Source organism: Gossypium hirsutum, chromosome A02, assembly GCF_007990345.1.
Source record: "Gossypium hirsutum isolate 1008001.06 chromosome A02, Gossypium_hirsutum_v2.1, whole genome shotgun sequence".
Taxonomy (NCBI): Eukaryota; Viridiplantae; Streptophyta; class Magnoliopsida; order Malvales; family Malvaceae; genus Gossypium; species Gossypium hirsutum.
This window is the reverse complement of record NC_053425.1, coordinates 68,104,573-68,176,661: the sequence shown is the minus strand read 5'-3', so window position 1 is coordinate 68,176,661 and position 72,089 is coordinate 68,104,573. Positions and strand designations below refer to the sequence as shown.

Genomic DNA, 72,089 nt, shown 5'->3' with positions numbered 1-72,089 from the left:
CACTGTCACCTTAAAAATCATATCTTGAGTTTCACAACTCGAAAATCAGCTTCGTGATTTTTCCCTGAAACTAGACTCATATATGCATCTAAAAATTTTTTCTAGAATTTTTGGTCGGGCTAATTAGTACAGTTTATTAGTCAAAGTCTCCCATGTTACAGGGATCGACTACACTGACCTTTGCACATTACGACTTGGATATCTCCCTGTACAGGGCTTCAATACTGATGTCGTTTGTTTCTATAGAAACTAGACTCAAAAAGGAATCTATTCATATATGGCATGACTTCTAATTATCTCTGGTTAATTCATAATGAATTTCCAAAGTCGGAACAGGGAATCCAGAAACCGTTCTGGCCCTGTCTCACGAGAACCTGAATATCTCTTAACATACTATCCATATAATCGTTTCGTTACTTTCCTATGAAAATAAATTCATCAAGGTTCGTTTACATAATTTATTCACTATTTAATTCCATTCCTACTATTTTTAGTGATTTTTCACATCCACATCACTGCTGCTGCCAGCATCTGTTTTTTTTAAGGTAAACTTTACCTATTTCATGATCCTCCATGGATCAACTAGAGTTTGTCATACATATTCCAAAAGTGATCAAGAATAACCCTTCCCATGGCTAACCGTTACCAACATTTCCATACCTCTCGACGGACAACATACAAAACGATTATAATGCTATGATCAAAGTATATTTAAGCTATTTTCGCATGGCTATCCAAATTTACACAAAACCGAAGGGTACATGACCAACAACAAAAGGGTAGTCCTATACATGCCATTTCAAAGTTCAACCAAAATTGTACCAAAAGGGGGCTTTGATAGTGTGGGAGACTTCGACTTCCAAAAATCCTGAGTCCGATAGCTGACGAGCCAAAATCTATAAAACAGAGAAACAAAGAAACGGAGTAAGCAATTTATGCTTAGTAAGTTTTGAGCAAGGAATTCCAGCACAACAAAAGTATAGCATTCATATAGCTAAACGGATAATTTCATATGCACAAATTTCCAATATCATACTTACTTCACATTACCAACCCTTATGTTCATACACAAAAGATCAACTTAGCCAAAGGCCGGTAGCTCATTTATCGACTGAGCGAACACAGATTTGTAAGGGATCAACTAATTCAAAGCACACACGAAACATACCTCATCGCTGGGATTTTGCGAGCGTATTAATTTAAATTTTTACAGCAAGATCGCTCGTTCCCAAATCAAGCATCTTCGGGGTTTAGCCGGATATAACCACTCGCACAAGGCCTTCGGGTCTTAACCCGGATATGGTCACTAGCATAAATGCCTTCGGGACTTAGCCCGGATATAGTCGCTAGCACAAATGCCTTCGGATCTTAGTCCGGATGTAGTCGCTTAGCACAAAAGCCTTCGGGACTTAGCCCGGATATCATTCGAGTAACCATGCACATATATCAATAAATCATGACACATTCATATTTCATTTTCATTACTAAAGCTCAAACACAAGACACTTATCACATTTACAATTTCGGCTCAATAGCCACATATAAGAGCATGATTTTGATTTACTTAAGACATAATCTAATCGAATCATAATTTAAGTCCCATTACTCGAAAACTTACCTCGGATGTTGTCGAACGATTCCGATGGCTATTCGACCACTTTTTCCTTCCCTTTATCGGATTTAGTTCCCCTTTGCTGTTGAGCTTAATTTAACAAATAAATTGATTTAATCATTTGAGCATCGAAAAGAGGAACTCAAGGTACTTGGCCCACATATATTCATTAGACATTAAAGTCACATTATGTACGGAATCCTGAATCAAACTCAACACATTAGTTAATACTCTCCTTAGCCGAATTTTCTAAGTCAAGATAAAGCCTTCAATATGCTTACCTATGGCCGAACAACACATCAACCTATGTACTCATTCATGTGGCCGATTATGCATGTCTATGTTGAGGCCAATTATATACTCAATACCACACACAAATGGCATACCTTTTACTAACTAATGCATTACATATTATAACTCAATACGCATCCATCATGTACTCCATAACCGAAACACCATCATATGTAAATATATACCTTGAGATATTGTATATGTGATACCAATACGTCATGTGCAAACATATATATATGTGCAAGAGCCGAATCTCAAAGTTGATTATAACTAAATATGAACATAAATCCAAAACACAAATCTTACCTACCATGCAATAAGCATAAATCATACTTATGGATATACCATGGCCGAATACATCACAACACCATACCATTTCAGTTTTGGTCATGGTTAAACAAAGAACTTAATGTCTCACTCAAAAATGCTAAAAAGAAAATCCAAGAGTCATCAATCCACCATCACATGTATCATTAACAAGCTTCATATTTAGCATGCAATGGCATTAACACAAAATCCACCTAGGCCGAATATCATCCCCATGACATAGCAAAGATTTGAACCATGGGCTAATTAGAACTAAAGCTAGCAACTAAAAACATGCATGAATCTCATGGCACAACCTCAAACATACCTTAATCTAGATACAAGTATGGCCAAACCTCCTCCTAATCCTCTTCCAAACCAAACATGAAGCAAGAACTCCTTCCTCCTTCCTTAGAATTTTCGGCCAAAAGAAATGAATTCCTCCTTCCTTAGAATTTTCGGCCAAAAGAAATGAAAAAGGATGAACAAATTTGTTTTTTTCTTTTCTTTAACTCACGGCAATGGGGGGGAACACTCACACACATTCTTTCTTTTTTTTCCATTTCTTTATTACCCATACTCCTTATTTTATTTTTCCTAACATACCTCACTAACATAACATGTTTGTGACATGTTTCCACTCATAGCATGGCCGGCCACTACTAATTAGAGGGGGAAATTTGACATGCAAGTCCTCCCTTTTTATTACATGCACTATTAGATCCTTATAGATTAGCCTATCACATTTCAAAAGTGTCACACAAATCCTACTAACTGAATTCACATGCAATCGACTAAATCGAAGCTTGAAATTTTCACACATTCATAATTACATATTCTAGACAATAAATATCACATTCAAACATTTCGGTGACTCGGTTTAGCGGTCCCGAAACCACTTCCCGACTAGGGTCAATTTTGGGCTGTCACAATGTATGTGTTTTGAATTGATGGAATGGAGAGGATGCTTTAATTGTGTTATGAACAATTATATGTTAAATTAAGGTTTGCTAAGCTAGCTATTAAGGTGAAGTGTAAATGTTAGTATTTGATTGCTAGTGTATATATGTGTAATAGCCGAAATGAAGATGCTTGACGTCATGAATAAATGTTGTTTATATGTTTGGGAATTGAGTAAAAATTTGATGTTTAATCACTTAAGGATTCGGCATTGTTTAAGATAATTTACTTAAAATGTGATTTTGAATGTTATGAGTATTGGGATGTAAGTATATGTGTGTGCTTGGTCATAGGAGTTTGCTATGAAATTTTGTTTGGTTGAGTGATGAATAGCCGAATGAACTATAGGCTAGGGTGGATAAATTTTTGTACATAAGTAGTGTGTGTGACTATTGGTTAATGAATATTCGGCATAATGGGGTTTATGAGTAAATGGCATAATATATATATGTGTGAATATGTGGTAGTGCATAAAACAAGAAATCGATTAAATTGGGATGGTCACACATCGGTATATTCGGCTTGTAGTTTTATAAATGTGATATGAGTATTTTGTTTGTAAATGAGTAGTAAATATGCTAAGAATGGGTCTAAAATGTATATGGATGCTGTGTGATTGTGTTTGATTGGGAAGTAAATTGTTTGATTTAGCTCAAGAGCTTAGAGGATCAAAGTTGGATAAGGGAAAGGAAAAAGTGATCGAATAGCCGTTGAAATCGTTTGACAACATCCGAGGTAAGTTTTCGAGTAATGAAACTTAGTTTATGATTTGATTAAGTCATGACATATAAGCATAACAAATAAACGGTGATATAATGATTCTACTTGAATTGTATATTGAGGTGATTAGTTTATACCTATGACGGGTAGCCGAATGTGTATAGAGATCATGTTATAAAGCAAATCAAAATCATGCTCTTTGTATGTGGCTGTTGAGCCGAAAATGGTAATGGTTGATAAGCGTCTTGTGTTTGAATTCTAGTTATGATAATGAAATATGGATGTGTCATGATTTATTGGTATATGTGCTTGATTATTCGGATGATATCCGGGCTAAGTCCCGAAGGCATTTGTGCAAGTTACTATATCCGGGCTAAGTCCTGAAGGCATTTGTGCAAGTAGTTGCTATATCCGGGCTAAGTCCCGAAGGCATTTGTGCTAGTGACTATATCCGGGCTAAGTCCTGAAGGCATTCATGCTAGTGACTATATCCGGGCTAAGACGCGAAGGCATTTGTGTGAGTTGCTATATCCGGCTAAATCCCGAAGATACTTGGGTTTGGAAGCGAGCGATCTTGCTGTAATAATTTCAATTAATACGCTCATAAAATACAAACGATAAGGTATGTTTCGTATATGCATCGGAAATGTTGATTCCTTTCAAATAGTACTCGCTCAATTGATTAACGAGCTTCCGGCCTCTAGTTAGGTTTGATACCCTGTGTATGAATATATTGGTTGAATCGTGAAGAAATTATGATTTTGAGAATGTGCATATATGAAATTATTCATTTAGTCATATGAACGCTATACTTTAGTCGTAAATAATTTCGTTACTCAAAACTTACTAAGCATTAAATGCTTATTCCGTTTCTTTAATTCTTTGTTTTATAGATTTTTGCTCGTCAGCTATCGGACTCGGGATTATCGAAGTCGAAGTCGTCCACACTATCTAAGCCCTTTTGGTACTCTTTTAGTTAAACGTTGATAATGGCATGTATAGGACTAACCTTTGTTGTTAATCAAGTACCTTTGGTAATGTGTATATATTCGGATAGCCATGCGAAAATGGCTTAAATATTTTGAGCATAGTATTAAAATCATTTTGTATATATATGGTTATTGAGAGGTGTGGAAATGCTTGGCAATGATTAGCCATTGGAATGGTTAATCACGATCATATTTGGTGCTATGTATGTCAAATGGCTAGTTGAATCATGGAAACTATGAAATAGGTGAAATTTACCTTAAAATAGATGCTGACAGCAGCAGTGATGTGAGTTTGAAAATTCACTAAAAATAGTAGCAATGTAATTAAATAATGAATAAATTATGTAATCGAACCTTGATGAGTCTATTTTCATATGGAAGAAGCAAAACGACAATATGAGCCGTATTTTATGAGATGTTTAAGTTTTCGTGAAACAGGGCCAGAACGGTTACTGGATCCCCTTTTCTGACTTTGGAAATTTACCATAAATTAACCAGAAATAATTAGAAGTCATGCTTTATATGTACAGATTCCTTTTTGAGTTTAGCTTCATTAGAAACAAACGGAATATGTATTGAAGCCAGGTACAGGGAGATATCTAAGTCGTAATGCATGAAGGTCAGAGTAGTTGAACCCTGGAATAGGGGAGACTTTAACTAATAAAAAGTACTAATTTGCCCTACCAAAAATTCTAGAAAAAATATCTAGATGGATATATGAGTCTATTTTCAGGGAAAATTTACGGAATCAGTTTTCGAGTTTTGAAACTCGAGATATGATTTTTTAGGGTGACAGCGACACAGTTAGCCAGCTTGTCTGGAAATTTTAAAATGAACTGTGTAAATAAATGAATTAAGTTCGTTAACACCTCATGTTTGACTCTGGAAACGGTCTCGGGTGCAAGGCGTTACAAATAGTAAGTCTGTTCTAGCCTCGTTTTTCAAGTTCGTTACATTTTTTGAATCTCGGTAACTTGATTAAGCTTATGCTAGTAATAATTCAACCTAGGGTTCATATTTGGAAAAATACCCAATGGTGAAATTTGTGTATTTTGGTGTTTTATGATAGAATATGAGGTTTTAAATTATGTTAGACAACTTGTGCTACTCGGTTTTAAGTGAAAACGAGTAAAAGGACTTAATCGATAAAAATAAGTCATAAGTGCATGTTAGAGTGAGAATTTGATGTTGTCATAAAGGAAAAAATGATCAGCATGTCATAAAACATAAGAATAAGGGATGAAGTTTAATTCCCGAGCCAAGGGGCAAAAGTGTAATTATGCAAAAGTTCAGGGGAAAAAGGGTAATTTTGCCAAAGTTCGTATTAAAGGCTGTTTTGATGAATGTATGTATTAAATAAATTATTTTGGTATTATAGATCAAGAGAAACGAGATTCAAGTCGTGATCGAGGGAAAAACAAAGTTTACAAGGAATAGGCCCGATTGCTAATATTTTGTATCGAGGTAAGTTCGTATGATAATAATAATGCAATGTTATGTTTGAATAATATTTCTTACTATTATTGCATATATTGTATGATTTAATATATTGGAAAATTTGATGGAATGGTGTTTATGATGTGGAAATATGACATGAAAGAATGTTACATGAAGTGCAAGAAAATGATGATACATGAACAGTGATATATGAAATATGTGATTTATGTTATGTAAAGTCTTAAAAGCTGATTTTCTATTTGAGTTGCGTCTTATTATACTGTGAATGGACAATTGGTACTATGGATAGTGAGATCGACACTTCGAGTAAGTTCGTATATAAATAATCTATCGATTCTTTTTATGTTAATATATTTTGATATCATATGAAATGTGGCTGCCTATCAAATGATTATTTGATGTAAATCATGAATTTAAATTGATTACGGATAATTTAGTAAAATGTTGAAAAGTGATGAATTTCCGGCTTGAACCTTTGGAATAGAAACGATACCAATGAGCTATTGTGAGGTCACGTGTGTAGTACTAAGTGTAGGCTACTACGTGTACTAGATAATTGGTCGCATGTGTAGTACTAACTGCAGGCTACTACGTGTATCAGATGGTTAGGTCACGTGTGTAGTACTAAGTGCAGGCTACTACGTGTACCGGATAATTGGACGCATGTGTAGTGCTAAGTGCAGGCTACTATGCGTACCAGATAGCTTCGGCTACAAGTGTGGAAATGAGAAAATGTGCAGGCAATTGTGTATCTGTTATTATTCCGATGAGTTCAACGGGAAATCGATTAAGTGAAAATAAATGTGAAGGTGATTATGTGATGAACAAGTGCAAGTATATGTTTATTTGAAATTATGAGCAATATGCTCGATCTTTGAGCGAACCTCGGTAAAATGGAAGTGATTAAGTGTAATTGTGCAAAAGTGAACTTTAGTAGTAAAACAGTGTTGGACAGCAACAGTGCATGAATTTGAAAATTTACCAAAAATGGTGTAAGTTGAATTAAATTTCAAATAAAATATGTAATTAAATTTTATTGAGTCTATTTTCACATAAAAGAAACAGGGGAAGCAAAAGAATCCCATATTATGTGATATTTGAATTCTTGTGAGACAGTGTCTGAATGAATTCGAGATCACCTTTTTTGATTTGGAAAAATTGTTAAAAATTATAGAAAAATAATTTTTGGGTATAATTTATATTCCTAGAATTTTGGATGAGTCTACGTTTAATAAAAACAAACGATAACATCATCCGAGTTTCGTACTATGAGCTAAATAAATTTTAGTGAAGAAAGGTCGAAGTTGTTAAACAGCAAAACAGGGAAGAATTTGAATAATAAACTGTACTTATTGGCTGGACTAAAAATTTTGAAAATTTTATGATGGAAAGATATATGAGTCTAGTTTTTTTGAAAATTTACGGATCTTAATTTGGAGTTTCTTAACTCTAAATAGAAATGATTTAGTGACTATTACTCAAGAAAACAACTTAACCAGAACATGTGTAAATGTACAAATGAGTTAGTTTTATTGTGGGAGGCATGTTAGTAAATTGCTTATTATTATTTCATGTGAGCTTACTAAGCATAAAGCTTACCCCCCTCCTTTCTGTTTCTTTTAGTGTTGTCAGGTTAGCTCAGGGTTGGAGACCGTCGGAGGCAGCATCACACTATCAAGCCAACACCTTGACAGTATAAACACATATGCTAGATTTATCAAGTGAGTGACATGTATAGGGACCTAATTTTATAACATGTGTTATTATTATTTGGCCAAATATATTGGTCTTTAGTGAGCTAATGATTCTGACTTATAAATCTAGCTATTTATGTTATGTTTGATATTGGTGATGTGCATATGCTTGGTTGTCATGCATGGTTGGAAATAACTTGTTTAAGTTGTTTAATTGATGAATTAAGTTTAGTAACACTTCGTGCTTGACTCCGGCGATGGTCTCGGGTACGAGGGCGTTACATTTAGTGGTATCAGAGCTATGGTTTAGTCGGTTCTTGGACTAATCTAGCATGTGTAAAAGTCCAACTATACATGTCACTGATTCGTGATAGTGTGATGTCTCCCGATACGTATGAGAGCCACTTTGTTTAGACAAAGGTACTCTCCAACCGAGCTACACCGACCATGTTGAATGTGATGCTAAAATATTCGAGTAAAGTATAGTCATGACGAACTGAAACTTGGAAAGGTACGAATGAGGATTCATGAAATGTGTACATGGTGAAATGAGTTTATCCATGATTAATAGATAATTCCATGATGTATATGATCGATTTATTTGAACAAATGAATGTGTTTGAGTAACTTATCAAAAATATTGATAAGATGAATATTCGTGTATATTGGTTGGGATGATTATGATTGGTAAGCTCGTATAACTTGAGTAAATGTATTAAATTGCTTGGATTGATATATATATATGATTGAATGATATGTATATGTATATGATGATGTGTAAGATAAAAGTTTAGACTGTGATATACTTATCCATGTTTGTTTGGCCCTTATATGATATTATGTGCTTGACTTGTCTGATTTAATGAATGAATAAGTAATATTATCTAGGAAACATTAAAATACATGTATAAGTACACTTGTTTAAATGAGATAACTAAAAAGTGAGTGTAAAATCAATATGAATGTTAGTTCCTCGAAATGAATGACATGATTGAAATATGATTGCTATGATGAAAAATGTGTTACATTTGTATATGAGAGTTGAGTCAGAGGCCCTACGACCCCTCCCCCTTACCAAAGTGGTGTTTTATAAGGGAAATTCCTGAGATTTATGTTGAATGAGTTTCCAGGTGAGAAACCAAAGAGTTCAATGATGGAATGGTTATAAGTATGATTAGAGATTGAGAATGGGTTGATAAGTACAGACATGAGCTAGAAAGATATCGGATTGACCGAAAGATTGTTTAATTTTCGCAACATCACAGTTAGCGGAAAAGTTAATTTTGGTAAAACGATCTATCCTGGTATGATGTCGAGAAATGTATTGATTGAAATTCCCCTATGAACTGGTTTTCTTAGTGAAGGGAATATTATGGAATTTGGGATGGTAGAAATAGTTAAAGGAATAATGTTCGAAATAAGGAAATGTTCCCTGATCTTAACGTTAGATGAATGTGCTGTTAGTCTAATTGAATTACAATCTACATGGTTCTGTTTTTCTATGGTATTTTGTTATATTCTGCCTGTTGGGAATCAATGAGAAATTGTGTATGGTGCCATGATTCTATTTCTACCGATTATTGCTCTGATTGATTTTATATATATACGAGAAGCATATAGTTTTGGTTGTATTTATTGTCAATGGTTTGGAATGATGTTATTCTGGATTTCTTTTCTTTCAAAAAAAAATTATTGGGGACTTTCATATTTTTATGAGTCTGGTTCTCGGTCTTCTGATGCAGTGCTGTAAATTGGATTCTTGTATCATGGATTTCTTTATCTTGGATTTTTTTATTCTTGGCTTCTCTGTTTCAGATTTCTCTATCTTCGTTTTTCTGGATATTTTATCTTGTAACTTGTTGATCATGGCTTGCATTTAGAGCATGACCTTCAGCTTGTGATTGATGTATATAAAGAACAAATATGACTATACCTCTGAATTGATCCTGATAATGTGGTGAATTTTGAAGTCCCAATGTGTATGGTGAATTTCGTTTTTCAAGTAAGTTAATCAGAGTTAATGTATTCAGTTGAGTTATCAGTATTACTTATGCTAATGCATTGGTTATGGTCTTCGATTAGCATGATGAGTGAATTTGGAATGATGTATGTTTAATTGTTCTGTTGACTAGAAGAGAGAATTTCTTGAAATATCAATTACGGATGAATAAGGTCGACTTGATTGTTCAATCTGTATGGAGTATATGTCTAGAACTTAATGAGATGTGCATACTTTAGAATAAGAAGATCTGATATTGATAATATGAAGATAACCTGGGTATAAAAAAATAAAATAAAATGCTGAAACGATCATTGTTTATCTTTGAGTACAAATTCTTGAAATTTTGAAAGTTTAAAGATGTATAACAAGAATCATCAGAATTATTTTTGTCGTCTGGGCATTAGAATGGAAATAGAAAAGGTTAATATGGATTTTCTTGTCAGAGTCATTCCTGTCCTTGAAAGAGGAAAGTAATATGTAGTTTTGTTAAACGTTATGAGATATGCAAATTATGCTGGTATACCCAAATGTCTACTCACCAGATTTATAGGATTTCATGTCTTTATGAATGTTAGATATCATGGAATTTTAATCTCCATTAATCGGATTGAGATCTGAGTTCCATATCATGATTTCTTTGGAAAGCCAGAAGAGGCTTGAAATAAAAAGTAACTGAGGGTTGAATTGACAAAAAATTGGACTGTATGAAATTATAAAGAATATGAGGCCGAGATGAATTGACTAGTTTTGCTATTTGAATCCGAAAAGATTTTGGTGCGAATGTATATGTAACATAATGGTATGGATCGGACTTTTGAGTACATAAGCTTTTTAGTAGAGATTAAGTTTCAGAAAAAGTATTGTAAAGTGAATACCACTTACGACTTTTGTTTGTAAAATTTAAAGAGAGAGGTAGTAAAAGTTTAGCCTGAGTGAAAGTTCTTTAACATCGATTATAGGATTGAGGAATCCAATTGAAAAACCAAAACCACTTTTTTGGTAAGATTTTCGGGGACGAAAATCCCTAAAGGGGGGAGAAATGTAACATCCTGATTTTGGGCTTAGTAAGAACAGTGGTTTCAGGACCTCAAATTTGACAAGGAAAATTTTATTTTTATTATATTTTTATGGTCTACGATTTCACGGAATGATTTTTTGAAAATTTCGTTCAAAAATTTCGACGTTTGGGCACTCAATTTGGTTAAAAGGACTAAATTGTAAAAAGTACAAAAGTTGAGTTTTACATGATAAAAGTGTTTAATTGTTATGAGTTTTTAAATTGAAGGCCCTTAAATGGTAATTAGACCATTTTGAAGTTTGTGAACAAAAATTGGACATGGATGAAATTTTTTTGAAAGTTTAGTAGTAAGGGCATTTTGGTCATTTGCATATTAAATGAAATAAAATGGGAAAAATAACACAAAATGGTCATCTTCTCCATATGGAGGCCGAAATTAGCATGGGGGAAGCCATGGCTAGGGTTTTCAAGCTTTCCAAGCTCAATAGTAAGTCTGTTCTAGCCTCGTTTTTCAAGTTCTTTACGTTTTTGGAATTCTGGTAACTTGATTAAGCTTATGCTAGCAATAATTCAACCTAGGGTTCATATTTTGAAAAATACCCATAGGTGAAATTTGTGTATTTTGGTGTTTTATGATAGAATATGAGGTTTTAAATTATGTTAGACAACTTGTGCTACTCGGTTTTAGGTAAAAACGAGTAAAAGGACTTAATCGATAAAAATACCTAATAGTCATAAGTGCATGTTAAAGTGAGAATTTGATGTTGTCATAGAACGGAAAATGATTAGCATGTCATAAAAAATAAGAATAAGGGATGAAGTTTAATTCCCGAGCCTAGTGGCAAAAGTGTAATTATGCAAAAGTTTAGGGGCAAAATGGTAATTTTGCCAAAGTTCGTATTAAAGGCTGTTTTGGTGGAATGTATGTATTAAATAAATTAATTTGGTATTATAGATCAAGAGAAACGAGATTCAAGTTGTGATTGAGGGAAAAACAAAGTTTACAAGGAATAGGCCCGATTGCTAATATTTTGTATCGAAGTAAGTTTGTATGATAATAATAATGCAATGTTATGTTTGAATTATATTTCTTACTATTATTGCATATATTGTATGATTTAATATAGTTGAAAAGTTGATGGAATGGTGTTTATGATGTGGAAATATGATATGAAAGAATGTTACATGAAGTGCAAGAAAATGATGATACATGACAAGTAATATATGAAATATGTGATTTATGTTATGTAAATTCTTAAAAGTTGATTTTCTATTTGAGTTGTGTCTTATTATATATGAATGGACAATTGGTACTATGGATAGTGAGATCGACACTTCGAGTAAGTTCGTATATAAATAATCTATCGATTTTTTTTATGTTAATATATTTTGATATCATATGAAATGTGGCTGCCTATCAAATGATTATTTGATGTAAATTATGAATTTAAATTGATTACGGAGAATTTAGTAAAATGTTGAATAGTGAGGAATTTCCTGGTTGAACCTTCGGAATAGAAATGATACCAATGAGCTATTGTGAGGTCACGTGTGTAGTACTAAGTGTAGGCTACTACGTGTACTAGATAATTGGTCGCATGTGTAGTACTAAGTGCAGGCTACTATGGGTACCTGATAACTTCGATCACGTGTGTGGTACTAAGTGCAGGCTACTATGTGTATCAGACGGTTAGGTCACATGTGTAGTACTAAGTGCAGGCTACTACGTGTACTGGATAATTGGTCGCATGTGCAGTACTAAGTGCAGGCTACTATGCGTACCAGATAGCTTCGGCTACAAGTGTGGAAATGAGAAAATGTGCAGGCAATTGTATATCTGTTATTATTCTGATGAGTTCAACGGGAAATCGGTTAAGTGAAAATAAATGTGAAGGTGATTATGTGATGAACAAGTGCAAGTATATGTTTATTTGAATTTATGAGCAATATGCTCGATATTTGAGCAAACCTCGGTAAAATGGAAGGGATTAAGTGAAATTGTGCAAATGTGAACTGTAGTAGTAAAACAGTGTTGGACAGCAACAGTGCATGAATTTGAAAATTTACCAAAAATGGTGTAAGTTGAATTAAATTTCAAATAAAATATGTAACTAAATTTTATTGAGTCTATTTTCACATAAAAGAAACAGGGGAAGCAAAAGAATTCCATATTATGTGATATTTGAATTCTTGTAAGACAATGTCTGAATGAATTCGAGATCCCCTGTTCTGACTTGGAAAAATTTTTAAATATTATAGAAAAATAATTTTTGGGTATAATTTATATTCCTAGAATCTTGGATGATCTAATTTTAATAAAAACAAATGAGAACATCATCCGAGTTTTGTACTATGAGATAAATAAATTTTAGTGAAGAAAGGTCGAAGCTGTTAAACAGCAAAACAGGGAAGATTTTGAATAATAAACTGTACTTATTGGCTGGACTAAAAATTCTGAAAATTTTATGATGGAAAGATACAGGAGTCTAGTTTTTTGGAAAATTTACGGATCTTAATTTGGAGTTTCGTAACTCTAAATAGAAATGATTTAGTGACTATTACTCAAGAAAATAGCTTAATCAGAACATGTGTAAATGTACAAATGAGTTAGTTTTATTGTGGGAAGCATGTTAGTAAATTGCTTATTATTATTTCATGTGAGCTTACAAAGCATAAAGCTTACCCCCCTCCTTTCCGTTTCTTTTAGTGTTGTCAGGTTAGCTCAGGGTTGGAGACCGTCGGAGGCAGCATCACACTATCAAGCCAACACCTTGACAGTATAAACACATATGCTAGATTTATCAAGTGAGTGACATGTATAGGGACCTAATTTTATAACATGTGTTATTATTATTTGGCCAAATATATTGGTCTTTAGTGAGCTAATGATTCTGACTTATAAATCTAGCTATTTATGTTATGTTTGATATTGGTGATGTGCATATGCTTGGTTGTCATGCATGGTTGGTAATAAGTTGTTTAAGTTGTTTAAGTTGTTTAATTGATGAATTAAGTTTAGTAACACTTCGTGCTTGACTCCGGCAATGGTCTCGGGTACGGGGGCGTTACATTTAGTGGTCTTTCCACACAAGTGCCACACATGGAACCAAAGCTACCTCATATTTCATATCACATAAAGGCTCGCTCTCGAGCTAATCACGGGTCTGCTCACACAAGTTGACGATCAAGACGTAGCTACACGGGATTTGTAACACCCCTATCCCTAACCGTTGCTGGAATAGGTAAGAGGCATCACCGGATGAACAGAACATTTCATAACAATATAGAATCACAGATATTATATAATAATGATACTTAGGTATTCATCAACAATTCATCCATTAAGAAGGTCTACCAAACCTAAAACGTACTTTTAAGAAAGGTCTGGACTAAAACGAACACATTCAGAATTTTCAGAACTTAACCAAATCTTTCAAAACTGTTAAAGTCACACGCCCGTGTGGCTAAGCCATGTGATACACACGGGCACTATACACGCCCATATGATCTAATCGTGCCAAAAAGAGGTCCTATACTGACTTTTTCACACAGCCAACAGACATGGCCGTGTCGTACCTAGCTAACTACTGACTTAAGCCCACGGCCATATGACACGCCCGTGTGTCTTAACCGTGTGGCACAATGCAGGCTTGGTTTAAGCCAATTTTTCCACCCTTTTTTGGTTTCAATTTTACAAGCAATAATATACAACAATTATACCAAAATTTTCAACCAATTCTATGCTCAAAATGGCCAAATCACATTAGAACATAGCACATTACAAACATACACCAAAACTATGTACAAACTTATCATTTGTTAGCCAACTCTCATTGCCTAACATATATACAATTCAAAACTTACATACTTAGACATTCTAGCCTATACATGCCATACTTTAAAATTTAAACTTTCAAAAGTACCAAAATGAGATCGATAGTGTGGTGACGATCCTCGACTATCCCCGAGCCTTCAGTAGCTACGATAACTGTAAAACAGACAGAAATCACACAGAGTAAGCTACAAAGAGCTTAGTAAGCCAAATACAATTGGTCTAACTACTAAAGCATATAAAGTATAAATCAACAGAAAGAATTCACAGCCATTTCACAGAATAGCTCATAAGCCTAACCATGCTCGTTTGTTTGCATGCATGTCATGCTTCATTTCCAAATTCCATACATAATTCACATTCATTGTTTCACAGAAACATAGTCTTCCATATATAGAAATTTAGTATGATACAAACATACCTGTAAAGATTATACATTTCATATATATACATTCTCATATCTCGTACTCTATCATCGGACAGTTCAGAAGTGATACAAATACTCATAATGGAGTACAATGCCGACGTCCCAGACGTGATCTTACATGTAATTCAGTATCAATGCCTCTGTCCCTGACAGGGTCTTACACAAAATCAGATACGATGCCGATGTCCCAGACATGGTCTTACACATAAATCTCAAATCGAGGCCTGTGTCCCGGACACGGTCTTACACGATATCTCCGATCAATGTCAACATTTCTTTAGAAACATACAAAGTTTTTCTAATATTAGCATATTATCTGTATTTATTCGGAATTCACTCATCAGGCTCTCACGGCCGTCCAATATAGATTATGACTAGTATATGCAACATTCAATCAATTTAACATGTAATCGTATTTTGACTTACCTCGTACGGATTTCAAATGAAACGAGTCGACTATTCAACTATTTTGGACTTGCCCCAACCTAAGTTTGATTTTCTTTGTTCTTGATCTATTACAATTCAAATTCAACCATTCAATCATTCATTTCATTCAAAATAATCCATGAACACATATTTAAGGCACTTTCCATTTTACCCGTTACATTTTCACACTTTGACAATTTAGTCCATTTTTCACAAAATCACAAATATGCAAAATTCACCAAGACTATAGCTTGGCCAAATATACATGGCTTCCATACCAGCCCAAATAACATATTTAATTCACAATTTAGTCTTCAATACCTCGTTTTCACAAATTAGCCCAAATAGCTCTATTTCATCAAGATTCAAAGACAAAACTTATAAATCCTCTACTAAGCCTTTATAATTCATCCAAAAACATCATAAAACTCATGATATCAACAATGACATTTCATGAAATCTTTAACAGAAACATAAATTTAGACATGGGTTTTGAAGAGCACAAAGCAACGATTATAGAAACGTAGAAATTATCAAAAACCGAGCAAAATAAGCTCACCTATTAAGACCCGAACTAGCCAAACATCAAAATGCTTAAATGGCTTCTTCTTTCTCTAATTTTCGGCTGAACAAGGTGAAAAATGCATGGCCATTTTATGTTTATTTTATTTAATTACACATTATAAGCCATATACCAACTTTACCCTTATTATTACATGTGAAATTTCACTTACTAATGTCCATAATTGTCCATCATTTAAAAAATGGTACATTTCACATGTAAGGACCTTTATTTTAAAAGCCAAGCCAAATAGGTGCTTTAACATCTAGCACATAACTTTTGCACTTTAAACAATTAACATCATAGAAATTTCACAGATATAAATTCCCATATCACAAACACAGAAAATAATATTAAAATATTTTTCAGACTCAGATTTGTGGTCCAAAAACCACTATTCTAACTAGGGTCAAAATTGAACTGTTACAGGATTCTCATACAAGCTGTCAAGTATCTGCAACACATGCCTGACTACCTAGCCATTGGTAGGACGTACATGACCAACACCCAGATCACATAATCATATATATCACATGAGGTCCTAGTGACATGTCACTCGTATCCTATTCTATTCCTAAGGTTCAAACGGGATTTTCTCTCCCTTGTCCGAACTTGTCAAATGTGTTCATCGAATCAATTATACAATTCATACAATATTAATGCATTAAGAATATGATCATAATATTGCATTATTTACATATGAACTTACCTTGATACAAAATATGGCTAACTAATTCAATTTAGTCCACAACCTTGTTCTTTCACCAGTCTAGGTCTGGACTCTGTTTGTCTTGATCTATAATAGCAAATTTAGCTCATTTAACTATCACATTGTTCAAATTAGTCCAAAGATCATACTTTGGTAAAATTACAATTTCCCCCTAAACTTTCACATATTTACAAATTAGTCCTTAGGTTCGTAAAATGAAATGTACTCATTTTCTTTGTTACCCAAGCCTAGCTAAACCTATATCATGCTTATACCAGCCCACAGTTTTCACCAAATCTGATTTCTACCACCCACGTTTACAACATTTACAAACAAGTCCTTTTTAGGTGTTTTCTTTGAAAATCCCTTAGTAAAAAATGTTCATCACATATCAAACTTTCATAATCTACCATGAAACATCAAAATGCTTGCATGTCACACATGGGTCAAACCCTAGACATCAACCCTGGCTTAAATAAATGGTAGAAATGGCTAATTCGTTGATAACAACTTAAAAAATGTAATGAACATTAAAAACAGGGTTAGAGCGGACTTACAATCAAGCTTGGAAGTGACCAAAACCCTAGCTATGGGGATTCCTCAATTTTTGGCACTAAGGGGAGAAGATGAGCACAATTTTGGCTTTATTTTCCCTTTTAATTCTTTTATTAATCAAATGACCAAAATGCCTTTTTTACTAAACTTTGAAATTTTACCTATTCATGTCCATTTTTATCCATAAAATTAAAAATTGGTCAAATTGCTATTTGAGGACCTCTAATTAATAATCCATAGCTAATTCATGCTCCAAGCTTTTAGAATCACATATTTTGCAACTTTTGCAATTTAGTTCTAAGTTTCAAATTGGACATTTTAACATTAAAATTTCTTGAAGAAACTTGCACACAATCATGCAAACATGTCATCAACCTCAACATAATCATAAAATAATTATTTATACTTTAGATTTATGGTCTCTAAACCACTATTCCCACTAAACCCAAAATCGGGATGTTATAACTCTCCCCCTTGTGGATTTTCGTCCCCGAAAATCTTTCCTATAAAAAAGTTTGGGTACTATTTTCTCATGGCCATTTTGGGTTCCCATGTAGCCTCTTTAACCCCATGTCTTTTCTACAAAACTTTCACAAGGGCAATACTTTTATTTCTCAATTGTTTGACTTCCCAAGCTAAAATCTTAACCGCCTCTTCGCCATAAGTCATATTCGGTCGAATCTCAACCTTAGTCAGTGAAATCACATGTGAAGGGTCTGATCGGTATCAGCACAACATAAACACATGGAACACATCGAGAATCCTTTCCAACTCAAATGGCAAAGCTAACTAATATGCTACCGGCCCTATCCTTTCGGTAATCTCATCAGTATAATAAAATGCGGACTCAACATACCCTTCCGGCCAAATCTATGGACTTTCTTCTATGGAGATGCTTTCAAGAATACCTTATCACCGACCTGAACCTCAATCTCTTTTTGTTTCAAATCCACGTAGGATTTCTGTCTATCCGAAGCTGTTTTCAAGCAATCATGAATTGCCTTCACTTTTTCTTCTGTTTCTCTGACTAAATCGACCCCGTGGATCTGATTCTCTCTGAGTTTGGTCTAATATAGTGGTGTCTGACACTTACGACCGTACAATACCTCATAAGGTGCTATTTTCAAACTCGACTGAAAACTGTTGTTGTAAGCAAATTCTACCAAAGGTAGATATTTTTTCCCAACGACCCTCGAATTCAAGAATATAACACCAGAGTATATCCTCAAGAATCTAAATTACTCGCTCAGACTAACCATCGGTTTGTAGATGAAAAGTGGTACTAAAGTTTAACTTTGTACCTAAAGCTTCTTGCATTTTTTTCCAAAACTGCGAAGTGAACGTCGAATCTCTATCTGATATAATCAAGATATGCACTCCATGAAATCTAACAATTTCACTAATGTACAAATTTGCTAACTTATCAAGTGAGTAATCGGTATGTACCGAAATAAAATGAGCCGACTTTGTTAGCCTATCAACCATAACCCAAATGACATATTTCTTTTTCAGTGTCAAGGGCAAACCCGTCACAAAGTCCATAGTGATTCTATCCCATTTCATCTCTGGAGCCATTAAAGGCTGAAGTAATTTAGCTTTTACTTGCTAACAAATCAGACATCTCAAAACAAACTCAAAAATATTCCTTTTCATACCCGGCCACCAATACAACTTTTTCAAGTCATTATACATTTTCGTACTATAACAACCCTATAACCCGTATCCGTCGCCGGAGTGGGTTATGAAGAGTTACTAATCCAAAACTTAACATTTGTACATTCACATCTACATAAGTTCATTAGAAATTAATGCATAGCCAAACACAATCAAAGATCGAAATTCAAACTTATACCGACATTCAAAAGTTGCCATATTCACGTGGCTTATACACAAAGACATCTCAAAATATCATTCACTTAAGTCTATTCTATATATGCCATACTAGCTCCAAAATATAGTAGTACCAAAATGATAGATAGTGTGACGAGTTACTGACGATCCCCTCCCGAGTAGGTGACTGGAGTCAACAATCTATAAAATAGAGAAACTTAACAAACAGAGTAAGCTTTTATAGGCTTAGTAAGTTTTAAGCAATGCAAACAATTAAACTCAATTATACTTCAATCATTCAATTTCTCAAGAGGCCATTTTCTAGGTATATTGTCATTTGGCCGAATATACACAAGAGCATAATGCACAATCAGCATTCTTATTTCTCTTAAACTAAATACATATATCATAAATAAATCAAATACTTTCACATACTTTCACATCTTGACCGAATGTATCATGATCATAGATATAATTTCAACATTTATTCACATAAGTATCACATTATACACTTATGATTCAATTCCAATCAAACTCACATATAAATACATAATACGTACCTGGCCAACTTAACGTATTGGATGTGTTCATTTGTCGTTCTAACACGAGGTATCTTAGTCTTAGACTTTTATCAAATCACCGGCATTTAGCCTGCTAGGTTTTAAACTCGAGTTCATTCACCGGCATTTTGCCTACTAAGCTTGAAGCCCGATATCATTTCACCGGCATTATAGCCTATGAGGCTCGAAGGCTCAAATAGTATTTCACCGGCATTGTAGCTTGCTAGGCTCAAAGGCCCGAATATTACTGTACGATATTCAAATCAACAAGTTTCATATAACACAATCACACCAATTTAGGCACAAACATAATTCGAATATATCATCCTACATTTATTCACATTTATTTCATTTCATCATTCACACTTATCATTAGGTAGTTTACACATAACATCTCACTCATAATCATCTATCACTTATTATTTGATCATAAAAACATATCACATTTTAATTCCATATTATAATTTCCATTCGGCCATATACATATATTACAAGCAATACTTAATTCTCATAATATGTAATGTCATTATCGAATATTATTTATGTTTATCTACTTAAAACTTACCTCGAATATTTTCGAACAGTCTCGGATCGGCTATTCAACTACTTTCTCTTTTCCCCTGTCCAACATTGGTTCTCTATGCTCTTGAGCTAATTCAAACAAAAATTTAACTTATTAAAGTCCCACCATGCTAGCTTATGGCCGAAAATAACAAGAAATTTAATAGGTCATATAGCTACTTTTAGCTCAAATACAAAATGGTCATACACATTTTTAATCACATTAAGCAATTTAATACAATTTATTTAACATTTCCTTATGTACACCTTTATGACCGAATACACCTATCAATTAACTAACTTACCTTAACACATAACCCACATAGCCAAAGTACATATAACCCTAATGACTGAATATGTATATCATAAAAGTTCCTATGATTTAACCCTTAAACTACATAGCCGAATATTCATTGTCTATCTAGCTCACATACACAAACACAAAACTCATATGGCTTATTATATTTTCATATACATATCTCACCTATATAGCCGAATATATAACTCATCAAATAGATATTTATTCACGTTCTCTTAACACATATTGATCAATTAGTCCTTGCATTAGCCTTTGACACATTCGGTCATTAAAGCAATAACCTATATAACATTCAAGCATTTTATACTAAAATTCCTCCCAAAGTTGAATTCATATACAACCTTTAATACTCATACAAAGTTTATATTTTAAATAATTTATACACACCATTAACCTAATATCAATTAACTAAGCACTTTAACAAATTTTCTTTAACTATATGCACATTCGGAAATGACAATGACAATTTAACAAACCTTAAATCCAACTTATAATTGTGCATATCTCATTCAAAGCATCCACTCAAATTTATCATCCAATCATCCATAACCGAATACACATTTTTCTTTCATTCATTCATAACAAAAATTTTATCAAGCTTAAATCTCCATTCCATCATTTTAAAACACAAACATTACTCAAATGTTATCTAAGTTCACATTCGGCGACTACACATACACACAAGCCGATTTTCCTATCATCTAAACCACCTATATGAACATTAAACTAGCTCAAACTTCACCCATCCACAATTACTCATTAAAACATAAAGACAACAACCATTCCCTTCAAATTCTTCCATAGCCGATTACTCATATCACCACACAAAATTCAAAATTTTGACATGGGCTAAGTAAGGGACTTAGTAATTAGCTTAAAATATGCTAAAATTTCAAAAACTAACATGAATTTCTTACCTTAATTCCAGCTTAAAGATGACCGAATGGCTATCTCCCTTTTCTTCTTTAAGATTCGGCTAAGCTAAGGAAGAAGATGAACTAAAACATTTTGTTTTTCTTTTTTTCATCTTTTCTTATTTTAATTAATTTTTATTTCATAATTTAAGCCATTAACTATTATAATATTAATATATAATGCATATATGGCTATTCAACCATCATCATAGCCGGCCACTTACTTAAAAATGGGGAATTTGACATGCAAACCCCTACATTTTAAGCCATGCAATATTTGACCACTACACTTCAACCTATCATAATTTTAATATTTATCACATAAGTCTTTTTTAATTAATTTCACATCTAAATGACAAAATCAAAGCATGAAATTTTCACACATACACTTTCACTTATAATAGGCATAGGATATAACATTTAATTATTTTTGTGACTCAGTTTCGTGGTCCCGAAACCACTTCCCGACTAGGGTCAAATTAGGGCTGTCACATGTACTACCGGGGTGAACTAACAAATAACTACTATGTGCCTCATGCAAAATCTTCTGAATCAACTCGGTATCTTTGGGAACACAAATCCTATCTCAGAACATCAAACACTCATCGGAACCAATCCAAAAATTTGATTCAATACCCGATTCACATTGGAGTCTTTTAGCTTGTAAATCACTATCACATTTCTGAGTTCACAAGTTTGCTGAAGAAATGTCGGTCTATCTCTCAACTCAGCTAGATTTGAACCATCATCGTTAAAGACAACTGGGTGTTCATAGCCCTCAAAGCAAACAATGAATTTCTACTTAAAGCATCGGCAACCATATTCGCCTTTCCTGACTGGTAGTCAAGCACTAACTCGTAATCTTTTGACAACTCCAACCATATCCTTTGCCATAAATTCAAATCCTTTTTATTCATTAAGTACTTTAAACTTTTATGATCGGTATAAACATGACATTTCTCACCATACAAATGATGTCTCCAAATCTTCAATGCAAACATAATGGCAGTTAGTTCCAAATCATGTGCTGGATAATGTTTCTCATGTGATTTCAATTGCCTCAAGGAAGAAGCTATCACCTTGCCTTCCTGCATAATTACACAACCCAATCCATTCAAGGATGCATCACTATAGATCACAAATTCTTTTCACGGCTCAGGTTGTACTAAAACTAGTGCGTTAGTCAACAATGCCTTCAACTTCTCAAAACTCTATTGACACCTTTTTGACCATTCGAACTTGGTATCTTTCTATAGCAACTTTGTCATCAGAGTAGCAATCATCGAGAATATTTTAACAAATTGTCGATAATAATCGACTAAGCCTAAAAAGCTTCTAACCTTAGATACATTCCTCGGTGATTTCCATTCAACAATAGTAGAAATCTTACCGAATACCATCACTCGAAACAATGTGCCTCAAAAATCTGACCTCTCAAAGCCAAAACTCACGTTTACTAAACTTAGCATATAGCAGTTTGTCTCTCAATGTTTGCAAAATAGTTCTCAAGTGCTCGGCATATTCGGACTCATCTCGAAAATAAATCAACATGTCATCAATAAAAACAACTACAAACTTATCCAAATATGGTTGGAAAATCTGGCTCATCAAATCCACAAAAAATAGCAGGAGCATTTGTTAACCCAAATGGCATAACAAGGAATTCATAGTGTCCATACCTTGTCTGCAATGCAGTTTTCGACACATTTGACTCCTTAACTCTCAACTGGTAGTAACCAGATCTCAAATCAATCTTAGAAAACATTGTTGCTCCTTTCAATTGGTCAAACAAATAATCTATTCTCGGTAATGGGTACTTGTTCTTTATGGTTACCTTATTGAGCTGTCGGTAATCTATACATAGTCTCTTAGAACCATCTTCCTTCTCAAAATAATACCGGTGCACCCTACATAGAAAAACTAGGTCTTGCAAAACCTTTATCCGTAAACTCCTGCAGCTGAGTTTTCAACTCTTTCAATTCAGTCGGTGCCATTCTATATGGAGCAATTGAAGTAGGTGATGTACCAAGGACTAGATCAATGCCAAATTCAACTTCTCTAATCAGAGGCAATCCTGGCAACTCTTTCGAAAACATATCCAAAAATTCACACACTACCGACACTGATTCAATTTTCAATTCAGACTCTTTTGTTGAAAGCAAGATAAGCTTCATACCCTTTTCTCATGTACCTCTGAGCTGACATCGATGAAATCACCTTAGGTAATTCACCCAATTCATCTGATTCAACCCGAAGAATCTCACCATTTGAACATTTCAATTCAATAATTTTTTTTCCACAATCAACTATCACATCATGAGTGGTTAACCAATCCATACCAAGATCATGTCAAATTCATCAAATGGAAAAAGCATAAGATTAGCCAGAAAATAGTGACCTTGAATCATCAAAGGACAATTCTTGCAAACTTTATCTACTAATACATACTTGCCTAAGGGGTTTGACACTTTTATCACAAATTTCGTACACTGAACAGGCATATTCATACTAGATACCAATTTCATACAAACATAGGAATGGGTTGATCTCGGATCAATTAGAGCAACAACATGAGTATCATAAAGAGAAAAAGTACCCGCAATCACATCAGGAGATAAAGCCTCCTTGCAAGCGTGAGTGGAATAAGAACTCGCCGGTGCTCTACCCTTGGATCTCACAGCTGAATCTCTAGGTGCACTCTTGCTACTTGCTCCATTTCACAGATTTCTCTGTGGCCTCTCTCTAGCAGCAGTATTACCAGATTTCGCACTCTAAAATTTTTCTTTCTCAACCATATCAAGGTAATCTTTGATAAAGTGATTGTGGGAACCGCACTTGAAACATGCTTGGTTATTCATCCAGCACTCACTAGGGTGACGTCTACCACAATGTGGACATTTCTATCTATTTGGTTGAGTATTGCCAACACTAGCAATAAAAGTGGTTCAAGCTTTCGAACTCGAATATTGTTTACCCCAATTTCTATTTGAGAGCCCAACAGAAGCATTGGAACGAGAATAGAAATCCCTCGAGTTCGTTAATGAAGACTTAAACGACTTACACATAAGTCTTTTCTTTGAGTCCCTAGCTTTGATCTCGGTCTTTCCTTTCTCTTTAGCCAATTCCTCGACCCTGCATGCTCTCTCTAGAAGTACCAAAAATTCTTTCAATTCAAGAATACCAACCAACAATCAGATATCTTCATTCAATCCATCTTCAAAGCTCTTACACAAGATGGCCACAATCGATACACATTCCCGAGCGTACTTGGTAAGTCTTACAAACTCACGCTCGTACTTTGTTACTATCATTCGGTCCTGTTTTAACTGAAGAAATTCCTTTCTTTTTAATCGATAAACTTCTGGCTAATGTACTTCTTACGGAACTCTTCTTGGAAGAATTCCCAATTAACTCTATCCCTTGGTACAACTGACACAAGGGTGTTTCACAACTGATAAGTCGAGTCTCTCAGGAGTGACACAACACATTTCATACATTCTTCAGGTGTGCAAGACAACTCATCAAGTACCCTGATGGTGTTCTCGAACCAGAACTCTGCCCTTTCAGGATCATATTAGCTCAGAATTCTTCGGCTCCTTGTTTATGCATTCTGTCAACCGGAGGCTTGTTCATTCTTACCATTTCCACAACTTAGGGGGCTACAGAGATAGGTTGAAGATTTGGTGGGAGTGGAGAGGGTTGAGCGTTTAGGTTCATTCGAGCAAACTCTGTATATCATGCATTCATCATATGAAGAAAGGCTTCCCCAACCCCATCTCCTCCTCCCTGACTCACAGTTACGGGTTTACTTTCAACTGGCCCTGCCCCTTAAACAGGATCCGACACATTATTTTCTACATAATTTGCCATGGCTCGGTCAATATCCATTTACTATATGAAAACACAATTTTAAAATTGTCAAGAGTCGTCACATTATCACAATATATATATAGCATGTATAGCTAGACTCTTGCACACGCTACGCTAGGGTACGAGGCCGTATTCGATGCCGAAATAGGGTACGAGGCATTACTGAACTTATACACAAGCAATCATGCAGAACTAAGACATATATTTCCATCTAAATTAAACTTTTCATATACATTCATATCGTCCCTTTTTATGAGCCTACGAGGCCCAAAACATACATTGGGAGTAGTTCGGGACCAAACTGAGAAATTTCAAATTTTTTACAACACTTAGAAAATTTTCATGCTTTGGAGGGTCACAGGACCATCTGGGTAAGTTATGTGGTCACACACACCAGTGTGGCTTGGGACACACCCGTGTCCTCAGCCCGTGTAACTCTCTGTTTATGACGTCATGTACTAAATGAGGTCACACGACCAAGGCACATGCCCGTGTGCTTAGGCCGTGTAGACGATTGAATTCCTTAATTTTTCACAAAATATGTTGTAGACTTCACACGGCCAGGAACACGCCCATGTCCCAAGGTTGTGTCCCTCACACGGCTGAGACACACGGTCATGTCCCTCATACGGCCAAGACAAATGGCCATGTCTCGTACCCGTGTACGCAATACTAAGAATTTTGTTACTAAATTTTGGTGCAGGGGAGACACGGCCGGATCACAAACCCATGGGGGTAGACCGTGTGTCACACATGGCCTAGACACATGCCAATGTGTCTAACCGTATAGACAATTTTGAGGCTATTTTCCAAGCCATTTTCCGCCTTATATACTCAAAGATATACATAACTTCAAAGGCACTTAACATGGTATAATTGAGTACTTAGACACATTAAAACAAGTCATGATCATGACAATATCATATCAACTAGTACATACACAAGACACCACACTTTGTTAAGCCCAAGCCTACAAATCCGCATGTAATAAGAATTACAAGTTTGCTCCCATTTCACACATTGGGACCTTAGTTATCATCGTACCAACACGTCTCAATTAAATCAACAAGCATTCATAACCAATAACATACCCCATCATATACACAATCACAAACCACATCTCAAAGGCATAGGCTCATGCATACATGTATCAATAGGCTTACAACCCAATAATCAATGTAAGCCATATCTCATGGCCATATACAAAATGAATCATCAAATCATTATAAGCCAACACACTTGGCCAAATTAATATGACACGTAAACAAAAAGACCAAGTCCCCTATACATGCCATACACAAAATGTGAAATCATGAATACAAAAAGGATTAGTTTGATAGTCTGAATCAAGCTCCAACGTCCTTCGGTCTTGAGCTAGATTGGCGATACTATAAGAAAATGGAAAGGAAGGGGAGTAAGCATAAAGCTTAGTAAGTTCACATGCAATAATAAACAATATTAAGCAACATTTAGCATGAATATTATACAATTTAACTTTACATAAATCACATATTTATCATCATAGTTTCATAAGCATAACTTTATCATTCTTAATCTTACCAAAAGCTCATCACTTAACAGGCTCATTCTTATGAGTTTTTCGTACATACCTGTACGAACTCGTGACTTAACATACTCTTTCTCGTTTTTAACATACCCGTTGAACACTTGGAATACTAAATGGATACATGGAAGGTCTTTGCACACAAGTGCCACAAATGTAGCCAACGCTACCTCATATTTCATATCACATAAAGCCTTGCTCTCGAGATAATCATGGGTCTGTTCACACAAGCTAACGGTCAAGACGTAGCTACACGGGTTGTTCACATAAGCTATCAAGTATCCTCAACACATGTCGGACTACCTAGCCACTGGTAGGACGTACATGACCAGCACCCGGATCACATGATCATGTATATCACATGGGGTCTTAGTGACATGTCACTCGTATCCTATTCTATCCTAAAGTTCAAACGAGATTTTCTCTCCCTTGTCGAAAATTGTCGAACGTGTTCATCGAATCAATTATACAATTCATACAATATTAATGCATTAAGAATATGATCATAATATTTCATTATTTACATATGAACTTACCTCGGTACGAAATATGGCTGACTAATTCAATTTAGTCTACAACCTTGTTCTTTCCTCAGTCTAGGTCCGGACTCCATTTTTCTTCATCTATAATAACAAATTTAGCTCATTTAATTATCACATTGTTCAAATCAGTCCAAAAACCATAATTTGGAAAAATTATAGTTTTGCCTTTAAACTTTTACATATTTACAAATTAGTCCTTAGGTTCGTAAAATGAAATATACTCGTTTTCATTGTTACCCAAGCCTAGACAAACCTATATTATGCTTATAACAGCCCACAGTTTTCATCAAATCATAGTTCTACCATCCATTTTACACCTTTTACAAACAAGCCCTTTTTAGGTGTTTTCATTTAAAACCACTTAGTAAAAAATGTTCATCACATACCAAACTTTCATAATCTACAATGAAACATCAAAATTCATACATGTCACACATGGGTCAAACCCTAGACATCAACCCTGGCTCAAATAAATGGTAGAAATGGCTAGATCGGTTGATAGCAACTTCAAAAATGCAATGAACATTAAAAATCGGGTTAGAACAGACTTACAATCGAGCTTGGAAGTGACCAAAACCCTAGCTATGGAGACTCCTCAATTTTCGACACCAAGGGGAGAAAATGAGCACAATTTTGGCTTTATTTTCCCTTTTAATTCTTTTATTAATCAAATGACTATAAAATTTTACCTATTCATGTCCATTTTTTCCATAAAAATAAAAATTGATCAAATTGCTATTTGAGGACCTCTAATTAATAATCATAGCTAATTCATGCTCCAAGCTTCTGGAATCACGTATTTTGAAACTTTTGCAATTTTGTCCTAAGTTTCAAATTGGACACTTTGACAATAAAATTTCTTGACGAAACTTTTACACAATCATGCAAACATGTCATAAATGTCAACATAATCATAAAAGAATTATTTATACTTCAAATTTATGGTCTCGAAACCACTATTTCGACTAGACCCAAAATCGGGATGTTACAATTACTTAGTTTTAACAACGAATATAAGTAAAAATGTGATAAATTACATAGGAAAAATCCTATATAGTTTTCAGTTTACACACCCCCAAACTTAAATCATTTCTCGTCCCGAGCAATGCTTATGCACAGTAAAAGATCTTGCTAAGATAAAATTGCTAACTGTCTAAGCAACATCAATCTTTGTCCCATAATTGTGCATTAACAACTTCATGTTCATATATATTCTTCATTAACAAGTAATTCATATGCAAATATTTTTAAAGTTTTATACTAAGTTTCAAAATATTCCAACATGAATCATAGTTTGTATGTATGTCATAGCCACAGATAACATTCTTCATTCAACATAATTTCTTATCAATCAAGCAAACAATCATAAGGCTTATTTATGATCTTCATATGCTGAACTTAGTACTTCCTCTCCACTAATGTTGGTGACATAATCATCAAATTAATAGACCTTTTATACGGTTGTAATAAGGCTCGGTTAAAGGTAGGGATTTTAAGAGATGAGACATTTTGGTTTCAAAATCTTAACCTTTAACTTTGTGTTGGATTTCTCGAAATATAGCATTTTCTTTAAGTGAACCTTTGGAACACCCCCAAACTTATTTTGAACTCAAGCTCATGCATTTTTCTTTTTGGAAACTGAGCAAACTTTTCTTCGTTCTTCCTTTATTTATTTATTTTTTAAGCATGAGCACATACATCTTTTTGAAAATTTCCTCAAATGTTGATTACCAAGACAACTTTAGTTAAGATGGGTGCACAAAATTAGTATAACTTAAAAAGATTGTAATGTGGCTTATAATGTAGGTTCATTGCAATAAACAGGTCTTTAAGCTCAAAATTATAGTTTCAAGGGTCTAATATCATAGGGTTGGCTTGAAAAGGCTCAAGCGATCGAAAGAAATAGTGCCTATATCATTTTAGATTTTTATGTCCCCTAGGATTTCGCCTCAAGAAAGTTACTAAGTCAATTTTAAAGATATAAACCTTCATGCATGTCTAATCTAAAGAGAAACTAAGTTTTCATGGAAAACATTACTAAGGCTAAGATCATACAAGCATTCCATTCTTCATGATAACATACTTTCACTCAGATAAAATCATCATTCATACTTGCATACAAACTATCTCATTAACAAAAAAAGTCTCTAAACATTCATTTATTAAAACATACGTATGAAAGAAATGATTGAAACATACTTGAAACATTTAAAAAGTTGAGCAATTTATTTGCCTTGCCCCCTTTTAAGAAGAAGCAATGTCCTCATTGCAAGAACAAAGTAATGAATGAAAACTGAACACCAGGTAGGGTTGTAAAGAAAGAGAGGTGAGTCATTAAGACTGCTTAAATACCAAGTCTTTCCTAAGAACCCAACCCTAGACATGTTCATTCCCATTACCACATTACTTAGTATTTTTCTTTCTAACGAAGTGTTAAGTTTATTCATGCCTGTTATTCTTTATTCTGCAGAAATTAAATCCTAATTGCAAAAGAAATAAATTCCTAAAGACCTAAAAACGATTAAATAATTAACAAGACAAGAATCTCCCCTTTTATTTTTCTGACCCATTCCCCTTGTCTTCTTCAGCTCCATCTCCGTTTGTATAGCTAGTATATTTCGTCCATGTCTCAAAGATACTATCTGGGAACTCAGGAACAAAACTATTAGAGATATTCTTAAAAGTATTTTGAATTTAGTCGTTTCTAATTTTTGCATATTTCCAGTAAGTTTGTTGTTGATTGTGCATGAACTTGCACATATCCATCATAATTGACAACTCCAATTTCTTTGAAGCACTTGCAGAAGTCGGTATTGGAGTTGTAGATTTAGGTTCAACACTTAGCTTGACTATTTCATTTTTTGGCTCAACCATTGGATCAGGGGTTGCAGATCCTTCAACTGGTTTAGGACTGTTCGGTTCCTTGTCAAATTCTTCTTCTTCAGTGTCTGTAACTGAATTAGATTCAGTTCAAGTTTCCTTTGTTGACTCCTCGTTATCTGGCTTAATTGGCTTTTGTTGCTCGCCTTGATTCAGCTTATGCACATTTTCTACTAACCTTTCAAGATCATGATTTGTAATGCACCCTTGAACATATTGCTCCTTCAGATTTGGTTGTGTTTTAACATGGGCCTTTAAGCAAAGTGAAGTGATTAATAATGAAAAATGAGCCTTACCTATCTTATTTTTAGCACAATCATTAATCTCCTTAAGAATAATTTTCCCAACATTAATGGACTTTTCTATCAAAATTGCATATAACAAGAGCATCAAGTACTTGTCGCACAAAATCCAATTGATATTGTTCATCATAGGGTAGTACTCATCTTCTTCAACATCAGGTAAGTTAAACAAATCATTAATGGACTTAGAAGTAAGAGGTACCCTTTTCTTTTGAATGATGACTTTAGTAGCATCTTGCATAGTGAAACTAGCATAGAATTCTCGAACTAGTTCATAATCGGGAAGTGAACGAGCATCACAAAATCATTCCCACTTGAGAGCATTTATTTTCTTTCAAAACGGTATAGGAACAACCATCAAATCATTACTGTTCAAGTTAAAACCTGTTTCCAGCATCATAGGTTGATGCTTGAAGATTGAATCAAATCTCTCTTTCACTTCTTCATCAATCAAAATTGGGTTTTCAAGAGTAGTCTTTGAAGATCTGGTTCTTTTGCGAGACATGGTATCTTTTCTTGAGAATTTGGCAAAGTTTCTACACAAGGGGGAAAAGAGAAATCAACAAGGTGGGTAAAGACTTGCTACGACAAAAATCTTAAGATGGCAAGGATAGTGCGGTGGCAACGACAGCGTACGATAGCAACGGTGGTGTGCGGCAACAACATTATTGCTTTGGCAATCTTCTTGCAGTGACAATAAGTGAATTCGACAAAAAGGGAAGAGGGATTAGGGTTTCTTTCAAGATTTGAGGCGAGCGGCACAAGAGGGTGATTCAAGGATTTTTAGGGTTAAACAAATTTCTTTGAGGGATATGAAAAATAGAAGAATGAAAAGGAGTCTATATAGGGAATAATTAGGGCAACATGTAGCGAAAATTTAGCTACATTAGGGTTACTTGGGCGGAAAGTAATAAGAGTGGCGGCAAAGTATGGATTTTTCCCTTCTTTTTGCTATCTTGGGCCTCAAACTTAGATTGAATTTACAAACTTACTCAAGAAAAACAAATTGATTAGTACTTGGGACAAATTTGACCCCCTTTATTAACATAAAATTTTAAAATTTAAACAAAACAAATGAAACTTAAAAATTTTAAATCTTAATTAAAAAATTTCTTCTTAATAAATTACATTAAATTAATTCCTAGGAAAGGTTGGAGGGGTCACAGTGGTCTCGCTTAAGTTCCAATCTCCTTAGATAAAATTAATTAAATGTAATAAGTTAAGAAAATTAGTTCTAATTATTTATTTATTTACAAAACGAGTTCATGAAAAATCAAGGGTATGCTAATTTGAACGAGGATTCAACTCGCTCAACTTCACCATCCCAGTAATGTTTGAGACGTTGACCATTAACTTTAAATGTACCTCCATAATTTTCGTATAATTCAATAGCTCTATAAGGATAAACTCGGTAGATGGTATAGGGTCCTTTCCATTGGGATTTAAGCTTCCCAGGAAATAACTTCAACCTTGAATTAAATAACAAAACCTTCTGACCTTCTTTAAACTTGCGAGGTTGTATATGACTATCATGCCATCTCTTTGATCTTTCTTTACACATTTTTGGCATTCTCATAGGAAAACAACCTCAGCTCTTCCAACTCATCAAGTTGTAACATCCTTCTCTCACCAACTTGCTTAAGATCAAAGTTCAACTGCTTCAAAGCCCAGTGAGCTCTATTCTTTAACTCTAATGGTAAATGACATGCCTTTTCAAAGACTAGCTGATAAGGATTCATTCCTATCGGTGTCTTAAATGTTGTTCGATACGACCATAATGCATCATCGAGCCTTCGAGACTAATCTTTTTTGCTAGGGCGTAATACCCTTTCAAGGATACCTTTGATTTCACGGTTCATTCTTTCAACTTGCCCATTAGACTGGGGGTGATAGGCAGTAGCAATCTTATGCTTCACATCATATTTGTCAAGTAACCACTTAAGCCATTTGTTCACAAAGTGAAAACCTTCATCACTAATAATAGCTCTTAGTGTCCTAAATCCTGTAAACACATGCTTATGTAGGAATCGCATGACTATCTTAGCATCATTTGTAGGGTATGCTTCAGCTTCAACCCACTTGGATAGATAGTCCACATCAACTAAGATGTATTTGTTCACATACAAAGAAGGAAACGGGCCTAATAAGTCAATACCCCATACGTCTAATAATTCAATCTCCAAAATGTTTGTCAAGGGCATCACATTCCTCCTTGATATATTTTCAATCCTTTCGCATTTATCATAGTTCTTCACATAAGCATAAGCATCTTGAGATAGTGTAGGCTAAAAGAAACCTGCTTGGAAAATCTTTACTGCAGTACGTGAACCACCAAAGTGTCCCCTAGTTGGAGATGAATGACAATGATACAGGATCTCAGCAATCTCACTTTCAGCTACACACTTTCGGATTATATTATCTGCATACTATTTAAACAAAAATGGATCCTCCCAAAAATAAAACCGACTATCATGAAGGAATTTTTTCCTTTTTTGGTATATCATTTCTCGAGGAATTATTCCACATGCAAGATAATTGGCAAAATTAGCAAACTAAGGTGTTTCATGAATTCGACTAACTTCAAATAAGTGTTTATCTAGCAAATTTTCGTTGATAGGCACACATGATCGAGTTACCTCATTTTGCTCCAACCTTGACAGATGATCAGCTATTGGATTTTCAACACCTTTTCTGTCTTGGATCTCAAAGTCAAATTCTTGGAGTAACAATATCCAACGATTTAGCCTCAATTTTCCATCTTTCTTCGTGAGCAATTATTTAATGGCCACATGGTCAGTAAATATTGTACCTTTGGTACCTATAAGACATGAATGGAATTTGTCAAAAGCAAAAACTATAGCAAAGAGTTCCTTTTCAATTACTGTATAATTGATTTGGGCTCCCGTCAAAGTTCTACTTGTATAGTAAATAGGGTGAAACACTTTGTTTCTTCTTTGACCCATCATAGCTCCAACGACATAATCACTTGCATCGTACATCAACTCAAAAGGTGAGCTCCAATCAGGTGTAACAATTATTGGGACTGAGATTAATCGTTTTTTTTAAATCATTAAAATCTTTCAAACATGCTTTGTTGAAATCAAACACTGTATCTTTCTCTAACAACAAACACAACAGTTTAGAAATTTTCAAGAATTTTTTTATAAACCTTCAGTAAAAACCGGCATGGCCTAAGAAACTTTCGACTCTTTTCACATCAATTGGGGCCGATAATCTTTCAATTACGCCACCTTTTCTTTATCGACTTCAATTCATCTCTTTGAGATTTTATGCCTTAAGACAATCCCTTCCTTAACCATAAAATGACATTTTTCCTAGTTAAGGACAAGATTTGTCTCTTCGCATCTCTTTAGTACCTTAGCCCAATTACTCAAACAAATATCATAAGTGTTACCAAAAACAAAAAAAAAAAATTCATCCATGAAAACCTCAACAAAATTTTCAACCATATCAGTGAATATTGCCATCATGCATCGCTAAAATGTTGCAGGTGCATTGCATAAACCAAAAGGCATTCGCCTAAAATTAAATGTACTATATGGACAAGTAAAGGTTGTTTTATGTTGGTCCTCCGAAGCTACAACTATTTGGTTATATCCCGAATAGCCATCTAAAAAATAATAGAATTTATTACCTGCCAGTCGATCTAACATTTGATCCATAAAAGGCAACAGAAATTAGTCCTTCTAAATGGCTTTATTCAATTTTTTGTAATCAATACAGATTCTCCAACCAGTAATGGTTCTCGTTGTAATCAACTCCTTACGCTTATTTTCAACAATCATGATTCCACCTTTCTTCGGCACACACTGCACCAGACTTACCCACGAACTATCTAAAATAGGATAGATGATTCCTGCATCTAACCATTTGATCACTTCCTTTCTCACAACTTCTTTCATAATAGGATTGATCCTCCTTTGCCCATTAATTTGAACTCTTTCACCTTCTTCCAAAATAATTTTATGCATGCAAAAAGAAAGACTTATACCTAAAATATCAGCTATGGTCTAGCCAATTCCTTTTTTAAATTTTTTTAGAATAGCAATTAGTTGCTCCTCGTGATCTTTCGTCAGTTCTGCTGAAATAATCACTGGAAAAGTGGAACATTCACCTAAATAAACGTATTTCAAATGGGAAAGAAGTACTTTTAGTTTGATTTTAGGTGGTTCTTCAATTGAAACTTAGGTTGCACAAATTCTTTGACTTCTAACTTCAATGGCTCAAACCATGTGGATTGAATAAAATTTCTCAGATTGGCTTCCATCAAACCTATGTTTTCCCTACCTTCTTCATCCTCCAAAGGGTCAAAATCTAAGGCTTTCTCTAATGGATATTCTTCAAAATTGCTTTCCATAGAAACCAGGGTTTCTATATCTTCCATAGCTGAACACACTTCTGTCAGATCGGGAAATTTCATCGCTTTAAGAATGTTAAAGGTTAGCTTATCGTCTTGAACTCGCATGGTGAGTTCACCTTTCTGCACATCAATTAAAGTTCTTCCCGTGGCTAAGAAAGGTCTTCCAAGGATGATTGACACTTCCTTATTTGCTTCAAAATCTAAGACAATGAAATCAGTAGGGAAAATAAATTTATCGACTCTTACCAAAACATGCTCGATCTTTCCCTCGGGGTATGCTAAAGATCAGTCTGCTAGCTGAAGTGCTATAGTTGTAGGTCTTACTTCACCTATCCCTAGCATCTTGAAAATAGACTTAGGCATCAAGTTGATTCTCAGTCCTAATCACACAAAGCTTTATCGCAGTAAGATTCACCAATGTTATCGGGTATAGTAAAGCTTCCGGGGTCTTTCAATTTCAGTGGCAATTTGTTTTGCAGGAATGCACTGCACTCTTTTGTAAAGGAAACAGTTTCATACTCACTCAACCGTTTCTTCTTGGACAGTATAACTTTCATAAACTTCACATAATTTGGCATTTGTTCTAAAGCCTCCACCAACAGAATATTGATGTGTAACTGCTTTAGAACATCCAAAAACTTCTTAAATTACACCTTATTTTTCTGATTGTGTTGATACATTCTTTGCTGATATAGAGGTGATAAAACTTTCGGTTGAATCGGATAACTCTTCTAAATAGTTAAATCTGCATCTAAAGAAGATGTTAAAGTATCTTAATTCATTGAGTTAGGATTTACCTTGTCAGCCTTTGCAGATTCTGACTCTTTTGGTGTAGAAATTTCAACAACTGGTTGATTCTTCTCAACGGGCTTATCTTCGACATCAATCAATCAAGGTTCCAAAATTTTACCACTTTCCAATGCCACTACCTTGATATGCTCTTTTCCTTAATTTCTTGGATTCTCAATATTGCTCGGTAAGGTTCCTTGTGGTCTATTTCGAAGCTCTAACTGACCCATTTGGTTTTCCAAATTTTTCAATATTGCTGCCTGGCTTTGGATCAAAGCATTATTCTTTGCCATGTATGCTTTCAACAAGTTCTCTAAACTATTTGATGCCTTAGCTTGAGGTGGTTTTGGAGCTTGCTGATTAAGCCGTTAAGATTGGTTGGGTCTATGCTGCAATAAGTTGTTATTCGGTCCATTTCCTTGGTTACTCCAAGAAAAGTTAGGATGATTATGCCATGAAGGATTGTAGAAGTTGGATTGAGGTCCTTGTTTACTCCTATTTTGATATTGGTTCCCCACGTAGTACACTAACTCAGGATTTGATGGAAAATTCTCAAAAGAATGACCTTCCCCACAATACACAAAGGAAACTACTTCAAACAGACTTGGTGGCTGAGCTGTAAAATTATTAGCACTATTAATGATAAATTGTTTTGACATAAAGGAAATAGATGATACCTGAGCTGATAACGAAGTGAAAGTGTCAACTTCATGAACTCTAGCTACACATCTTCCTAAAGCTATTTGATTTGTTGGCCATTGATAGTACTTACTCACAATACTCTCAATGATCTCATAAGCCTCATTATAAGACTTAGAAAAAATTGCACCATTTGCAGAAGCATCTAAAATCAATTTTGTATGTGTATTGAGACCATTATAGAATGTCTCCGACAGATACAATGAGGAATCCCATGATGAGGACACTTACAAAGTAACTCCTTGAATCGCTCCCAAGCCTCATACAATGACTCTCATCCAATTGTTGGAAAGTTGTGATCTCGTTCCTCAACTTAGCATTTTTACTAGGGGAAATACTTAACAAAAAATCTCATTGCTAATTCTTTCCATGTAGATATGGAACTTTCTGGCAATGAATTGAGCCATGCTCGTGCTTGGAAACAACTTTAACCTTAGTGCATCTTCAGTCACACCTACTATCTGGAATGAATCACTCACCACCATAAACAATTGAAGGTGGAGATGTGGATCTTTCGTGGGCATACAACTGAATTAGCCCATCGTTTGGAGCATTTGAAACATTACTGGTTTCAATTCAAATTCGGTTGCCTCAATATCTGGCCTTTTAATTCCTTGATTTAACTTACTAAAAAGTGGCACAATATATTTTCTGATGCATTGATCCCTATCATCGGCAATGAGGATGGGATTTTATACACAATCGACTTCATTACCTTGGTCTTGATTTTGATTACCAAGGTCCATCTAGACTTGTCTTTGAGTTGTTCGTTCACGTCTTTCTTTGTCTGAAAGTTTGATTAATTTTAAGGTCTACAGGGAGTAAATCAATAATCCGATCTATGCTCATAAACATCTGAAAATAAAAACACAAAATTAAAAAGAATAAGTTAGTAATGTTAGAAATAAACCAAATTAGAAGTAAATAATTTCACAAAAAACTGACTATGGAAAGAGTTAACAATCTCTGGCAACGGCACCAAAAACTTGTAACGTGTAAGTTTGTGCAAGTGTACACAGTCGTTATCAAGTAACAAGTAAGTATCGAGTTATCATCTCCACAGGGATTGTATTTGTGTTAAATCACTTGATTGTAAAATTACTGTAACACCCCGAACCCGAGACCGTCACCGGAGTCGAACACGAGGTGTTAACAGACTTTAAAAAAATAATTTCCCAGACACTGCCAATCTGCGTACTAGTCGCTTTAAAAATCATATCTTGAGTTCAGGAACTCGGAATCCAGTTCCGTAAATTTTCCCTGAAACTAGACTCATATGCCCATCTACATACTTTTTTCTAGAATTTTTGGTTGGGCCAATTAGTACAGTTTATTAGTCAAAGTCTCCCATGTTACAGGGATCGACTACACTGACCTTTGCGCATTACGACTTGAATATCTCCCTGTACAGGGCTTAAATACTGATGCCGTTTGTTTCTATAGAAACTAGACTCAGAGAGGAATCTATACATATGTGGCTTGACTCCTAATTATCTCTGGTTAATTTGTAATGAATTTCCAAAGTCGGAACAGGAAATCCAGAAACCGTTCTGGCCCTGTCTCACAAGAACCTGAATATCTCTTAACATACTGTCCGTATGATTGTTTCTTTACTTTCCTATGAAAATAGATTCATCAAGGTTCGTTTTACATAATTTATTCACTATTTAATTCCATTCCTACTATTTTTAGTGATTTTCCAAATCTACATCACTGCTGCTGTCAGCATCTGCCTTTAAGGTAGACTTTACCTATTTCATAGTTTCCATGATTCAACTAGCCCTTTTTGCATAAATAGCACAATTTATGATAGTGATTAACCATTCCCATGGCCAATCCTTGTCAAGCATATCCACACCTCTCAATAACCATATCCCTACCAAATGATTATAACATTATACTCAAACATATATAAGCCATTTTCGCATGGCTATCCAAAATTATACAAGTCCAAAGGGTCCATGACCCACAACAAACGGGTAGTCCTATACATGCCATTTCGAAGTTCAACCAAAATTGTACCAAAAGGGGGGGGCATTGATAGTGTGGGCGATTTCGACTTCAAAATCCCGAGTCCGATAGCTGGAGAACCAAAATCTATAAAACAGAGGATCAAAGAAACGGAGTAAGCAATTTATGCTTAGTAAGTTTTGAGCAAGGAATTCCAGCACAGCAAAAGTATAGCATTCATATAGCTAAACGGATAATTTCATATGCACAAATTTTCGATATCATACTTGCTTCACATTACCAACCCTTATGTACATACACAAAAGATCAACTTAGCCAAAGGCCGGTAGCTCGTTTATCAACTGAGCGAATACTTATTTGTAAGGGCTCAACTAAATTCAAGCACATACGAAACATACCTCAATGTTGGGATGTTTCTAGAGTATTTACTGAAATTTTTACAGCAAGATCATTCATTCCCAAATCACGTACCTTCGGAATTTAACCGGATATAGCTACTCGTTCAAATGCCTTCGGGACATAGCCCGGTTATAGTAACTCACACAATTGCCTTCGGGACTTAACCCGGATTTAGTAACTCGCACAAATGCCTTCGGGCTTAGCCCGGAATTAGTATCTCGCACAAATGCCTTCGGATCTTAGTCCGGATATGGTCACTTAGCACAAAGCCTTCGGGACTTAGCCCGGACATCATTCAAATAACCATGCACATTTAACAATAAATCATGGCACATTCGTATTTCGTTTTTGTTAGCAAAACTCAAACACAAGACATTTATCATTCTTGCAATTTCGGCTCAATAGCCACACAAAGAGCATGATTTTAATTTGCTTAAAACATGATCTAATCAAATCATAATTTAAGCTCTTTTACTCAAGAACTTACCTCGGGTGTTGTCGAACGATTCCGATAGCTATTCGACCACTTTTTCCTTCCCTTTATCGGATTTAGTTCCCCTTTGCTCTTGAGCTTAATTAAACAAATAAATTGATTTAATCATTTGAGCATCGAAAAGAGGAACACAAGGCACTTAGCCCATATTTATACATTAGACATTAAAGTCACATATGTACGGAATCATGAATCAAACTCAACATTTTAGCTAATTTTTCCCCCTTGGCCGAATTTTCTAAGCCAAGACAAAAGCATCAATATGCTTGCCTCTAACCGAATACATGCAACACCAATCTCCTTCCTATGGCCGAATATGCATGTCTATGTTGGGGCCGATTTCAACACTTAATACATTCTACAAGTATGGTCACTTGTATTGACTAAACACCCTTTTGTTTCAAGTTCAAAACTTGGCTAATACACACATATATACACTAGTAAACATCCTCTCCCTTTCCATCAATTTAACACATGCATTACTCATTAATATACAAAAATTATATTCGGCCTTAGCACACAACTTGCTAGCCGATTCTTCTCCATCTAGCAACCAATGCACATATGTGCTCACTCAAAAATGCTAAAAAGAAGATTCAAGAATCATCAATCCACCATCACATGCATCATTAACAAGCTTCATATTTAGCATGCAATGGCATTAACACAAAATCTACCTAGGCCGAATATCATCCCCATGACATAGCAAAGATTTGAACCATGGGCTAATTAGAACTCAAGCTAGCAACTAAAAACATGCATGAATCTCATGGCACAACCTCAAACATACCTTGATCTAGATACAAGTATGGCCAAACCTCCTCCTAATCCTCTTCCAAACCAAACATGAAGCAAGAACTCCTTCCTCCTTCCTTAGAATTTTCAGCCAAATGAAGATGAAAAAGGATGAACAAAATTTTCTCTTTTCTTTTCTTTAACTCACGGCAATGGGGGGGGAACAACCACACACTTTTTTTTTGTTTTCATCATATTCCCTTTCATTATTTTATGCCCATGCTCTTATTTTATTTTTTTCCACCCATGATGCACCAACACAACATGTCTATGACATGTCTTGCCTATCACACTTGGTCTACCATGCTTGTTATGGCCGGCCACTACTAATTGGGGGGGAATTTGACATGCAAGTCCCCCCTTTTTATTTCATGCACTAATAGGTCCTTATGCTTCGACCTATCACATTTCAAAAATGTCGCACATAAGTCCTATTGACTAAATTCACATGCAATCGACTAAATTGAAGCTTGAAATTTTCACACATTCATAATTACATATTCTAGACAATAAATATCACATTCAAACATTTCGGTGACTCGGTTTAGCGGTCCCGAAACCACTTCCTGACTAGGGTCAATTTTGGGCTGTCACAACTCTCCCCCACTTAAGAAATTTTCGTCCCCGAAAATCTTACCGGTAAATAGGTTTGGGTATCGTTCTTTCATCGAGCTCTCGGTTTCCCAAGTAGCTTCCTCGATCCCGTGTTTGAGCCATAACACCTTAACTAACGGAACCCTTTTGTTTCGCAACTCTTTTACTTCACGAGCTAGGATACGAATCGGTTCTTCTTCATAACTCAAGTCAGATTGAATTTCAACTTCTGAGGGATTAATCACATGTGACGGATTGGATCTATAACGTCGAAGCATCGAAACATGAAAGACATCGTGAATCTTTTCAAGTTCAGGGGGCAAAATCAATCTATACGCAACCGGACCAACTCGTTCGGAGATTTCGTACGGCCCAATGAATCTCGGGCTCAACTTGCCCTTACGGCCAAATCTGAGTACCTTTTTCCAAGGCAAAACTTTAAGAAACACTTTATCTCCCACCTGATATTCAATGTCTTTTCGTTTCAAATCCGCATACGATTTTTGACGATCTGTGGCTGCTTTCAGACTTTCACGGATTACCTTTACTTTCTGTTCGGCATCCTTAATCAAATCAACTCCGAAAATTTTACTTTCACCGAGCTCGGTCCAAAACAATGGTGTACGGCATTTACGACCGTACAAAGCCTCGTAAGGTGCCATCTTAATACTTGATTGAAAACTATTGTTGTAAGCGAATTCAATCAAAGGTAAATACCGTTCCCATGAACTACTGAACTCGAGGATGCAACATCTCAACATATCCTCAAGTATCTGAATTATCCGCTCAGATTGACCATCGGTTTGGGGGTGAAAAGCAGTGCTAAAATGCAGCTTGGTGCCCAAAGCTTCTTGCAATTTCCTCCAAAATCGCGAGGTGAATCTCGGATCTCTATCCGACACGATAGAAATAGGTACCCCGTGTAATCTCACAATCTGAGAAACATACAATTCGGCTAGTTTATCCAATGAAAAATCCGTACGCACGGGGATAAAGTGAGCCGACTTAGTCAGTCTATCGACAACAACCCAAATCGCATCTTTCTTACTTGCTGACAATGGCAGTCCGGACACAAAGTCCATTGTGACTCGATCCCATTTCCACTCGGGTATCATGATCGGCTGAAGTAATCCTGAAGGCACTTGATGTTCTGCTTTCACTTGTTGACATATTAAACATCTTGAAACAAAGTCAGAGATGTCTCGTTTCATACCATGCCACCAAAACCGACGTTTCAAATCGTTGTACATTTTCGTACTCCCCGGGTGAATTGACATTCGGCTACAATGGGCTTCGTTCAGAATCATCGAAATGAGTTCCGAATTCCTTGGAACACACAAACGACTTCTGAACCTCAAACAATCATCATTATCAATTTGAAACTCCAATTCCTTGTTCGGAACACACTCAGCCCGTTTTGCAACCAATTCATCATCAACTTTCTGGGCTTCACGAATTTGATGAATCAATAATGGTTTGGCTTTTAATTCAGCTACTAACACATTGTCGGGTAGAACAAACAAGTGCACATTCATCGCTCGTAAAGCAAACAATGATTTCCGGCTTAAGGCGTCCGCAACCACATTAGCCTTTCCCGGGTGGTAATCAATGACAAGCTCGTAATCTTTCAACAACTCAAGCCAACGTCTTTGTCGCAGATTTAAGTCTCTTTGAGTCATCAAATATTTGAGACTTTTGTGATCCGAAAATACATGGCACTTTTCACCAAATAAGTAATGTCGCCATATTTTTAAAGCAAATACGATGGCAGCTAGTTCAAGGTCATGGGTCGGATAATTTTTCTCATGTGGCTTTAATTGTCTCGACGCATAGGGCACCACTCGACCTTCTTGCATCAATACGCAACCCAACCCAAGTAGGGATGCGTCACTATAAATGACAAACTCTTTGCCTGATTCGGGTTGCACTAAAATTGGAGCTTCAGTCAAATAAGTTTTCAGTTGATCGAAACTTTTCTGACATTTCTCCGTCCATTCGAACTTAACATCCTTTTGAAGTAGCTTCGTCATTGGTGTGGCTATCGTCGAGAAACCTTTTACAAATCGTCGGTAATAACCGGCGAGCCCCAGGAAGCTCCGAACTTCGGTAATATTTCTTGGAGGTTTCCAGTTAAGTATGGCTGAAATTTTGTTCGGGTCAACTCGAATACCCGATGCGGATACCACGTGACCCAAGAAGCTAACCTCTCTTAACCAGAACTCACACTTACTGAACTTAGCATATAACTGTTTATCCCGCAAAATTTGCAACACTAGTCACAGGTGCTCAGCATGTTTGGTCTCATCTCTTGAATAGACCAAGATGTCATCAATGAACACAACTACGAACCGATCCAAATATGGTCTGAAGATCCGATTCATCAAATCCATAAATACCGCAGGGGCATTAGTGAGCCCAAACGGCATCACTAAAAATTCGTAGTGACCATATCTCGTTCTGAAGGCAGTTTTGGGTATGTCCGAATCTCGAATTCGCAACTGATAATAGCCCGATCTCAAATCTATTTTTGAGAACACTGAGGCTCCCTTCAGTTGGTCGAACAAATCATCGATACGCGGTAACGGATATTTGTTCTTTATCGTCACTTTATTCAGTTGACGATAGTCAATGCACAACCTCATGGTTCCGTCCTTCTTTTTCACGAACAATACTGGTGCACCCCAAGGTGAGAAGCTTGGTCGAGCAAAACCTCTATCCATCAATTCTTGCAACTGAGCTTTCAACTCTTTTAACTCGGTTGGTGCCATACGATACGGAGCCATCGAAATCGGCGTAGTCCCAGGTACAAGCTCAATACCAAACTCTATCTCCCGAACAGGTGGTAAACCCGGTAATTCTTCAGGAAAAACATCTGGGTATTCACAAACCACCGGCACAGATTCGGGTTTCCTTTCTAATTCTTTGTCATCAAGTACATACGCAAGGTATGCTTCGCACCCTTTTCTTACATATTTCTGGGCCAACATTGAGGATATTACAGCTGGCAACCCATCCAAGTCCGTAGACTCAACTCGGATTACTTCGTTATTTGTGCACCTCAATTCAATAGTCTTGCTTTTGCAATTCACAACCGCATCATGCACGGTCGACCAATCCAACCCGAGAATAACATCAAATTCATTAAACGGCAAAAGCATCAAGTCCGCCGGAAAACAGGAACCTCGAATTACTAGGGGACATTTCTTACACACTTTGTCGACAAGCACATAACGACCCAAGGGATTTGACACCCGAATTACGAACTCAGTAGACTCAATAGGTAAAGTCTTACTGGATGCTAGGGTTTCACATATGTAAGAATGAGTAGAACCGGGGTCAATCAAAGCAATTACATTAGTATCAAAGAGAGTAAAAGTACCGGTAATAACATCAGGCGAAGAAACATCCTCGCGGGCACGTATAGCATAAGCTCTAGCAGGCGCACGAGCCTCGGATCTGGTCGTAGCATCTCTAGATCCTCTCTGACCACCACCAGCATTGCCCGTATTTCCAGATGGTCTACCTCGAGCAGTGGTAGCACCCGATTTCCCACTCTGATTTACATTCTGTTCAGACAACCTCGGGCAATCTTTAATGAAGTGGTCAACTGATCCGCACTTGTAACAGGAGCGGTCAGGGAATCTACAACTCCCCGAATGCCATTTACCGCAATATTGACATTTCGTTCTGTCTCGACGTTCATTCCCAACACTGGCGACCGAAGTGCCTCGTGTACCCACAGGGGGTCGATCACGATCTCGTCTAAAAAGGCCCGAAGTGCCTCTCGACCAGCCCACATCATCTCGAAATTTCTTCGATGCCTGTTGAAGAGACTTTCCCGAAGATCTTTTACGAAACTCTCCAGTTCCCACATCAACTTTTTGTTTTTCTTTTCTAAGCTCTTCGGCTTTACAAGCTCGCTCGACAAGTACTACGAACTCTCGTATTTCAAGAACGCCAACGAACATTTTTATATCTTCATTCAGCCCATCCTCGTAGCGTTTACACATGATAGCCTCGGACGAAACACATTCCCGAGCATACCTACTAAGTCTAACAAATTTTCGCTCATAATCAGTAACCGACATGGAACCTTGCTTAAGCTCAAGAAATTCCTTCCGTTTTTGATCAACAAATCTCTGACTGATATACTTTTTCCGAAACTCAGTTTGGAAAAACTCCCAAGTTACTTGCTCTCGGGGCACAACAGAAGTCAGAGTACTCCACCAATAGTAGGCAGAATCACGTAGCAAGGAGATAGTACACTTTAGGCATTCATCGGGTGTACAAGATAGCTCATCGAGTACCCGGATAGTGTTGTCCAACCAAAATTCAGCTTGCTCGGAATCGTCGCTATCCGTAGCTTTAAATTCAGTAGCCCCATGTTTTCGGATTCTATCAACTGGGGGCTTATTTGACCTTATTTGGTCAGTTTCCGGAGGTATTGTAGGTGCGGGGGTGGTATTTGTCGGGAATGGAGGTTGTGGAACAGCCGTATTAGTTCGAATGTATTGGTTGAACCAATCATTCATCACGCTATAGAAAGCTTGTCTAGCTTCATCATTCGGGTTACTAGCATTAGGTTGAGAGTCCGCCGGCGCTGTCCCTTGTGCGGGAGCAGGCGCTACACTCTCAAGATCATCAGCTACCGCTCGGTCCGGATCGGGATCCATTACTATAAATAAACACATTTGCAAATGTCAGAAATCACCACACTATCAAATAATCACATAAAATGGCATGTATAGCTAGACCCAACGCATTACGGTAGTCCTAGAATCGACTAAACCATAGCTCTGATACCAATCAAATGTAACACCCCGAACCCGAGACCGTCACCGGAGTCGAACACGAGGTGTTAACAGACTTTAAAAAAATAATTTCCCAGACACTGCCAATCTGCGTACTAGTCGCTTTAAAAATCATATCTTGAGTTCAGGAACTCGGAATCCAGTTCCGTAAATTTTCCCTGAAACTAGACTCATATTCCCATCTACATATTTTTTTCTAGAATTTTTGGTTGGGCCAATTAGTACAGTTTATTAGTCAAAGTCTCCCATGTTACAGAGATCGACTACACTGACCTTTGCACATTACGACTTGGATATCTCCCTGTACAGGGCTTCAATACTGATGCCGTTTGTTTCTATAGAAACTAGACTCAGAGAGGAATCTATACATATGTGGCTTGACTCCTAATTATCTCTGGTTAATTTGTAATGAATTTCCAAATTCGGAACAGGAAATCCAGAAACCGTTCTGGCCCTGTCTCACAAGAACCTAAATATCTCTTAACATACTGTCCGTATGATTGTTTCGTTACTTTACTATGAAAATAGGTTCATCAAGGTTCGTTTACATAATTTATTCACTATTTAATTCCATTCCTACTATTTTTAGTGATTTTCCAAATCTACATCACTGCTGCTGTCAGCATCTGCCTTTAAGGTAGACTTTACCTATTTCATAGTTTCCATGATTCAACTAGCCCTTTTTGCATAAATAGCACAATTTATGATAGTGATTAACCATTCCCATGGCCAATCCTTGTCAAGCATATCCACACCTCTCAATAACCATATCCCTACCAAATGATTATAACATTATACTCAAACATATATAAGCCATTTTCGCATGGCTATCCAAAATTATACAAGTCCAAAGGGTCCATGACCCACAACAAACGGGTAGTCCTATACATGCCATTTCGAAGTTCAACCAAAATTGTACCAAAAGGGGGTGGGACTTTGATAGTGTGGGCGACTTCGACTTCAAAATCCCGAGTCCGATAGCTGGAGAACCAAAATCTATAAAACAGAGGATCAAAGAAACGGAGTAAGCAATTTATGCTTAGTAAGTTTTGAGCAAGGAATTCCAGCACAGCAAAAGTATAGCATTCATATAGCTAAACGGATAATTTCATATGCACAAATTTTCGATATCATACTTGCTTCACATTACCAACCCTTATGTACATACACAACAGATCAACTTAGCCAAAGGCCGGTAGCTCGTTTATCAACTGAGCGAATAGTTAAATCTGCATCTAAAGAAGATGTTAAAGTATCTTAATTCATTGAGTTAGGATTTACCTTGTCAGCCTTTGCAGATTCTGACTCTTTTGGTGTAGAAATTTCAACAACTGGTTGATTCTTCTCAACGGGCTTATCTTCGACATCAATCAATCAAGGTTCCAAAATTTTACCACTTTCCAATGCCACTACCTTGATATGCTCTTTTCCTTAATTTCTTGGATTCTCAATATTGCTCGGTAAGGTTCCTTGTGGTCTATTTCGAAGCTCTAACTGACCCATTTGGTTTTCCAAATTTTTCAATATTGCTGCCTGGCTTTGGATCAAAGCATTATTCTTTGCCATGTATGCTTTCAACAAGTTCTCTAAACTATTTGATGCCTTAGCTTGAGGTGGTTTTGGAGCTTGCTGATTAAGCCGTTAAGATTGGTTGGGTCTATGCTGCAATAAGTTGTTATTCGGTCCATTTCCTTGGTTACTCCAAGAAAAGTTAGGATGATTATGCCATGAAGGATTGTAGAAGTTGGATTGAGGTCCTTGTTTACTCCTATTTTGATATTGGTTCCCCACGTAGTACACTAACTCAGGATTTGATGGAAAATTCTCAAAAGAATGACCTTCCCCACAATACACAAAGGAAACTACTTCAAACAGACTTGGTGGCTGAGCTGTAAAATTATTAGCACTATTAATGATAAATTGTTTTGACATAAAGGAAATAGATGATACCTGAGCTGATAACGAAGTGAAAGTGTCAACTTCATGAACTCTAGCTACACATCTTCCTAAAGCTATTTGATTTGTTGGCCATTGATAGTACTTACTCACAATACTCTCAATGATCCCATAAGCCTCATTATAAGACTTAGAAAAAATTGCACCATTTGCAGAAGCATCTAAAATCAATTTTGTATGTGTATTGAGACCATTATAGAATGTCTCCGACAGATACAATGAGGAATCCCATGATGAGGACACTTACAAAGTAACTCCTTGAATCGCTCCCAAGCCTCATACAATGACTCTCATCCAATTGTTGGAAAGTTGTGATCTCGTTCCTCAACTTAGCATTTTTACTAGGGGAAATACTTAACAAAAAATCTCATTGCTAATTCTTTCCATGTAGATATGGAACTTTGTGGCAATGAATTGAGCCATGCTCGTGCTTGGAAACAACTTTAACCTTAGTGCATCTTCAGTCACACCTACTATCTGGAATGAATCACTCACCACCATAAACAATTGAAGGTGGAGATGTGGATCTTTCGTGGGCATACAACTGAATTAGCCCATCGTTTGGAGCATTTGAAACATTACTGGTTTCAATTCAAATTCGGTTGCCTCAATATCTGGCCTTTTAATTCCTTGATTTAACTTACTAAAAAGTGGCACAATATATTTTCTGATGCATTGATCCCTATCATCGGCAATGAGGATGGGATTTTATACACAATCGACTTCATTACCTTGGTCTTGATTTTGATTACCAAGGTCCATCTAGACTTGTCTTTGAGTTGTTCGTTCACGTCTTTCTTTGTCTGAAAGTTTGATTAATTTTAAGGTCTACAGGGAGTAAATCAATAATCCGATCTATGCTCATAAACATCTGAAAATAAAAACACAAAATTAAAAAGAATAAGTTAGTAATGTTAGAAATAAACCAAATTAGAAGTAAATAATTTCACAAAAAACTGACTATGGAAAGAGTTAACAATCTCTGGCAACGGCACCAAAAACTTGTAACGTGTAAGTTTGTGCAAGTGTACACAGTCGTTATCAAGTAACAAGTAAGTATCGAGTTATCATCTCCACAGGGATTGTATTTGTGTTAAATCACTTGATTGTAAAATTACTGTAACACCCCGAACCCGAGACCGTCACCGGAGTCGAACACGAGGTGTTAACAGACTTTAAAAAAATAATTTCCCAGACACTGCCAATCTGCGTACTAGTCGCTTTAAAAATCATATCTTGAGTTCAGGAACTCGGAATCCAGTTCCGTAAATTTTCCCTGAAACTAGACTCATATGCCCATCTACATACTTTTTTCTAGAATTTTTGGTTGGGCCAATTAGTACAGTTTATTAGTCAAAGTCTCCCATGTTACAGGGATCGACTACACTGACCTTTGCGCATTACGACTTGAATATCTCCCTGTACAGGGCTTAAATACTGATGCCGTTTGTTTCTATAGAAACTAGACTCAGAGAGGAATCTATATATATGTGGCTTGACTCCTAATTATCTCTGGTTAATTTGTAATGAATTTCCAAAGTCGGAACAGGAAATCCAGAAACCGTTCTGGCCCTGTCTCACAAGAACCTGAATATCTCTTAACATACTGTCCGTATGATTGTTTCTTTACTTTCCTATGAAAATAGATTCATCAAGGTTCGTTTTACATAATTTATTCACTATTTAATTCCATTCCTACTATTTTTAGTGATTTTCCAAATCTACATCACTGCTGCTGTCAGCATCTGCCTTTAAGGTAGACTTTACCTATTTCATAGTTTCCATGATTCAACTAGCCCTTTTTGCATAAATAGCACAATTTATGATAGTGATTAACCATTCCCATGGCCAATCCTTGTCAAGCATATCCACACCTCTCAATAACCATATCCCTACCAAATGATTATAACATTATACTCAAACATATATAAGCCATTTTCGCATGGCTATCCAAAATTATACAAGTCCAAAGGGTCCATGACCCACAACAAACGGGTAGTCCTATACATGCCATTTCGAAGTTCAACCAAAATTGTACCAAAAGGGGGGGGGCATTGATAGTGTGGGCGATTTCGACTTCAAAATCCCGAGTCCGATAGCTGGAGAACCAAAATCTATAAAACAGAGGATCAAAGAAACGGAGTAAGCAATTTATGCTTAGTAAGTTTTGAGCAAGGAATTCCAGCACAGCAAAAGTATAGCATTCATATAGCTAAACGGATAATTTCATATGCACAAATTTTCGATATCATACTTGCTTCACATTACCAACCCTTATGTACATACACAAAAGATCAACTTAGCCAAAGGCCGGTAGCTCGTTTATCAACTGAGCGAATACTTATTTGTAAGGGCTCAACTAAATTCAAGCACATACGAAACATACCTCAATGTTGGGATGTTTCTAGAGTATTTACTGAAATTTTTACAGCAAGATCATTCATTCCCAAATCACGTACCTTCGGAATTTAACCGGATATAGCTACTCGTTCAAATGCCTTCGGGACATAGCCCGGTTATAGTAACTCACACAATTGCCTTCGGGACTTAACCCGGATTTAGTAACTCGCACAAATGCCTTCGGGCTTAGCCCGGAATTAGTATCTCGCACAAATGCCTTCGGATCTTAGTCCGGATATGGTCACTTAGCACAAAGCCTTCGGGACTTAGCCCGGACATCATTCAAATAACCATGCACATTTAACAATAAATCATGGCACATTCGTATTTCGTTTTCGTTAGCAAAACTCAAACACAAGACATTTATCATTCTTGCAATTTCGGCTCAATAGCCACACAAAGAGCATGATTTTAATTTGCTTAAAACATGATCTAATCAAATCATAATTTAAGCTCTTTTGCTCAAGAACTTACCTCGGGTGTTGTCGAACGATTCCGATAGCTATTCGACCACTTTTTCCTTCCCTTTATCGGATTTAGTTCCCCTTTGCTCTTGAGCTTAATTAAACAAATAAATTGATTTAATCATTTGAGCATCGAAAAGAGGAACACAAGGCACTTAGCCCATATTTATACATTAGACATTAAAGTCACATATGTACGGAATCATGAATCAAACTCAACATTTTAGCTAATTTTTCCCCCTTGGCCGAATTTTCTAAGCCAAGACAAAAGCATCAATATGCTTGCCTCTAACCGAATACATGCAACACCAATCTCCTTCCTATGGCCGAATATGCATGTCTATGTTGGGGCCGATTTCAACACTTAATACATTCTACAAGTATGGTCACTTGTATTGACTAAACACCCTTTTGTTTCAAGTTCAAAACTTGGCTAATACACACATATATACACTAGTAAAACATCCTCTCCCTTTCCATCAATTTAACACATGCATTACTCATTAATATACAAAAATTATATTCGGCCTTAGCACACAACTTGCTAGCCGATTCTTCTCCATCTAGCAACCAATGCACATATGTGCTCACTCAAAAATGCTAAAAAGAAGATTCAAGAATCATCAATCCACCATCACATGCATCATTAACAAGCTTCATATTTAGCATGCAATGGCATTAACACAAAATCTACCTAGGCCGAATATCATCCCCATGACATAGCAAAGATTTGAACCATGGGCTAATTAGAACTCAAGCTAGCAACTAAAAACATGCATGAATCTCATGGCACAACCTCAAACATACATTGATCTAGATACAAGTATGGCCAAACCTCCTCCTAATCCTCTTCCAAACCAAACATGAAGCAAGAACTCCTTCCTCCTTCCTTAGAATTTTCAGCCAAATGAAGATGAAAAAGGATGAACAAAATTTTCTCTTTTCTTTTCTTTAACTCACGGCAATGGGGGGGGAACAGCCACACACTTTTTTTTTTGTTTTCATCATATTCCCTTTCATTATTTTATGCCCATGCTCTTATTTTATTTTTTTCCACCCATGATGCACCAACACAACATGTCTATGACATGTCTTGCCCATCACACTTGGTCTACCATGCAAGTCCCCCCTTTTTATTTCATGCACTAATAGGTCCTTATGCTTCGACCTATCACATTTCAAAAATGTCGCACATAAGTCCTATTGACTAAATTCACATGCAATCGACTAAATCGAAGCTTGAAATTTTCACACATTCATAATTACATATTCTAGACAATAAATATCACATTCAAACATTTCGGTGACTCGGTTTAGCGGTCCCGAAACCACTTTCCGACTAGGGTCAATTTTGGGCTGTCACAATTACCCTAACAATTTGGTAAACAAAAACACAATATGGTTGAGAAGTGATGATTAAAATATATTAAACTAAATGCAATGATCCCTAATGCAAATTATACTTAGTATGCAAAATATATGAATGAAATAGATTTTAGTAAAATTAAACACAATTAGCAACAATTATAACGTAAATAAACTAGGACAATTACTTTAATTAAACTCAATTTATTATCAACATGCTTAATAACACTTGGAAAAACTTTCCTTGGAAACTCGATCTTTCTGAGTTTGGAAACCATATTAGGTCCTTTTGGAATCCTTTACTTAGTAAATATGCATTTTACTGATCCTTATTTACTAAGGGTTTCTTAGCATTCGTGAGAAGTAATAGGGACATGTTAGGTTTGAAACAGTTTAATCACACAAATCTAAAAACTATGCAAATAACAGAGCTTGGTTAGAGTTGTTATGCAACCTGCAATTTAATCTGGTTAGGATCTAAATTGAGCATGCACATTTCAGTTATGTGTCCACTAGCCGTCATCTAGTTAGGATCACTCAGCTAATTCAGGTGCATTTCAATCACATATGAATGAAATACAGACTTGATTTTAATTGAAAACATGATCGATTCAGGCACAAACATTATAAGCATGAATCAAATAAATATTATTTAATCAAAGTAATCATCCTAGCTTAAATAAAATTAAGCTAACATTGTTGTAAACAAGAACAAAGAACACATAGAAAACATTTTTAGATTAAATTAAAGAAAAGAAAAATTAAACCCAAATCAGAGTGGCTGTCACCCAAGACTCTGACCGACGAGGCTCCTTCGCTCATTCGCTCATTCGCTTTGCTCCTTTGATGGCTCTCCAAGGTGGCCGACCAAGTGCTCATTACGGAGGCTTAATTGTTAAAATTTCTATGAAGAGATGATGCTAGGCGTGGGAAATGGAAAATGGAAAATGCTAAAGAGAATTGAGAGAGAAGAGAGAATGATGAGGGATCAAATGAGGTCTTATTTATTGGTGAAGAAAGGAGGGTAGTTTGCTAAAAATAGAGAGGTTTAGTCTCTTCAAGCCTTTCCAATGAGTGGCCGGCAATGCTTAGTGGATTTTGAGTTGAATTTTGCTTGATTTTTAAGCAAATTAAATGCTATAACAACTCAGGACTGAGACTCGATCAAATGTAAATCTTCAGGCAAATCTCTAATTTCTACAACATTGCAAGGACCTTGTGTAATTAAACTAAAAAGTGGTTTATGTGGACAACCATGTGTAGCTGAATTTGGGTTGACTTGGTCTTCAATTTGGACGATTTTTTTATAATCCAGCAAAGCTATTAGACCTGTCCTATATAAATAGATAAATTAATGGACCAAATAACAAAATTTATCCAATTTAAATAACTAAACTAAAACCCAAATTATTAATGAAATATTTTAAAATGAATTATTTGATATAATTTTATATTTTATTATTTAATTATATCATGCATCCCATTTTATGTCTTAAAATATAATATGTTCAAATAAATCTAAAATAAGCCATTTTATACATGAAAAGTATATAATAAAGCATAAAATCACATTTTAATAATTTCCATGTCCTAATTTCATATTTTCACATATTTCATTAATTTGTTAAACAATTACTTAGCTGTAACAATGAATTTAAGTAAAAAAGGTGATAAATTACATAGGAAAAATCCTATATAGTTTTCAGTTTACAAAATGTCACCCTACAAGTTAGTCAACATAAAAAAATTGACATTTACTAATCAAACTAGAAAAGAGTGCATATTAAGCAATTAAAAAACTAGACCTAGATCTTAACTTGGCAAACGAAGCATAATTTTTTTCCAATTTAATGAGTTAGAGGAGGAGTTTAGGTTCCTGGCATACACAATGCAAAACTTTACAAAGAAAGGAGATAACAGAGACATGATGCCATGATTAAAAAAGAATTTTCCTACGGGGACAATAGGTATTTCTTTTTAATTCTAGACTAAAATTATTACAAGGAAATTTGTTTTCAAGATAGACAGGACCATATATAATTACTAGAATGCTACCCCTATGGTGGTATGGAGTTAATGAATCAAGACAGGGAAATATTTCTCGTCAATGGTCAAAGAATAAAACATTATTTTGGGGGCCATTTTGAAGCAGTAGTCGAGAAACAATACCTAGAATGCAAAGTGGTAAAAGACAGGGTGAATAAAAGGAATGGATGAGGATTGGAGCTGGACACTGGATGAATCAGGTAGCCTGAAAGAAACATCAAATTGGTAAGAGAATGGTGTAAATTATGTACAGTTTTGTTTTATGTTCTACATATTAGTTTCAATTATATTAAATTAGGATTTAGGCTAGTTAGGAGTTAGGGAGACCCTAGAAAAATCTTGAAATGGTTAGGCATGACCAAAGAAGTGTGACACGATCGAAAATATTGATTCCCAAGTGTCACGTTTGAAATGGTATGTAAATTGTGAAAGTATACACATGAATCAAGTAATAAAGTGATAAGTGAGATCGCCTCCACAGGGACCAGATTAGGTATAAAAGTGGTCAAGTTATTCTAACGAATTATGATTAATGCTATGGAAAAACCAAGTTAAGTACGCGATGATAAATTAAAGTATTAAGGATGTGTAAAAATTTTATATTGACTAATACTGAAAAATGCTAAGGCAAAGCAAGAGTGAAAACACAATGGCAGTTATGAGAATAATTACATAGATAATCTGCGAGCGAATAAATAAATAACTGAGAATGCTATGGAAAAGATACTACGACAAAGGATTAAAGGTCTAGGATGTTGACTTGAAAGGTTGGGATTACTAAGAATGTGCCCTTACTTTTAGTAATGCCTTAGCAAAACCGTATCCAATCTATTTCTCAAAAAAGACCTAAAGTGACCTGTTTCTTTCGTGAGCTAGATCTTAAGTTACCTGGCCTGTGTCTATAAGCCTTAGCACAATTCCCTGCTCTATTTGTCTTCATTCTATACAAACACTGCTCTATGTCTAGAGTTTAATACAAGTATTTAGTCGAACACCCACTTGTATCATTCAATTCCAGTCTAACTAATCTAACTTTTTTAGAATTAGATTCAGTTTATGAATATACTGCACATGTAACATCCCAATTTTGGGCCTAGTCAGAATAGTGGTTTCAGGACCACAAATTTGATGAGGAAAATTTCATTTTTATTATATTTTTATGGTCTACAATTTCACGGAATGATTTTGTGAAAATTTCGTTCAAAAATTTCGACGTTTGGGTACTCAATTTGATCAAAAGGACTAAATTGTAAAAAGTGCAAAAGTTGAGTTCTACATGTTGAGGTGTGTAATTGTTATGAATTTTTAATTTGGAGGTCCTTAAATGGTAATTAGACCATTGGTTAATTTCTGGACAAAAATAGACGTGAAATGGGTGTAATAAAATATTTTTAAGTTAGGGGCATTTTGGTAATCTAATAATTAAAAGAATTAAAAAGCCAAAATAGAAAAAAAATTGTCATCTTCTCCATGTACCAGTCGAAACCCCCATGGAAGCCATGGCTAGGGTTTGGTTCAAGCTTCCAATCTCATTTGTAAGTGATCCCGAGCCCTATTTTTAATGTTCTTTACATTTTTAAAATCCCGGTAACATGATCTACTCATTTCTACCATTATTTTTAGTTAAGGTTTATGTTTAAAAATTTACCAATGAGTGACTTGCTTGTATTTTGATGTCTAGTGGTAGAAAATGAGTGTTAGGTGTTAAATAAACGTCTTTTACTAAGCGATTTTCGATGAAAACGTCCGAAAGGACAGTTTTGTAAAAGTTGTAAAATTGGTCATAAAAGGGTGATTTAGTGGAAATTGGGGGCTACCATAGTTATGAAAATGATTCAGATAGGCTTAAAATGTAAGGAAATTGAATAAAAATTATTTTACGAGCATTGGGGAAAAAGTGCAAATATGTGAAAGTTTAGGGGTCAAAATGTAAATTTGTAAAATATATTTTTGGACCCATCTGAATAATGTGACTAATTAGTAGGCTAAATGTGATATTATAGATCAAGGAAATCAATATTTGGGCTTAAATCGGGAAAATACAAGGTTATAGACTAAAATGGTAATTGTCGTTTCTGGACCCGAGGTAAGTTCGTGTGTTAATAATAATGCAATACCATGCTTGAACTGTAATTCTCTATTAATATGGCATAAATTGTATGATATGGAAAATGTGATGCTTTGTTATGTCATGTGAAATTGAATGGAAAATTATTGTTACATGAATTGAATGTTAAATTACTATTACATGGGTTGTATAAGTTGCTACACGATTGTACCTGACGAGATTTTGAAAGTAAGTTCGAATAACTCAAAGTAAACCCTTAATATGCCTAAATGCATGTTTTATAAGTGTGTGATGGTTGTATATAATCATGGCATGAAAATCCAGGAAATGTGTTAGTAATAAATATAACAAAATGATAAATGTCCCAGTTGAGGTAAAAAGGAAGTTCGATAGATAAACCATGACTTACATGAGACTTGAGATCTTGCATGTGTTGCAGAAAAGGATTTAGCCCAGATGGGTAATCCGTTGATCTCAAATATAGAAAGGATCTAGCCCGAATGGGTTTTTCTAAAGTGATCTAGCCTCCCGAAGAATATGTGTGCAATATGGATTTAGCCCAAACGGGTAATCCGATTAGGATTTGAATTTAGCCTGGACTGGTAATTTAGATCCTAGCCCATTAGGGTGTTTGTCGCTATAAGGGATTTAGCCTGGACTGGTAATTCCGACATCTCTCTATGAGTTTATATTTTGGAGGATTTAGCCTGGATTGGTAAGCCCACCGTAAGATGTGAGGTTAGTGGGAATGCGTGCTTGAAAATGATCACTTGTATGATTTGACTATCCATCGAGATTCTCTAGAAATTCAATGGGATCAAAATGAGAAATGAGAATGGAAATTCTTGAATCATTGATGTAACGCCCCAAAAATCCTGAACTTTTTTTCGATTTTGATAAAAGGTGTGCTTAATATTCCTAGTCAAGTGTTATTTATGTGATAATAGGCTGTGGTTAAGTTTTGAGTTCGAACTTTGGGGTAAAGGAAATTATAGTTCAATAATTAAAAGAACATTGATGACAAGTAGTTTGGTTTTTAAATAAATGAAGGATGAATTGGATGTAAGGAGCCTTGTGTTTGAGTGGCAAGTAGCATCACATGTAGGGCTTAGTGGTGGTGTCACATGCATGGCAAGGAGGTTTTGGGTTCGAATCCCTCCTTGCTCAAAAGAAGGATTTATTTTTGCTCAATAAATGGCAGTAGTGGCATTGGATGTGAACTCTGAAGGGAGTGATCAAAGGAGAAATTTAAGGAAAGGATTAAGGAGGTATCAGGGAGAAAAATTAGGAGATAAGGGGTGTAGAGAAGTGGAGCCGAATTGGGAATGTAGGGATAGGTAAATTCGGCTATAGTCTATATAGGTTCCGATTTTGGGGATTCTAGGCTAATGTCGAATTCTCCCTTTCTATTTTACTGAAAACACTTTTCTCTTCAAATATCTAAAAGCCGAAATCCATTATTCTTTATCTTTTATTTTGTGCCGATTTCTTCCCTTCCTTTTTCATCAAACTTTTTTCTTTCTTGCTCCTAGTTACTTTTTCTAAAGCCGAAAATCTTTTGGCCAAAATCCTGTTGTGTTTTCTTCAACGTTGGCCGATCAATTCTTGTGTAAGTGCTTTACTTTCTTTTAGTTGGTCTTACTAGTACCGATTTCTTCTCTCCCTCACTCTTTCCAAAATGGTTTTGGTAGGGGATTAGTATCGAATCTTGGATTTCAGATCTCTGTTGAATTGCTCCTTAGGCGTTTTGGCATTTTGGGTAAGTATTCCTCTTTTATTGGTTAAGGTTGGCCGAATGGTCATGGATGATTTAGGGGTGACTTAAGATGATTGCGAGTCACTTTTTTTTAGTTCTTAATGATTAAGATTGATGCAGATTTAAGAAATACTCGTGATTAGTGATCAAGGAAGGGTTGTTAAGGCTTGTCGTTCAAGGTAAGGCAAATGTGAGATTTTCAATTTTTGGTGATCGTACTTGATAAGTGTGTGATTAATCATTGAGTGACATCGTTTGTAGGTTCGTGGCGAAGGAGATCGTAGCATGTCTTAGTACCGGTGTGTACATACACTGCACACACACAGTAGACCGGCAAATCCCAAAATGTCAAAAAGCCAAAATGCCAAAAAGCCGAAAGTTTGGCTACAGTAGTCTTGTGAGTGTACGAACACTCTTAAGGGGGGAAATCGATAGGTTATCGAGGCCCCATGAGCGATTCCATGGAGTTAGGCCGTGTATTGGCCAACCGGGCCAAAATGGGCTAAATAGGCTAATAGGTTGTAGGGCCCATAATAGACAAAATTGGCAATTTGATACTATGTGATGAAAAAACATAGGATTGCATGACTATGAATGTGATTGGGCCTGATAGGCCATATGATTGTGATTGGGGCCAATAGGCCATATGAATGAGATTGGGCCTAAATGGGCCAAATGAATAAGTGTGGATCTGTTAGTGTTTAGTAAGGGGTTGTGAACCTAGTTTTTGGTATTACTCAATGAAAAGTAAAACTTAAATAATTAATTAATTGTAACCGTGGATGAGTCATAAGGTTAAGGTGTGGCAACGGGTATATGCATGTCTAAGATTGGATCTAGGGAAAGCTTGGTACTTAACCGGTCTTAATGACTCACCTCCTCTTCTCTGGAATCCTACCTGGTGGATAGTATCTGTTCACTTTAGCGAACGAAGACTTGTTAACGGGCCAAGGTAAGTAATAAACCCATAATAAAGAGAAATTATCGAAATACCCCTCAGGGTGAAAATGACTAAAATACTCCTACGTGTGGAATGTAAGATTTATGGATATTACATGTATATCTGCTGCATTCATAAGATAGTCTGATTAGGTTGCATATAGGTTGGGATTTATGGAAAGGAGGAATAATATGAGGATCGCATGGTTGTTTGACGACCGTGGATCTACTGGTGGCTTTTTAAGCCCAATATATTAGTAGCAACTTGTTGCAATGTTAGGTAGTACCGCAACCGGGATACCATTAGAGTGTATCGGATGGGTGTGTCGATATTTATATCCCCACATGGTATGTATCGGGGGGTGGAGATGGTGTGTAGCGGTTGGATGGGTAGGATTCATGCATATTGGGCTCAGGCCCAAAAAGACTTGCTGTTGCATTCTTTGCTATTTGCGGAGGGTTGTACACACTGAGTTTTCGAAAACTCACCCCCTCTTTTATTTTTCTTAGGTGATCGTCAGTAGATGGTTCGATAGTTGGAGGGACTCCGAGGTGGCCAGCTAGCAAGACGAGTTGGACCTGTTTTCTTAAGCATATAATTTCTAGTATTTTAAGTTATTTCAGTCTGGATTGTAATAACGCCTATTAGCTAGATATTATTTCATTGTCATTACTACACTTTGAAACTAAATTCCAACTGAATGTTTCTTAATTTTCTCTTTTGAAGGGTTTTCAATGAAAATAAGGTTTTCGATAAAACACTTCAATGTGACACGCTGGATCCGGCCATAACATCCGGGCTGAGTTTGGGGTGTTACATTTAGTGGTATCAGAGCCAGGTTATAAAACTCGGGATGTGAAGTGGGCCTTATTATTTGTGTTTTATTAAAAAAATTTCAATCACAATGTTTTGGAAAACAATCTTGCTGTGCGGCACACCGAGTCTCCGACGTCAAACCAAGTAAGTTCTTTTATTATTAAGCTTGTTTAATTTGATATATTGTAGATAGTTAGTGGGCTACTTTAGATGATTATATTGAGGCTTTTAGTTGGAGTGAAATTGAAGCCCGTAGGACCTTGAAACTGGAGAGGATTTACAAAAACAACTTTCTTTTTAATACTTTCATAAAACATCGGCTTAATTATTAAAACTAACTAAAACTTCATAAAGTTTCTAGTACCAGATAATACGTGAATAAACGATGATTGCTAAAAGAGGTGTAAGAGGCCGTGGTCGAGGCTGCGGAAGTGTTAAGGCTAGATCGTTAGCATCGAGCCATATGCCCAATGTTGGAGTAGGAGAGGCTCCAGCTTCACCCGTGGCTGAGACTGAACCGTATGATCGGGTCGCGGGGAATGATGCATTGTTACAAGCAATGCTGAGGATTTTGGAAAGGGTCACAGGGCCCAATAATGGCACGGGAAATCGGGGGTCAATTTAGGAGTGACTTCGATCAAATGGGGCTGAGATCTTTAAGGGCGTGGCTTGTGTGGCTCCTAACATGGTTGAATTGTAACACCCCTCACCCGTATCCGACGCCGGGATAGGGCTTGAGGCGTTACCAGGATTTCACATTCATAAACATATTAAATCAAGTTAGTAAGTTGCCCTCTAATTTAAAACTTTTCAAACGTGTATATCGTTTCCCTTAAACAAGCTTTTGAATACCTAAAACATGTCTATAGGCGGCACGGGATAAAACCGAGAACGTTTGATAAACTTTGGGCACCTTGGAAAATTTTCCTTATCTTAAAGTGTTACTCGCCCGTGTAAATGGGCTGTGTGGACTCACACGCCCGCGTGACTTAAGACATGCTCATAACTTTCGGCCGTGTGCAACACTGACTTATCAACACGTCCGTGGCACACGTCCGTGGCACACGCCCGTGCTGCCTACCTGTGGGCACACTATCTTTTAGACACGGCAAGGACACACGCCCGTGTGGCCTACTCGTGTACGTTTTTTGTTTAAAATTTTAAGTGCAGTGGATACACGGCCATAGTCCATAACCGTAGGATGGAACCGTGTGTCACACACGGCTTAGGTACATGCCCGTGTGTCCAACCATGTGGACCCTAATAGGCTATTTTCCAAGCCTTAAGTCACCCTTTTCTACTCCTTATACTTAGTAGTTACCAAGTTTGAAGGAAAACATGATTATACACTTGTAAATAATCTTGATAAAACTAATTGTATGGAAACCTCATATCATTGGTTTCATACATGAAAGGTTATTTCCCATTTAGTGTTTATGGGTTTCCATGTCACTTTAATTCGTCCGAAATTGGCTTGTTCATGTAACTCATTGCCAATTGGTTGTAAATAAAACCATACAAAAATTCGTAGGTCATAGCCTACTTCAATTAAGCCAAATTTTCATGGCCATATACAAAAAGATAAACATATTTTTACATGCCTTCATTTGGAAAATCAAATGACACATATAACAAAATACTCAAAAATCCTATACATGCCATTGAACAAAATAAAAATGTCTTTATACCAAAGCTTGACTAGTTGATAGTACGTCAACTCTCCAGTCCTTATGAGTCCACAAGCTCTATGAAATAGGGAAAAAGAGAGGGGTAAGCATTTACATGCTTAGTAAGATCGAATAACCGGAAAGAAACTTACCAAGTAATTATCATGCATCCATATTTAAATCATGAAATCATCAATCATGAAATGATTCCCTATCACATGCACTCAATCAATGAGGTAGTCACATAACAAAGCATCATGTAATTTATGCAGGTGAGCTCAATATTCATCATCTTATTGACATACATCATATTAATCCCGTTGAGTTTCTAGGAAATCTCAATGGAATACCTATTATCCATCAATTCTTACGAATGATCATTTCACATATATGCACTCCCGCAAACCTTACATTCTATGGCGGGATTACCAGTCCAGGCTAAATCCCCCATATCATGAACTCATAAGGTGATGTTGGGATTACCAGTCCAGGCTAAATCCCTTATAACGACAAACACCCTTAATAAGCTCGGATCTAAATTACTAGTCCAGGCTAAATTCAGACCCCATATCGGATTACCCATCCGGGCTAAATCCGTAATGCACACATATTCTTTGGGAGGCTCGATCACTCAAGGAACACCCATTCGGGCTAGATCCTTTTCATACTTGAGATCACGGATTACCCGTCCGGGCTAAATCCTTACTGCAACACATGTAGGATCTCAAATCACATGTAATTACGGGTTACCATCGAATTCCCTTTGTCAACCTCAACCGATACGTTTTTCACATGTTACCATCAAATATGCATTTCTATGATATTTCATGCCAACAATAAATGCAATCATTATGCATTCATAAATCATACAATTATGCATATTATGGGTTTAGTTTTAGTTATCCGAACTTACCTGGTAATTGTTTCGGAGTTGTGTTTCAATTATTCCGAAACCTTGCGTTTACCTGACCGACTTCTGAAATTTGTTCCTCGGGTCTATAATAGCAAAATTATATCATTAATACCCCACATTATACATCACAAGTCTAATTCTCACCCTCGGTCCAAATGACCGTTTTGCCCTTAACCTTTGATATTTTTATGATTTAGTCCCTAGGCTCGTATAATGAAACACATGCAATTTCTACCTTACTCAAGCCTAGCCGAACACTTTTCCCTCTTATGGTAGCCCACATTTTCCATTATTTTCACATTTATACCACACATTTTACAACTTCTGCAAAAAGGTCCCTTTAGGGATTTTTCATGAAAATCACCTAGGAAAAGTTGTTTAACACTCTTCAAACTTTCATATTCCTCCATAAAACATCAATCATGCATGGGTAAATTTTTAAACATGAACCCTAGCATGAAATATGGGTAGAAATAGAGAGAGTAAGCTACAGGGACTTCAAAATTACGAAAAACATTAAAAACGGGGCTTGGGAGCACTTACTAATGAGCTTGGAAAGCTTGAAAACCCTAGCTATGGAAACCCTAGAAATTTCAGTAGCATGGAGAAGAAGAATGGCTAATTTTTGGTTCATTTTTCCCATTTTATTTCACTTAAATGCCAAATGACCAAAATGCCCTTAGGTCCTTTCTTTGAAATTTCATCCATGCAAGCCCATTTTGTCCAAAAATTTAGAAATTGGGAAAATTACTCTTTAAGACCTTTTAATTCATAACGCAAAGCAATTTCATACAGATTGCTTCTAGAATCCAAGTTTTGCAATTTATTTAATTTAGTCCCAAATTTTCCAATTGGGCACTTACTCAAATCATGAAACTTTAACACATGCATATTTTCATATTCTAAGCGTCGTAATAATAATAAAATAAATTTTTTGATGTCAAATTTGTGCTATCGAAGCTACTATTTCGACTAGGCCCTATTTTGGGATGTTACATGAATACTGGTTGGAGGCCACTGAAAGGATAATGGAAGACTTGGACTGTTCACCTAAACAAAAGTTGAAAGGGGCAGTGTCACTGCTTAGGGAAGAAGCTTACCACTGGTGGCTAATAGTGAAAGAGGGCACCCAACCTGACAGGTCACTTGGGAGTTCTTCAAAAACTGCATTTCAAGGGAAGTATGTGGGTGCAAGTTATGTGGATGCTAGAAGGAAGGAGCTGCTGAACTTGACCCAGGGGAACAAATCTGTGGCAGAGTATGAGGCGGAATTTCTATGCCTTAGTAGGTATGCAAGAGTTATGGTCGCAACGGACTATGAGTGTTGTGTTAAGTTTGAGGATGGTCTTAGGGATAGCCTCAAAGTATTGATAGCTCCAAAAAGGGAGCAAGTTTTCTCGGAGTTGGTAGAGAAAGCAAAGATAGCAGATGAGGTGAAGTGCACTGAGCGCTTAAATCGAAAAAAAGAAAGGGGTAAGAATAAAAGGAAGGCTGAGACTTCTGGTGTTAGACAAAGGCCTAGGGCTAGGGCCAGAGTTAATGGGCCAGTTAGAGCAGGGCCCCCTACTACTAATCCAGCGGTGCCACCTTGTGCTCTTTGTGGGAAACATCATGTAGGCGAGTGTTAGAAGAGGACGGGAGCTTGTCTAGCTTGTGGATCTATGGAGCATAGGATCAAGAGTTGCCCTAGAATGCCAGGTCAGGTGCCAGTCGTGGGCTGAGGTAGTGTTCAGCCACCAAGGGGTGGTCAGCTGCCGCCAAGGGGCCGTGGGCAGGCCAGGGGCGGTAACGACAATGGACATGAACGTGGAGCACCAGGCGAAAATGCAGGCCATGCTGAGGGAAGGCAGCCAGCTTTGGTTTATGCTGCTCATCACCAAGAAGATGGAGATGCCCCAGATGTAATGCCCCGTACCCGAGACCGTCGCCGGAGTCGAACACGAGGTGTTAATAGACTTAATTCATTACTTAAACAGCTCAAACAATTTATTTTTAAAATTTTCAGTCAAGCTAACAATCTGCGTCATAGTCGCTTAAAAATTCATATCTCGAGTTACGAAACTTGAAATCCAATTCCGTAAATTTTTCCTGAAACTCGACTCATATATCTATTTATAATTGTTTTATAGAATTTTTGGTCAAGAAAATTAGTATAGTTTATTACCTAAAGTCTCCCCTGTTTCAGAGTTTGACTGCTCTGACCTCTGTGTATTATGAATCAAATATCTCCCTGTACAAAGTTTCAATGACTATACAGTTTTCTTCTAATAAAACTAGACTCAATAAGTAATCTGTACATATAAATTATGACTTCTAATTATCTTTGAACAATTTATGGTGAATTTCCAAAGTCAGAATAGGGGTCCAGAAATTGCTCTGGCCCTGTTTCACAAAAATTTAAACATCTCATAAAATATAACTCATATACCTGTTTTGTTCCATCCATATAAAAATAGACTCATAATTATTCAATTCCATATATTATTCATCATCTAATTGTATCTCTACTATTTTTAGTGATTTTTCAAACTCACGTCACTGCTGCTGTCTGAATCTATTTTATGGTAAATTTTACCTATTTCATGGTTTCCATGGATTAGCTAGCAATTTAGCATACATAACACCAAATATGATCATGATTAGCCATTCCAATGGCTAATCATTACCAAGCATTTCCATACCACTCAATAATCATATCATAAGACCATATACACAAAACGATTATAATGCTATACATGCCATACTCAAAATATACAAGCCATTATGCCAAGATGGTATACGGATAGTGTGAGCGTGCCTCCGACCGTTTCCGATTTTCGAGCTGGCTTGTCAACACTACAAGGAATGAAAAGGAGGGAGTAAGCATAAATGCTTAGTAAGTTCACATGCAAATAGCAAGTAACATAACTATATAAGCAAACATAAAACATCATTTGCATAATCATCACCGAGACATTCATATCACATTTTCATTTATCATATTACCATATTGTTGTTATATCAAGTTTTCAAACCGAGGGTTAAGTACATACCTGTTCAAAGTATTCATTTCACAACACTTACCAATACGTCCCTTTCATCTCGAGTATTCCTCAGCTTGAGTAAAATTTTACCCGTTGAACACATCGGAATATAATTTGGATACATGGAAAGTTTGCACATAAGTGCCACATATGTAGCCAAGCTACTATGTAACCCGCCCATAAGCGAACTCGGACTCAACTCAACGAGCTCGGGCGTTCGTATCCATGAGTGAACTCGGACTCAACTCAACGAGTTCGGATGCCTAGTTACATCTCACGAACTCGGACTCAACTCAACGAGTTCGGACATTTGCATGCATAAGTGAACTCGGACTCAACTCAACGAGTTCGGATGCTCAACCATCCTAGTGACATGTCACTTGTATCCTAATCAATTCCTAAGGTTCAAACGGGCGTTTTCCTCGATCACACATCTTTGCCATCTTCTACGGAATATCGAAATTGATACTTCGGCGATAGTTCATACTCATCAAGTAATTCACATAATTAAATATTATCCAACAATAACCACAAAGCATGATATTTCATGATAATAATCAGCATCATATCATATAAACAACATTAAATTGCTTAAAATGACAATTATGTTACTACATTTACACATGAACTTACCTTGTATGCGAAAATGGCTACTTTTACCATTTCGTCCACAACTTGGTATTTTCCCCATTTTAGCCCGAGTTTTAGTTTTCCTTGCTCTATCATTTAAAATATAGTCTAATTAGGACTCACATTATTCAAATTGACCCAAAGTCATATTTTGGCAAAATTACAGTTTTGCCCCTAAACTTTTGCATATTTACACTTTTGCCCCAAAGCTCGTAAATTAAACTTCAGCCTATTTTCTTATGTTTTATGACATGCTGATCATTTTTCCCTTGTATGGAAACATCAAATTCTCACTCTAACATGTATTTATGACTATTAGGTATTTTTTCCAATTAAGCCCTTTTGCTAGTTTTCGCTTAAAACCGAGTAGCACAAGTTGTCTAACATAATTTAAAACCTCATATTTTATCATAAAACATCAAAATACACAAATTTCACCGATGGGTATTTTTCCAAATATAAACCCTAGGTTAAATTATTGCTAGCATAAGCTTAATCGAGCTACCGGGACTCCAAAAACGTAAAGAACTTGAAAAACGGGGCTAGAATGGACTTACAATCGAGCTTGGAAACTTGAAAAACCCTAGCCATGGTTTCTCCTTGCTATATTCAGCCATGGGGTTGAAGATGAGCAAAATTGGCTTTTAATTTTGTATTTTAATTCATTTTACCCCTAAATGACCAAAATGCCATTACTACTAAACTTTCCAAAAATTCCATCCATGTCCAATTTTTGTCCATAGACTTAGAAATTGGTAAAATTTCTATTTAAGACCTCCTAATTAATATTTCAAAACAATTTCATACTAGAAACTTCTAGAATGCAAGTTTTACAAATTATTCGATTTAGTCCCTAATTTCAATTTAAGCACTTTATGCATAAAATTTCTTCACGAAATTTTCACACAATCATGCAATCATATCATACACCTCAAAATAATCATAAAATAATTATTTCTATCTCAGATTTTGTGGTCACAAAACCACTATTCCGACTAGGCCCAAAATCAGGATATTACAACTCTCCCCCCTTTAGGGATTTTCGTCCTCGAAAATCTTACCAGAAAAGTGGTCTTCACTTTTAATCTCATATTCGATGCCGAAGAACTTTCACTTAGGCTATACCTCCAATACATCTCTTTAATTTCTCATATGATCTAAAAGCTTACAGTCTCAACTCTCAACTGTTCTTAAATTTTCAACCCTTTTCAGTTTCCCATGATATCATGACATAAAACCTAGATCTCAACTTGATTTAATGGAGACCGGAATTCCAAGAAATCCAACAATCAAAGAGACCTGAAAGTCCATGAATCTGATGAGTAGGAATTCATTCAATACATATATGATTTATAGATCTCGTCAAACATTTAACAATAGGATACATCACATTTTCCTCTTTCCGCCATGGAAATATTTCTGACATGGCCTCAAGAATAATCCTTCTCATTTCCATCCCAATATCAACACTGACAAGGATAATTTTGATAGATCCTAATGTTCGGCTTTAACCTCTTTAACAACTCAGATTTTATGTAACATCGAATGCTCTAAACTATCACATTACCTCACTGTCTTGAAACACATCACTATTCATACAACAGTACATTATTGAAAGTCAGGAAGTCTTTACTCAATGTAGACTAGTCTAGTTCAGACGCTTCGGTTACCAATATTCTCATCTATCCAAACTTTGTCAACATGTAATAAACTTTTCAGCTTTCACAAGACGAAAACCTTATCATTCGTAGTGATTTTAACTAATATCCAACTCTTTCTAATAAATATACACTTCTCGTTCAGACTATTTACTCTTTTATCCGTACAAAATGAAATTCTATTATCAAACTTGGGAAAAATAATCCTGAGATAATTGTCACATGAAATCTTTCAAATAGATAATTCACCATACCGACTGAAACTCGCGCTTTTATCACTTATGCCTTTATTGATGTCAAATCCTTACACAGAAATTAGAAAAAGCCCCAATACTAAAATCACCACTTACCAAGATCAAATTAGAAGTATAGTCATATTTGACATGATTATCACGAGCTGAAGAACGTACTTCGAACATGAGTCATAATTGACAAATTATGGATAAAGATAACAAGAAAACCGAATAAAGAAATATAGAATAAAGAGATCCAGGATAAAGAAACCCAAGATACGATACTATGCCGGAGAATCGAAAACCAAACTCATAGAGAAAATACAAAATACCCCGATAATTCTTCAAAGAAAGAAAGTCCAGAAGAAAACATCATTTAATCCCACTGAAATCAAATATAACAAGAACAATATATCTTCCCATACATATATATCAGATGAAGCATCAAGTAGAAGAAACAGAATCATAATATCATATGTATTCTCTCATCAATTCTTATCAGACGAAATGAAATAGAATACCCGATGAAATAGAGCAATATAAATTATAAACCAGTCAGACTACCAATGCTTTTATCCAACACCAGAATTAGAAGACATTCCCATATAACAAGAATTTCTTCAGAAGATCAATAGCCATAGAAATATTTCTGAGAACGGGTAAACACATAGAACATCTCAAAAGCGACTGCTAAATCTGTCCAGTCATAACTGTCACACTCAGATAGTTCACATTTCAAATATCATTTCCCCAACTAGTTCTGCTGTCACAAATTTCATATTAAACCATTCACTAAAGAAGGCCAGTTCTGAATAAATTTTGATTTACACTTTTCTCGACCATGCACCTGAGTAATTCGATTTACCAAAGAGAATTCCTTCTCTAATTGGGATAGTGCATAACTCCAATAATCTTTACGTCAATTCGATACTTTACTGGCTCTGACTTTACTTATCAGCTCATTTTCAATCTCTGATCATACTTATAATTATTCTATCACTGAACTCTTTGGGTTCTCAATCGGAAACTTATTCAATACAAATCTCATGAAATTCCATTATAAGTACCACTTCGGTAAGGGGGAGAGGTTGTAGGACCTCTGACTCGACTTTCTTATACATACACATATGACATAACTCCCATCATCATAGCAACATCATCAAAATCATGTCATTCATTCAGGCAATGCAACATTCATGTTGGCTTACACAAATTTTCCTATTGTCCATTTAGACAATATACTTATGCATACATTCTATGTTTTCTAGATAGCTTTACTTATCCATTCATTTAATTAAATTAAGTCATGCTCATGACATCATATAAGACCAAACAAACATAGATATTTGCATCACAATCACAACTTTCATTTCGTGCATCATCATGTACATATCATTACAATCATATAATTCAGTCCAACAATTTAACATAGATAAGTTCATTTCATTATAATCCTTTATCTCATAAAAATTATATATCATTAGCATTCATCAACATTCGACGTCCAAATCAAGACAAGGACATTTTCATTCATATCATAATATTATGACTTTTATTCATACCTCTACTACTTTCTATTTATTCCGTTCACCTTATCAAGTAAGCCATATACACTACATCATATGAGCATGAAGCAAATATGGATATTTATCACATATGTATCATAAACTTTTATTCATACTTTTCTGAACCGAGACTTATCATAATCATAATTTTACTCAAATACCTTCACATAACATTGAACATGGTCGGCGTAGCTCGGTTGGAGAGTACCCTGTCTAAATAAGACGGTACTCATACGCGTCGGAAGACATCACACTATCACAGATCAGTGGCATGTATAGCTAAACTTTTACACATGCTAGGTTAGTCCGAGAACCGACTAAACCTACTTTGATACAACCAAATTTAATGCCCCGTACCCGAGATCGTCGCCGGAGTCAAACACGAGGTGTTAATAGACTTAATTCATTACTTAAACAGCTCAAACAATTTATTTTTAAAATTTTCAGTCAAGCTAACAATCTGCGTCATAGTCGCTTAAAAATTCATATCTCGAGTTACAAAACTTGAAATCCAATTCCGCAAATTTTCCCTGAAACTAGACTCATATATCTACTTACTAATGTTTTTATAGAATTTTTTGTCGAGCAAATTAGTACAGTTTATTAGCTAAAGTCTCCCCTGTTTTAGAGTTTGACTGCTCTGACCTCTGTGTATTACGAATCAAATATCTCCCTGTACAGAGTTTCAATGACTATACCGTTTTCTCCTAATAAAACTAGACTCAATAAGGAATCTGTACATATAAATTATGACTTATAATTATCTTTGAAAAATTTATGGTGAATTTATAAAGTCAGGACAGGGGAACCAGAAAATGCTCTGGCACTGTTTCAAAAAAATTTAAACATCTCATAAAATATAACTCATATACCTGTTTTGTTCCATCCATATGAAAATAGACTCATAATTATTCAATTCCAAATATTATTCATCATCTAATTATATCTTTACTATTTTTAGTGATTTTTCAAACTCACGTCACTGCTGCTGTCTGAATCTATTTTATGGTAAATTTTACCTATTTCATGGTTTCCATGGATTAGCTAGCAATTTAGCATACATAACACCAAATATGATCATGATTAGCCATTCCAATGGCTAATCATTACCAAGAATTTCCAAACCACTCAATAACCATATCATAAGACCATATACACAAAATGATTATAATGCTATACATGCCATACTCAAAATATACAAGCCATTATGCCAAGATGGTATACGGATAGTGTGAGCGTGCCACCGACCGTTTCCGATTTCCGAGCTGGCTTGTCAACACTACAAGGAATGAAAAGGAGGGAGTAAGCATAAATTCTTAGTAAGTTCACATGCAAATAGCAAGTAACATAACTATATAAGCAAACATAAAACATCATTTGTATAATCATCACCGAGACATTCATATCACATTTTCATTTATCATCTTACCATATTGTTGTTATATCGAGTTTTCAACCCGAGGGTTAAGTAGATACCTGATCAAAGTGTTCATTTCACAACACTTACCAATACGTCCCTTTCATCTCGAGTATTCCTCCGCTTGAGTAAAATTTTACCCGTTGAACACATCGGAATATAATTTGGATACATGGAAAGTTTGCACATAAGTGCCACATATGTAGCCAAGCTACTATGTAACCCGCCCATAAGCGAACTCGGACTCAACTCAACGAGCTTGGGCGTTCGCATCCATGAGTGAACTCGGACTCAACTCAACGAGTTCGGATGCCTAGTTACATCTCACGAACTCGGACTCAACTCAACGAGTTCGGACATTTGCATCCATAAGTGAACTCGGACTCAACTCAACGAGTTCGGATGCTCAACCATCCTAGTGACATGTCACTTGTATCCTAATCGATTCCTAAGGTTCAAACGGGCGTTTTCCTCGATCACACATCTTTTCCATCTTCCACGGAATATCGAAATTGATACTTCAGTGATAGTTCATACTCATCAAGTAATTCACATAATTACATATTATTCAACAATAACCACAAAGCATAATATTTCATGATAATAATCAGCATCATATCATATAAACAACATTAAATTGCTTAAAATGACAATTATGTTACTACATTTACACATGAACTTACCTCGTATGCGAAAATAGCTACTTTTACCATTTCGTCCACAACTTGGTATTTTCCCCATTTTAGCCCGAATTTTAGTTTTCCTTGCTCTATCATTTAAAATATAGTATAATTAGGACTCACATTATTCAAATTGACCCAAAATCATATTTTGGCAAAATTACAGTTTTGCCCCTAAACTTTTGCATATTTACCCTTTTGCCCCAAAGCTCGTAAATTAAACTTCAGCCTATTTTCTTATGTTTTATGACATGCTGATTATTTTTCCCTTCTATGGAAACATCAAATTCTCACTCTAACATGTATTTATGACTATTAGGTATTTTTACCGATTAAGCCCTTTTGCTAGTTTTCGCTTAAAACCGAGTAGCACAAGTTGTCTAACATAATTTAAAACCTCATATTCTATCATAAAACACCAAAATACACAAATTTCACCGATGGGTATTTTACCAAATATAAACCCTAGGTTAAATTATTGCTAGCATAAGCTTAATCGAGCTACCGGGACTCCAAAAACGTAAAGAACTTGAAAAACAGGGCTAGAATGAACTTACAATCGAGCTTGGAAGCTTGAAAAACCCTAGCCATGGTTTCTCCTTACTATATTCGGCCATGGGGTTGAAGATGAGCAAAATTGGCTTTTAATTTTGTATT

At 35.8% G+C, this 72,089-nt stretch overlaps 2 non-coding genes across 2 annotated transcripts; both read left to right on the top strand.

Moving 5' to 3' along the window:
- Nucleotides 1–36,981: 36,981 nt before the first annotated feature.
- LOC121217048 (small nucleolar RNA R71) lies at nucleotides 36,982–37,087 on the top strand. Its single transcript, XR_005913259.1, has one exon. It is a non-coding gene; the product is annotated as a small nucleolar RNA R71 (small nucleolar RNA).
- A 10,929-nt stretch (nucleotides 37,088–48,016) lies between these two features.
- LOC121217047 (small nucleolar RNA R71) lies at nucleotides 48,017–48,122 on the top strand. Its single transcript, XR_005913258.1, has one exon. It is a non-coding gene; the product is annotated as a small nucleolar RNA R71 (small nucleolar RNA).
- Nucleotides 48,123–72,089: the final 23,967 nt, after the last annotated feature.